Here is a 72,089-nt window from a genome sequence, read left to right as displayed (position 1 = left end):
TATGGGAAGCAGGAGTAGCTTGACGACTCCTTTAAGCGGGGCGCAAGGCAGCACTTGTTATATGGGGGATATGAAGGCAGCACTTGCCATGGGGAACATATTGGCTGTATTTGTTATTTTATGGATGTAATGGAAGGGCTTAATGTGGGGTAGAATGGATGCACCTGTTATGTTGGTGGCAAGTAGTACCTTGCTTAGGGCCTTTAAGTGGTCAGAAATGACCCTTCCTAATAGCCTACCACACTGGCCAGGACACAGGACCCTCCTCCCCACAGCCGCTGTCCTATCAGAGGATTTCCTTCAGTCAGAACGAATCACAAGGAGGAACACAACAAAGGAGGAGTGGCCTATCTTTATTGGTACCATTATCAGCCTTAAAGTGTATCCGAGCCGAAGCTCTGGTACACAAAATCGGACACTTACCTAAAGAGAAGGAAGCCTCAGGATCCTATTGAGGCTTCCCTCAGTGGTCTGCTCTCTGCTGTCCCCTGTCACAGCTCCTCTTCATGGTGGCACAGTAGACGCTCGAGCTCGCCCACGCATGCACAGTAGCATGGAGCCACAGCCTCTGTGCTACTGCGCATGGGTGCTCGAGCTTCAAGCATTCAAGATGTGGAGGGGGGCCGCGCTCAGCAATGGGGGGCTTCCGGCAACCGAGGGAAGCCCCAATAGGATCCTGAGGCTTCCCTCTCTTCATGGTATCTGTTTTCGAACCCGAGCTTCGGCTCAAGTTCGCTTTAAAGTACAACTGAAGTGAGAGGGATATGGAGGCTGCCATATTTATATCATTTTATACAATACCAGTTCCCTGGCTGTCCTGCTGATCCTCTGCCTTTAATACTTTTAGCCATAGACCCTGAACAAGCATGCTGATCAGGTGCTCTGACTGAAGTGTGACAAGATTAGCTGCATGCTTGTTTCTGGTGTTATTCAAACACTACTACAGCCAAATAGATCACAAGGGCTGTCAGGCAACTGGTATTGTTTAAAAGGAAATAAATATGGCAGCTTCTATGGCAGCTTCTATATCCCTCTCATTGCAGCAGAAGCTGCTAAAAAGCAGCACAACAAGACCCAAACGTTTTTTTTTTTAGCAGCTTCTGCATTGGATACAGAGAGGCACGGCTGGTATCTGTAGTTGTTTACAGCGGAGCCTGGATCTTTCAGCTCTCTTTTCCAATGAAAGTTTGTAAAAACACATATTTTGGAAGGATACGTCATAAAGCACCTCTTCACTGAAAGGCTTCCTTATCTCTGCCTGGCAGGTCGGTCTTCAGCCGATAATATGAATAGTAATGAGATTACACAATACATGTAAGGGGATAAATAATCTCTGGAGGAATCTTTACAGGTCTGCAGTGATAGTATGAATAATCATTAGCATGATTTTCCCAGCAGCCCCTGTGGCCTGACGTACTCGGTTGAAATATTCACGTTGTATGTTTGCCTTGAATAAAATCACGCAAAGCGCTAGATACTGCCTCCCCTGAGTCCCCTCCGTCTTCTCTCCTCCTCTGATTACTTCTCCTTCTTCCTTCCTAATACTCCATTCATCTTGAAGCCGGTCATTTCGACGCCCGTTCGGCACCCACGTTGTACAGTATTTGGTGGCCGCAATAAAATCAGCGTAATTCGGGTGCCGTGGTAGAGACGAGGTAATCGGCAGGAGAATACATTTCTCGTATCCCCCCCCCCCCCCCCCCCAGATCACCAGGCACAGGGAGGGCCGGCTTCTGTGTTCTCATTGCGCCCAAATTAACTTATGTACACAATTCACCTTTCCTCCCCTCCCTACTCCTTTCCGCTCCCCTGCTCCTTGCCGCACCTCCTCCTTCTGCCCCCCCCCTTGCTCTCTCTTCTTCCCCTTCTACTATCTGTTTCCTCCCTTCTTTTCTCCTCCACCTGTTCTCTACCTCTCTTATCTCCTCTCCCCACCTCTCCAGGTTTCCTTTCTCTTCCATATCTCCGCATTCTTATTTCCTTTACTCCTCCAACACCTACTGACTTTTCTTCTGATCCTAACTCTCCATTCTCCTCTTGTTTTCTCCTTTCACTCTCCCCTCCTCTCTCTCTCTCTCACACTTTCTCTCTCCTCCCTCTTCTCTCTCCTCTCCCTTTTCTCTCTTTTACCCTCCCCTTTCCTTCTTTCTCCATCACTATATCAGCCCGTGCCTCTCCTCTTGTCTCCATGTGCCTCTCCTCCGTTTCCTCACTTTTTACTCTCTTCCTCTTTCTCCTAACCCCCTCTTTGACTTTTCTATCACTTTTTTACATCACTTTCTTCTCTACACTTTCCCAATTCTTCTTTCTGCATTTCCCAACTCCACCATCTATCTCATCATTCTCTGCTCTTATCCTCTGCTTTCTTCCATGCATCTCTCATTCCTCTCCCTACCTCATCCCTCCCTGCCAGGGGCGTAACTAGAAATCACTGGGCCCCCCTGCAAAACTTTGGATGGCCCACTCCCCCTGCACAATGAATAGGGACTGTCTGCAAATCTTTGTCTACAAAACTTTGTATGATTAGTTATCAGTGGCTGAGCAGATGCAGACATTAGAACAATTGTGCAGAGAGAAGAGTGTTTTTTTTCTCTGCACCCTTGGTTGTCATTCTCTCAGTACGGGGCCCCTGTGGCTCTTGGGTCCCCCTGCGGCCGCATCCCTCGAAGAGTCTATTGTTACGCCCCTGCTCCCTTCTCTATCTTCTCTCTCCCTTCTGTACATTTCTCTCCTTCCCTCTCCACTCCACTCTTGTCCCATACATTTATTCCCCCACTGCCTTATTTCTCATCTCCATTCTCTATCATCTCCTGTCTTCTGCACATCTTCTTTTTTTCCTCTTCCTAACTTATTCCTCTCCTCCCTTCTCTGCTCACATCCTCTCTGACATCCAACTTCCTCACCCTCTCCTCCCTTCTTTACTTTTATCTTCTCCTCTCTTTTCAGAATCAATTTTATTTGGCCACATAGGATTGCACTTATAAAGGAATTTGACTTGGTAGTTGCATAACGGACACAAACAATCCAATACGAGGACAGACAGTACAGATGTTACAAGTCAAGGAAAGTATATGAGTTAAAGGGGTAGCAAACGGTGAGAAGCACTCATTTTCAGTTCTGTGCTGTAATGTTTTTAAGCTCTAGCAGATCTAGCTTGATTTCACATCAATCATGGCTACCGGCTGAGGGAAAAAGCTGTTTCTGTGTCTGGAAGTTTTAGTTGCAACTGACCGGTATCTCACAGCTGAAGGCATGCGCTGGAAGATGGAGTGGGCAGGGTCAGAGGCAATCTTGGTCACCCTCTTTCTGCACCTGCTAGCGTAAAAGTCCTGCAGGGAAGGTAAGCTACAGCCAATTGTCTTTTCTGCTGATCGAATGATGTCCTACAGTCTCACCTTTCTTGTACGGAGCAAGAGCTGAACCAGACAGTCATAGATGATGTCATAATGGATTCCATGATTGCGGTATAGAACTGCACCATTAATTTTTGTGGTAGGCTAAATGTTTTTAGCTGCCATAGGTGGTACATCCTCCTCTGTTGCACTTTCCTGATGATGGTGACAGTGTTGTTATCGCATGTCAGGTTATTCGAGATTATTGACCCAAGAAATTTGACTGCACTTGGGTCACTGTAGATCTATTTTCACGCGTACGTACAAAAAGGGCGCCTGGACAAAAAGGGCGCGGGGTGTAAACTCTAAATAATAATTAATCATTAATAGGGTTTATAAATATAGTGTGCTATATTTCGTTTACAAATAATGTTTAACAAAATTATAAATCATTAAATAATGTTTATGAAATCGGAAATTGTGAAAACGTTAATCTTCCCTGTTTCAAAAGTTAAACTTATAATTACGTTTATAAAAAAACCAATAATATATGTTTAATTGTTATAATTGTATATTATTGTGAATAACCGTCATTTATGGTTTGTTGTTATAATAAAATTTGAAAATATTGTTTATAAAGATGATATAAATATAACTACGTTCGTAATAAATGTTGTAATACATTAGTAATTATTACTAAAATTTTACTAAAACTATACCTAAGCCTACTCTTACACAGAACCCTACCTGTACCTATCCCTAACCCCTAGACTCCCCTGTTGGTGCCTAAACCTAAGACCCCCCTGTTGGTGCCTAAACCTAAGACCCCCCTGTTGGTGCCTAAACCTAAGACCCCCCTGTTGGTGCCTAAACCTAAGACCCCCCTGTTGGTGCCTAAACCTAAGACCCCCCTGTTGGTGCCTAAACCTAAGACCCCCCTGTTGGTGCCTAAACCTAAGACCCCCCCTGTTGGTGCCTAAGTAACCCTCCCTGTACCTACCCCTAACCCCTAGACCCCCCTCTTGGTGCCTAAACCTAGGACCCCCCTGTTGGTGCCTAAACCTAAGACCCCCCTGTTAATGCCTAAACCTAAAACCCCCCTTTTGGTGCCTAAACCTAAGACCCCCCTGTTAGTGCCTAAACCTAAGACCCCCCCCTGTTGTTGCCTAAGTACCCCTCCCTGTACCTACCCCTAACCCCTAGACCCCCCTATTGGTGCCTAAACCTAAGACCCCCCTGTTGGTGCCTAAACCTAAGACCCCCCTTTATTATGTGGATAATAATGTTTTACTAATTGTGGATTCAAAAATTTTTTTGCAATTTACGTTACGTACTGATCGCTTTATTTTGTGAATAATAATGTTTTACAAACAGTAAGAGATAAAACTTTAAATAATGTTTTAATTATTTACATAAGATAAATATGTTTATTATTTTCATAAACGTTATTCGGCACGGGTGCATTTTATAAACGTAAATCACCACAAGTTCAGTTATAAATCATTAAACATCGCCGGGCGCCGTTTGTAAACTTTATTTAGCTCCTGGCGCCGTTTATAAACTTTATTTAGCTCCGGCGCCCTTTTTTCCTACTCGGCGCCCATTAAACGCTATTTATTATGGGAGTGAATGGCGGCGCCCTTTTTGTCCACTAGCGGCATGCGCCCTTTTTTCCCAGCTCCTATTTTCACCCCCTTTCTTCTCCTCTATTCATCTCTCCTCTCATGTCCTCTTTTCCTACTCTCTGTTTCTTCTCCACTCTTCACCCCAAACTCTGCCTGCTCCTCTTCCCACCTTGAAATCCATCCAGCCCATCCAGCCACGCCTTCTCTTATGATAATGATATACGCACAGATCAGTTCCAGATGAGAAACAGTAAATGTTAAAGAGGAACTATAGTGAAAATAACATACTGAATAAAATTGCTTTTTTTTTTTTTTTTTTTACAATATTCATTTATAGATTGTTTAGTTTGTGTTCACCCGTTGTAAATTCTTTCCTTTCCCTGATTTACATTCTTCAATTTATCACTGATGGTAAGTTATTTAGTTCTGCCAGGTGATCTGTACGGAGTGTCTGTTACTGAGAGGTCTATGCACAGAGGGAGATACTGCTTGCTTGGCAGTTGAAAAAAGCCGTTATCTCCTACAATACAACGAGATTCACAGACAGGAAACTGTCAGGACCATGGTCATAACATCACACTGTGGGAGGGGTTTCCCCACAATATCAGCCAGAGGGGTTTCCCCACAATATCAGCCATACAGAGCCCCCTGATGAGCTATTGGACAAAAAGTGTAGGAAAGGGGATATCAGCTACTGATTGGAATGAAGTTCAATCCTTGGTTAAAGGACAACTGAAGGGAGAAGAATATGGAGGCTGCCATTTTTATTTCCTTTTAAACAATACCAGTTGCCTGACAGCCCTGCTGATCTATTTGGCTGCAGCAGTGTCTGAATAACACCAAAAACAAGCATGCAGCTAATCTTATCAGTTCAATAATGTCAAAAACCCCTGATCTGCTGCATGCTTGTTCAGGGTGTATGGCTAAACGTATTAGAGGCAGAGGATCAGCAGAATGGCCAGGCAACTGGTATTGTTTAACAGGAAATAAATATGGCAGCCTTCATATCCCTTTCGTAACAGTTGTCCTCCTTTGAAGTTCCTACTTAATAGCTTCTAATTAATCAAAATCTCAAACAGCCGCTTTAAGCTTTACATCCAGAAAACATATTTCAGCAGCGGTGAAATGAATAGAGCGTATGCGGCGACCATCGTGCGGATGTCATCTTGAGCCTCGGCAGCGGCGTTGAGGCGATTATATGAAGCATCTATGTCACTTCCCATCAAGCCTGAATTCATTATGGCGATTATGCAATACCTCCTCGTGCCGCTGTTTTATTACAGAAAATGAAATCTTGGCTTAAAGTATTTAGAGATCTATGGAGATAAATTCCCCGATGTAGCTAGTTATGATTTAATTTCAGGAAACGATAGAGCGGACTGCTACTGCTGGGATTTCAATAAGAAGCTAACCGGCTATACCACAGGGCTTGAAGAAGCATATTACTGTCTTCATTATTCAGAGTCGTATAGACTCTGTGCTGTATAGACCACTCTTCCCCCCTTCTGCCACTAACCTTCTGCCATCACTACTACCTACCTGCCATTGCTACTACCCTTCTGCCACTGCTCCATTGTTGCAACCCTTCTGCCATCAATGCCACCCTTCTGCCATCACTGCCACCCTTCTGCCATCACCACTACCACCCTTTTGCCATCACTTCCACCCATCTGCCATCACTGCCACCCTACCGCCATCACTGCCACCCTTCTGCCATTACTGCCACCCTTCTGCCATCACTGCCACCCTAATGCCATCACTGCCACCCTTCTGCCATCACTGCCACCCTTCTGCTATTGCTGTCACCCTTCTGCCATCACTGCCCCCTTCTGCCATCACTACCACCCTTCTGCCATCACTGCCACCCATCTGCCATTCTTCTACCATCACTACCACTCTTCTGCCATCAATTCCACCCTCCTGCCATTGCTACTACCCTTTTGCTATCGCTGCCACCCTACTGCTATCAACTCCACCCTTCTGCCATCACTGCCATCTGCCTGCCACTACTACCACCCTTCTTCCATCACTATCACCCTTCTGACATCACTGCCACCCTTCTGCCATTTCTGTCACCCTTCTGCCATCACTGCCCCCTTCTGCCATCACTGCCACCCATCTGCCATTCTTCTACCATCACTACCACCCTTCTTCCATCACTATCACCCTTCTGCCATCACTGCCACCCTTCTGCCATCACTATCACCCTTCTGCCATCACTGCCACCCTTCTGTCATCACTGCCATTCTTCTACCATCACTCCAACCTTTCTGCCATCACTACTGCCCTCTCACTGCCACCGTTCTGCCATCACTGCCACCCTTCTGTCATCACTGCCACCCTTCTGCCATCACTACTGCCCTCTCACTGCCACCCTTCTGCCATCACTGTCACCCTTCTGCCATCACTGCCACCCTTCTGCGGCTGCCATCACTGCCACCCTTCTGTCATTACTGCCACCCTTCTGCCATCACTGCCACCCTTCTGCCATCACTGCCACCCTACCGCCATCACTGTCACCCTTCTGCCATCACTACTGCCCTCTCACTGCCACCCTTCTGACATCACTGCCACCCTTCTGCCATCACTACTGCCCTCTCACTGCCACCCTTCTGCCATCACTGTCACCCTTCTGCCATCACTGCCACCCTTCTGCCATCACTGACCTCCTTCTGCCATCACTGCCACCTTTCTCCCATTACTGCCACCCTTCTGCTATCACTGCCACCTTTCTCCCATTACTGCCACCCTTCTGCTATCACTGCCACCCTTCTGCCATCACTGCCACCTTTCTGCCATCACTGCCACACTTCTGTCATTACTGCCACCCTTCTGCAATCCTTTCCACCCTTCTTCCATCACTACCACCCTACTGGCATCATTATCACCCTTCTGCCTTCAATACAATCCTTCTTTATTTTATACATCTTTTGGGATTGTGGATGAATATAATTTGCATTTCCATTATGGAGAAATTTGCTTTGATATAAGAGTGCTTTGGATTGCAAGCATGATTCTGGAACAAATGATGCTCACAAACCAAGGTTCCGCTGTATAATTCATATAGCAATGGCAGCTCACATGTCACCCTTTGCTTAATGAGAATATCACACGCTTAATGAAGTTGATTTTGGTGTTTGCTATTAAAAATAGATCACAGCGTGCTTTGAAGATATATAGCTCTGCCTGTTCTGAAACAGGAAGGGACAAATTAAATTAAGTCCCTACAGAAATGAGAAATGTAAGATGAGACAATAATAGTGTATACGGCAGTAGCCAGTCCGGTAATGGAATACATGCATAAGAATCGTTCCACGCCAGCAGCCACGGCTCAGTATAAAATATAACGTCTCTGTGCCCTGCGAGGGAGTATCCGCTATCCTGCTATGAAGGGATTTTATTTCATTTAATGCTCCTTGTATAATCTATTCTATTTTTAACGGTAAATGCAAAATTGATTAACAAAAGCTTATATAAAATGTTCCCTTCTGAATGCAATGCATTCGTTTTTGTTGTAGGCAAGCCACAATCATGCGCTTTCTGTGGTGTTCCATATATTAGACATTCTGAGGGCATTTTCCAAGTTGAGGGACTCTCAATAAGGCATGGGCGCAAATTCGGCTTCGGGTGAGTCCGGATAGTTCTATCCAGATCTCACCCAGTATGCTGTGCGGGCTGGGCTGGGCTGGGGGGTCAAGCTTACCTCTCTGACGTCTTCTTCGGTCGTCCCTCGGTGCCTCCCGCGATGCGGTCCACACGCGTCACGTGATTACAAACACTTCCTCCTTCAACCTGGAAGGAGGAAGAGTTTGTACTTACGTGACTGCCGCTTGGAGCGAATCGTGGGAGGCGCCGAGGGACGACCGAAGAAGACGTCAGACAGGTAAGCTTGACCCCCCCCCCCCCCCCCCCGCCCAGCATTACTGGGTGAGATCCGGATAGAACTATCCGGACTCACCCGAAGCCGAATTTGCGCCCATGCCTGCTCCCAATATTCCAATCCCCCCCCCCCCCCCCTGGATCAGTGCTGCAGAAAAAAATACTGTACTGCAGGAAGGGGCACAACTACAGAGTGCTAGGCATCCCCACAGTCAGAGCTGGGACAAGGTCCTCCAGCACCCAAGGCTGAGACACCAAAGTGCGCCCCTCCATCCCTCCCACCCCAGCCGTCACACACTGATTGCTATTAGACTAAGAGGGCCACAGGGCCCACAACCTCCCCATCACCTTAATCTCTAGTTATCTGGCTTGCAGGCACTGCTATGTATGCCCTTTTCTTATTTCTTTCTGCTTCATACACAATTAGGAATGACAGCTGAATGAATTGTGCGCCCCCTCCTACACTGCGCCCTGAGGCTGGAGCCTCTCCAGCCTATGCCTCGGCCCGGCCCTGCCCACACTGATCTGTGGGCTGGACCCCCAATACCCCAGTCCCCAGTATTTAGCTAAACATGATCAGAGACAGCGGCAGGGGTATGCAGAGACAGGGGTATGCAGAAACAGTGGCAGCGATATACAGAGACAGCAGTATGCGGAGACAGCAGCAGTGGACAGGTGCAGGCAATCAGCCTAAGCCTGCATGGTAGAGCCAGCCCCTAAGTGGTTAATTTCCCTGGTACTGGCTCTCCCCTTTATGTTGCAGGTGCGCAAGTATCCGGGGAGAAGAAGAGGTGAGAGCGGCGCTTATTGGCCGCTGTTTTGCGAGAGCGGAAGAGTATAAAAGGGTCGGCCGCGGAGCGCTGGCGGCCAACTGAAGCAAGAAGCTCGTACCTTCCCCCCCCCCTCCCCCACACACACTTTTTTGTCTAATTCCCGCCGTGGTCATTAATGGGGTATCAACCACTGGGTAATGTCACCCTGCGGGCGGACATTTGTTTGTTATTATTATTACATGGTATTACTTTATTATGTTAATTTTGATGGTTATGTTTAATAAACTTTACATCTATTAATTTGGTTAATATCTGAATTCAGTAATTCAGGTATCCATTAGTGTTACCCCAATAAATGGCCGCTGCGTTTTGACACTAATTGTGTCTGTGTTGATTATTAGAATAAGTTACCGTGGTGGGCTAAGCTGGTAAGTGCTTATCCCATTATGGGAATGTGCGATACCATGGTATGTGGAGACAGCAGCAGGAGTGTGCAGAGACAGCGGCAGCGCTATGCGGAGACAGCAAAGGGTATGCTGAGACAATGGCAGGGGTTTGTAGAGACAGTGATATACAGAGACTGCAGAAGAAGTATGCAGAGACCAGGGCAGCCATCAGGGGGCACAACTGACACTGCAGTGAGGGGCCCAGGGCTTCTGGGGGCCCTGCCCCCCCAAACCGTTGGAAGGGCCGCATGTGCTGGCTGCGAGCCTGTGGCTCACTAACCAGCACACCACGTTCCAGCACTGAGAGAAGAGTGACATCAGCGCTTGAACGTGGGGAGAAGATGAGTGAGCCCGCTACAGCTGACTTTCTATACTGGAGCTGGAACCACCTATACCTTACCTAGCTACCTATACTGGGGCACCACCTATACCTGGCTACCTATGCTGGGTCACCACCTATACTTGGCTACCTTTACTGAGGGCACCACCTGTACCTGGCTACCTATACTGGGGCACTACCTATACTTGGCTACTTATACTGGTGCGCCTATAGCTTGCTACCTATACTGGGGGGCACCTGTACCTGGCTAACCTATACTGGTGCACCACCCATACCAGTCTACCTATATTGGGGACAACTATACCAGGTTACCTATACCGGGGCAACACTTATAGTTGAATACCTATACGGGGGCACCTGTATCTTTCCGGCCTATACTGGGGCACCAGCTATTATACCAGGCTACCTATACTGGGGGCATCTACACCAGGCTACTTATACTGGGGCACCACCTATACCTGGCTACCAATACTGGGGGCACCTATGCCTTTATACCTATACTTGGGGCACCTATACCTGGCTAGGGCAGGGGGACGAGCTGAGACAGAAAGGGACAAAAGGTGATAAAAGAGGCACAGGGGGAACAGAGCGAACAAAAGAGGCACATGGAGAAAAGAAATGAGATGGAACATGAGGTCACACAGAGGGACACAAAAGGCACAAACTGAGGTGAGACCGAGGGGGGACAAAAGAGGCACTGGAAGAAAAGAGGGGGACAAAAGAGAACATATAAAGGATAAGAACAGACCTACAAGTCCCTAACTCTTTTGTTAACCTAGGACTACCTGTATTTTGCTAGTAATTGGCTCCACCCACAATATACCATGGTCACTCCCACTTTTTGCTGCATCACGCTGTGCATGCCGCTTTCTTCAGTGTCAGAGCTATGCACATTTTTCGCCACACCGCACTTTGCGCATGATCATGGGGTTGGGGTGGCTAGTGGGCGAGCACGGCAACCAGTGGGTGGGCCCAGGAGGGAGGGGGGGGGGCGGCAGGCCTGATGATGTGTGAGGGGCCCCCAAATTTTTGATGGCAGCCCTGGCAGAGACAGTAGTATGCGGAGACAGTGGCAGGGGTATGTGGAGATAGCAGCAGCAGTGGTATGAGGAGGCAGCAGTATGCAGGGGTATGTTTAGGCAGCAGTATGCGGACATAGCAGTATGCAGAGACATGGTAAGTGGAGGCAGTGAGCTTTGGCACTGTTGTGTGTATTGAACTGTTCCCAGCTTTATTGAAATACATTGGCATGACAGTACATTACAGTATGCCTCTCCGTGCACTGCTGGCCATCACAATGCTCTCTGTCGGTGAACCGCTCGGACATTTATCAAATAAACGTGCAGCTGCTGTGCGGCGTGATGGCTAGACAAATAACATTTGTGACAGCACTGGGCATTCAATAAGCTAGTATTTAAAAACACCCCCTGCTCCCCTTCCCAAGTCTTATTATATCCTTGTACCCCTGCAGGCAGGGGTGTAACTACAGGGGAGCAGCCTCTGTGACCGCAAGGGGATCCCAAGCTGTGGGGGAACCCAACTTACTACTTCACTCTCTCTGATAAAGGGGCTCATCCTTTAGATCAGGTGTTTTATGGGTACACTTGTTATGGGTGTGAAGCAGGGCCGGGCCGAGGCAGAAGCGAGAGAGGCTCCAGCCTCAGGGTGCAGCATAGGAGGGGGCGCACAACTCACTTAGATATAATTCCCCTATTGTGTTTGAAGTTTTCCTGGGGGGGGGTCGTGATTTTTAGTTACGCCCATGCAGACTGGTTTTAGGGAATCCAGAGCCTTTAAAAGTCCCCATGTATGCACATTTATGAATAGTGCAAGTTGCATGCACCATGGACTGACAGCAATGGGGGCAGCACTAAACCACCACAGAGTAACAGGGCTGGGGGTGGTACTAGACTTCCAGGAAAAGCCATATATGGGTGGATTGAGGGTAAGCTGTAGAAGGTAGAGGCATACTGTGCATAGCGGAGAAATGTTCTGAGATGGAGGAGTGTAAGTGACATGGGGTGGTGTATAGGGGATGCGAGTCCTGTTTTTTTTTTATCTTACAAGGGGGAAGGGGAGGGGGGATGAAAGTGTATTGGAGGGAAACATTTGTCTGGTGTGATTTCAGCTGTGTAAGGGGGAGGAGTGTGTAGATTAGTGGCCACTCCCACAGGGTGAGATCCCTGAAGTGTGGGAAACTTCCACACTGGATGTAAACAACAGCCAAGGGAGGAGGATATGGCATCATAAGTAGTCGCCCTCCAGGTCCCACTCTCAAATTCAATACTTCCTGATTGATCAGATTTAAAGGAAGCCCATAGCTCCCAACTGTCCCTTTTTTTAGAAGGACAGTCCCTCTGTCACTCTTTCTTCCTTATTTGCCCCTCTTTCAGCACTGATGAACAGATCTATGTAAGTATATGTAGGTGACGTGTCCCCCCCTACACATGTCACATGCTACATGTGCCCACCTACCACACATCACATCCTACATGTGTACCTCACACACACACATATCACATACAACATGTCCCCCCACATGCATCACATACTACATGTGCCCCCCCCCCCCCCTTCCCCTGCACACATTACATACTACATGTCTCCCTCCCCGCTTCCCCGAACAGACGCGTGACATACTACATGTGCCCCCCCCCCACACACACATTTATAGTAAATACACACCATAGATTGGGCCTTGTGAGATCAGGTGGTTTGTCTTTATTCTTTAAGGAGTCGCTGAGAAGTAAACAAGCAATTTCTCGTGCTGCGTTGATGGCCGGGATAATAGCCATAGGATTCCTCATGCTGAGACGTTTGCATTTACAATTTCTGTTATACCCACAATGAGATGCCAGGGACTCTTAGAAAGCTGTTCCCATCTTCAAACGGCAGATGTGAGGCGCAATGACTGTGTACATGTGATACAGACAGTCCCTTAATTACAAATTACTCGATTGTCAATGTTTTATTTAGAACAAAAATGAACCTGAACTAAGTAAAATTATTTAAAATAAACACATGATGTCAGGGGCGTAACTAGAAATCACTGGGCCCCCGGGATCCCCCCCCCCCCCCCAGCCCCACAACCTCTCCAGCAGGTAGGATCTTGAGTAGGGTAAAACCTAGAGAGTTGCATCAGAGTGTCCTATATCAATGTACTAAGGCCTTGTTCACATTATAAATCGCCAGCGCAATAGCAATCGCTGAGCGCTTTTGTGAGCACTTTTCCCTGCGCTTTCAGAGTGATTTGCGCTTTGTTAAGTGCTTGTCTAAGCGATTTGAGATTTTCTTCCTGAAGACAAGAAGTGAACTCTTTGACCTGGAACTAAATAATTGCAATGTATTTTTTTTTTAAAGTGCTAACCAAATTGCTTTTCAAAGCGCTTTTTCAAGTGCCATTTCCCTTTACCTTACATTGAAGCGCAAACGCTCAAGAAATGGTGCAGGACCTGTGTTTGCGCTTGGAAAGAAAGCTCATCGCTCATGTAAGAACACTCACATAGAGCAGCGGTTAAAAAAACAAACAAACAAAAAAAAAAACGCTCACAGTGTGAACAAGTTCTAAAAGTTTATAACTGCTCTCTTGTATTTTAGTGCTAATGGAGGCTGAACATGTGAGTCCTAGGACTTTAGTTTCTGGACCTGAGCATCTGAGATGGTAGAGTTCAGTTCTCTTTCCCATTCTCTAATAAAGAGCAGTTTGGTCCGAGGACCTCTGTCTATCACCTGATAGATAGTACAGATCATGTGAGGTGGCTTGCCTTGGACTCTTTTACAAAGATTGTTTCCCATTCAGTCATTCTTAGTAATGGAACGCAATTGCCCCAATGTCAGGGCCCAAGATTTTATCTGCTGTAGCCAGTGATGCTCAAATCCGAACTTTGGATGAATCCGGATAGTTATTATCCAGTTTCACCCAGATACCTGTGCAGGCTGGGGGGGGGGGGGGGGGTGTCAATCTTACCTCTCTGACATCTTCTTCGTCCGTCCCCCACCGCCTCCTACGATGTATTCCACGCACGTCAAGCGAGTACAAACACTACCTCCTTCAACCCGGAAGGAGGAAGTGTTTGTAATTACATGACCGCCGCATGGACCGCATCGTGGGAGGCGCCGAGGGACGGACGAAGAAGACGTCAGACAGGAAGAGCTGAGATTTGCTGAGGTTTGAACCCAGGTCACCTGTGCCAGAGGCAGAGCCCTTAACCATTACACTATCCAGAAAAAAAGGGGAGAAAAGCACTTTTATTTAGCTTTCCAGCATGACAAGAAGACAGGCAGGACTAGGGGAAGGGGGGACACAAAGGTGACTGATGGAGAGAAGAGGATTGGAGAGAGGCTGAGAATAGCTTGAAAGGGAGCACAGAGCGTATCTGTATTGCAGTCCTACATCACCACACAGAGGTGACTTGCCTGTAATGTGACTCCTGTCCCTGCCAATCTCTCACACAAGGCTGCAGCAGACCTCCTGGAGTCTAGGGACTGTGGAAAAACTTTTCAACCTGTGTAATACCTTATCTAGCTGTTCACATGCAGCTGTAAGCTAACCTGGATTTTTTGTCTTTCCAGATCAATTTTATAAAACTTGTGCGTAGTTTCCCAAAGAACTTCTTTGGGAGGGGTGTAGGAAGCATGGTCAAGCAAACACTGACTTGACTGCGGAAGATGTCAGTGCTATATACAGTAGATTACTAAATAATAATTAATAAAGTCCTAGACAGAAGAGGGTAAATAACATTAATAAGAGTATATCCTTCTACCATAGCCATTAACCAGCCTTCTACACACCACAGTCAGACGGACATCTCCAGCTTCGACAATACGGGTTATCTGAACTCAGAGGCAGCGGGGAGTGTGATGTCAGAATTGGGACAGTGTGGGGTTTGTTTCCTGTAATAAGGGGCTCTGCTGTGATCCCTGCAGAATTAATTCTATTTCTATGGCGAGGGGAGTGCACAGAGAGAGAAGTCAATTGATGCTGTTCTCTGCGCTGTCACCATGTCACCCTTCCCCATTGTGTGGAGGTGAACCCTGCTATCCAGCTTCCCCTGATAGATTCTGCTCCTTATTTTCTTTCTATAGATCAGTCACATTGCTATTGTAACTCAGTGCTCAGCACGGTATCTAAAATGCAGATATAGGGCCCACAATTCAATGGATCATACTAGTGAAAACTTCAATAGAGATGGCTCGAACGGTTCGCCTGGTAGGTAGTTCGCGCGGATATCAGCTGCCTGCGGCGGGTAACAAATGCATAGCGCATTCGACCCTCCTCCTATACCTCGTCATTGGGCTAAACTTTGACCGTCTACAGCACAGTCAGCAGACACATGGCAGCAAATCAGGCTGGACTCACCCACGGACCCCCGCCCCCTCCCCCCTATAAAACCACAGCAGCGTCGGCCATGTTCTCAGTCTGCTGATCTTGCTATAGTGAGAGCAGGGAGAGCTTGCTGGAGAGCTTGCTGGAGAGCTAGGGAAAGTGTTAGTTAGGCTGCTGTTAGCATGCTCCTCGCTCAATCTTGTTGCTGAAAGCACCCCACAAAAAGCTCTTTTGAGAGATCCATGTCTACACACACAAGATGTTTTTTCAAGCACTTTATGCCTCCAATTTAGGAATGCAATGTGATTTCTGCCCTTTAGGGATTATAACCCTGCTCTGTGTCAAATCCGTAATTTTCCCAGGGACTTTCGGTGTGTATCCCACTCCGCCATGCCCCCCTCCAGGTGTTAGACCCCTTGAAACATCTTTTCCATCACTTTTGTGGCCAGAAACAGTGTTTGTAGTTTTTAAAGTTCACCTGCCGATTGAAGTCTATTGCGGTTCGCCAAATTCGCCCGTTCGCGGACTTTTGCGGAAGTTTGCGTCCGTGGTCCGCAGACCCAAAATCTGAGGTTTGAGCCATCTCTACACATCAATCAGTATTTTAAGTGTTAATTCACTAAAGAAGTTTTCCTTAGCATGTGCGCAAGGAGCTGCCAGTGGAAGAAGCCCAGAGGATGCTGATGGACCTCTTGGACTATGTGGGACTGGAGGAAGCCCCAGGTAAGTTTATTTTGGCATTCTTGGGTCCTGCTCAGGTCCCTTTATTGCTGGGAATACACCGTGCAATTTTCCGTCAGATAGATGGGTCGATAGATAATTTCTGACAGGTCCGATCTGATTTCCGGTTGTTTTTCTGATCGATTTATATAGAAGTGACCAGAAAATCAATGAGAAAACCAACCGGAAGTTAGATCGGTTCTGTTGGAAATTATCTTATCGACCCATCTATCTGACGAGAAATTGCATGGTGTACTCCCAGCATAAGCCGTGCAAGCAGAGGATTTCACCAAGCCCTGTACAGATTGCCTTTCACTTAATGCCTTCACCCTCTCCTTCAGACAATCATATAATAAGATAAGGATTTGTCTCCTGAAAGATGAGTAGGGAGTCTAGGGACAGTCAAACACTTTTTGTTTGTTTTTAAATGTTTTCTTTGTGACAAGATAGAAAAACAGCATGTCACAAGATCACATCTTTACAAATTCAGCCACTTTTTATAAAAAAAAATAATATGACACTTAATCAGTCTACACTTGAATCCTTTGCAACAAAGCAGAGCATAGCTGATGCTGACATTGAAACAATGAACATGGCCATGAATCTTCCTGCGCTACAAGAAAAAATAAAAGCAGAACAATGTAAACACATATTAAAGCCAAAGCAAAATCAAACAAATTGCCATATTCCGTATATACTCAAATATAAGTTGACCTTGTGTATAAGTCGACCCCAATATTCAACCATCTTAAGCTGAATTTTTTTTAACGACTCAAGTATAAGTCTACCCAGCAAAGGTAATGGCTGCACTTAGGGGCTGACTACACTGCATACAGTAATGCAGACATTAACGCCTCCTGTCCCTTAAGTGCAGCCAATACCTCCTCCTGGCCCCAAGGTGCTGCAGTTATTCACTCCCTTTTATACAGCCCAGTATTTTCTCGTAATCTCTGAAGGACCTTGTTCACATGATCATGATGTTCTGACAGGACCTGGAATAAACTAGGATATCATCCAAATAGACCACTACCTATTTGCCCGAAACATCTCTAAATACATCAATGACGAAATCCTGGAAGACGGCTGGGGCATTACAAAGGCCGAAGGGCATCACGAGGTATTCGTAATGCCCATCGTGAGTGTTAAAAGCCATCTTCCATTCATCCCCCTGTCGAATCCTGATCAAATTATATGCTCCCCTCAGGTCTAACTTACTAAAGATTTTTGCCCCAGACACTTGAGAAAATAGATCATCAATAAGAGGAAGTGGCTATCTGTTCTTTATAGTGATTTTATTCAAACTTCTGTAGTCTATGCATGGACGTAATCCACCATCTTTTTTTTCTACAAAAAAAAAAACCCCTGCCCCAGCTGGAGAAGTAGATGGTCGAATAAACCCTTTTTCCAGATTCTCTCTAATATAGTCTTTCATAGCCTGCTTCTCTGGACCAGAAAGACTATATAAATGTCCCCGGGAAGGCAAAGAACCAGGCAATAAATCAATAGGGCAGTCATAGGATCTGTGTGGGGGCAATTTATCCGCAGACCGAGGACATCAGCGAATGATGCATAATGACATGGCAAGATCTCAACATTATGAAGCTGAATTTTCCTTAAACATCTTTCTGTGCATCTTTCTGAGTCGACCAATTAGTAAGCTGACCAGAGCACCAATCAATACGTGGATTGTGTGTCTGCAACCACGGAAGGCCTAAAACCAAGAGACTGGAGGGCATTCTGAGAATGAACAACTGAATGTTCTCAAAATGCAATACTCCAATCTGTAAAGACACTTCTGGTGTGATATTAATAGACTGGCCACTTTGCAGAGGCGAATCATCGATAGCTGTTACATAAAGCTTATTCTGTAAAGGCAAGGCTGGAATTCCTAAACTCGCTGTAAACTCAGAATCAATGAAATTACCTGCTGCCCCATAATCAACAAAGGCTTGCGCAGGACTAGTTAAATTATTCCAAAAAATATTACACCGCAATACATACACAAACCCTCATGCCGTCTCCTGAGCTTTTCAGAAGGGGATAGCTTAGAATACCCCAACTGCATTGGCTCTGCATTGGCAGTAGCACCCCCTACCCATGAAACGGATGTAACAGGTGGATGTGTTCTACCCTGGTGGTGATATCTGATTCACCTGTCTAAGCGAATGGCCAGAGTAATGGCCTCCTCCATAGTCTTGGGCTCAGGATGACTGACCAGAGCATCGTTAACTGAGTCTGCCAACCCCAATAAAAATTGATCGAGGAGAGCTGCCTCACCCCAGGTGGAGGAAACTGACCAGCATCGAAAAGGCCCTGTCGCAGTTTGCGAAGTTTACGAGCTGCAGTGGATGATACATCAGGATCTGCATAGATTCTGGCCATAGCCTCAAAAAACTTGTTTACAGAAGACAAGACTTCATGACCAGGGGGTAGCCTGTAGGCCCAAGTCTGAGAGTCGCCTTGCAACAGCGTTTTAATCAAAGATATCCTCTGGGATTCTGAACCAGAGGATCTCTGTCTAACCTCAAAATATGAAAGACAATGATTCATAAAATTACTGAAGTCTGATCTGGCCCCAGAATCTGAACGTGCCCTTGTAACTCTTCCATGATATGTATTTATAGGTCCGTTATAATGTAATGCTGGCTGTAAGTGTACACTAAAAATACGGTAAATCAAAGTCAGATCGTCAGCTGAGATCATAAACATGAAGTCAGAGATATGCGGTACAAAGGGACTTTAGACGGAGCAAGGTCAATAACAGGCTAGAATCATACACTGGTAATCTGATGGCTAAAGTACAGAGGGCTAAGACAGGTGCAAGAACGTTAGACAGACCGAAGTCATACACATAGGTCAGATGACTGAGGTACAGTTAAGGATGAGGCAGAGACAAGGTCGATAGGCTAGCCGAAGTCAATATCGAGGATCAGATGACTGTAGTACAGAGAGATGAGACTTTAATCAAAGTGGAGGGCTTGCCGGGTCATACACAGAAAAACAATCACAATAATACAATATACAATACTAACTAAGGATAGATATCATATATATATATATATATATATATATATCGCAAACACTGCATATATATCTAACTCAGCAGAACTCTAACTAGACTCAGAAGCAGAGCAAAGTCCAGCGCTCAGTGACCTGATTGCTATAACGGACAGCGTGGAACTGAGAGAGCAAGACTTAAATACACAGGGAAAGTGCAGCACACCCCCGAACTGCCAGCCAATCAGAATTCTGCTCCTAGTCAGCTGACCGCTGTATCAGCTGACCAGCCCCACACCCGTCTTCTCAGCCTATAAAGGCTGTCACAGGTTGTGCGCGTTCGCCCAGGGTCTTGGGAGGATGCGTGGTGCCGGCTCACGTCTACAGGGGAGCCAGGGATGCCAACATGCTGACTCACATCCACAGGGGAGCCGGGTATGCAACCAACCAAAGAAGAAGAGGAAGCTCTCTTCAGCTGCTCAACACGATCAGAGCAGCCTGCAGAGACAACACCAGGTAAGTTTGTTACATACACAAATTACTCAGTGTTGCTTGTGACTTGTGTATAAGTCGACCCCTATACTTTTATGAAGTGAATCAGACCTACATTTCCAGACTTATACTCAAGTATATACAGTATGTGATTGCACAGCATCACTCTCCTCTACCTTCACCACTCTTCCCTGACCTCCAGATAGTTGTTTAGAGAAGTTATAATAGTGTACCCTGTAATCTTATATTTTCTTGTACAAAAGGTAAACAGGGCGCTCTACAGTAAGCGGTTAGGATTATACTCAAACATTACATAGACACAATGATACAAAAGGGTGAACTTGAATAAAAGACTATATGTGAATGTCTCTAATGTTAAAATCAGATATAAGTCCACAGGGTTCTTCCTCCAAACTTATTCAATACATGGGTGACCTCCAACGGTTCCAGAATATTATAGTAATAGTATACGCTCACCAGATTCCACAGCTGCCCTTCTCAGGATCAGCCAAACACGCTTCTGGACAAGCCAGTATTCACTCGATGTCCCAGCTTTTTTCTCCTCAGCAAGCCGTTCAAACATAAGAGACAAAAGACTCCAATAGTGTAATACTGTATGGTTCAAATCCACTCCGTAACACCAGTGCTCCCAATATCTGACATCAGCACCCTGTGCTCCACCACCAAATAATCAATAAAGCCTCTCACCACATAGCCTGGCTGACCCAGCACAGACCAGCATTGATCGCTTTGCCGCTTGCATCAAGCTTATACTTTCGCTGACAGCCTTCCTAGAACTCAAACAGGGCCATATATAGTGTAAAATCTTCTTTTATTTAAAATAGTAAAAACGTAGTGCACTTACAATGTTATAGAATCAATTGCACATATAAAATCCTTATGAGCTCTTTCAGCGTCCCTCGCTCCTCAGGCCACGCCCAACTAGTTTCGTCCTATGACTCATCAGGGGCTGATTTTAACATTAGAGACATTCACATATAGTCTTTTATTCAAGTTCACCCTTTTGTATCATTGTGTCTATGTAATGTTTGAGTATAATCCTAACCACTTACTGTAGAGCGCCCTGTTTACCTTTTGTACTGCTTATAGAGTGATACACACACTTTTTTTAGGTGCGATCCAGGTGTAGCTGTATTAATTTAATTTGAGGAGCGCACATACAGGTTGTGTTTATTATTACTGTTATATTTTCTTGTAGCCTCTGTGGGTCAACATTCCGACCCTCCCATCTGTTTTTAGTGTTTTTGGTTTGGCCAGTTGAGTTAGAAGTAGCACACAGGATTTCATATTGGATGCTTTCATTGCATTGAAGGGCATCCAGGGCTATAATTATTAGGTTAGTTGATCCAGAGATTTATCTGACTGCCATCTAGAGTCAGGAAGGAATTTTTCCCTTTTAAGGCTAATTTACCTTGTAAGGTTTTTCACCCTCCCTGGGCCCTGGATCTACTGGGATATGTGCGGGTTCATGATGGTGTTTTTTTTTTTTTTTTTTTTCTGGTTGGACTTGATGGACGAATGTCGTTTTTTCAACCAAACTATGTAACAATATAGTTAAAGTTCACATTTACTATCTGAATAATTTCAGGTAAAGTGAGGCAGACGAAGTCTTTCCAATGTCTTGATATTGCGATCTTTGTGGCCAGTAAGATATTGGCAATCAGTAATTTGTATTGGACAGGTATAATACCCAGGCAGATTCAAAAGAGCCCGGCTTGGGTCCATAGTAATCTTTATACCCAGTAGGTCTCGAATAAACCGAAAACATTGTGCCTATAGCCTTTTAATAAAGGGACAACTCCACCACACCTGTAATAGGGTTCCTGCTTTGGAGCAATTCCTGCTTTGGAGATATTAATCATAGTTTCCTTTGGATAAGATATCATCTCATTCTCATCAAAAGCTTTTGAAGAGTTCTCTATGGCTACCACAATGTGACATCCTGAGAGATATATTGATAGCTCATGACCATTGATTGATTTCATAAGATCTTGATAATTGTTTTTCCCAGGAGTTAATAAACCAATTAGAAATTAGAATATATAGGAACATTATTAATTAATCCATATACAGTTATTAGAACAATATTGATAGGGCAGAAGAAGTTTTTTTTTTCTACGGACCCTGCCTCTGCTCTGCATCATGCTGTGTACATTTGCAAGATGGCGCCCTCTACTTGCTCTCTAGTTACCATTACCACGCCTGAAGTCTGTGGTTCACATTGCTGCATACAAGATCCAGCCCTGAGTTTCGGGCGCACTTTCACATATAGTTTTATTCATGTTTTAATGGGGCTAAGAAGGGGGGTGGGGGGGGGGGGACTTTATATCTTCTCAACAGAATATTATATTCCATTACAATTATCCCTGCAACATCTCTCTTCATTGCGTGTCGATAAAACAACCTCGTCTGATAATGAATCCATTTGGTGGAACGGTTGTTGTGAATCAATCTGCAAAGAGCTAAATTATTGTCCACAGCGGACAGCACAGCTCAGATCCATTAATGACAATAGCTTCTTAGCTGGAACCATTATATTCCAAGCAGATCTCCAGGTGGACAGCGATGCAATAGAATGTATACATCAGTGGGGAGGGCTATGTGATTTATAGATAACGGGAACATCTACTCAACTGGTAATTCTGCCTAACCAGAGATACAGGATACACAAAGATGCTAATTACAATTGTTATACCAGAAAGAATGACATAGCCAGTGGCATCACTAGGGGGTTTTATCTGGGGCACCGGCCCTGAACCTGTTGCCATGGTGCCCCAGATGCAATGTAGTCAGGTGCCCCGCCTCCGTCCCTCCGCAGTGTGCCGGCTCCCCGCTCCTGCTATGATCAGACCTCTCAGATCGCGGCGACTGGGGAAGGCAGAGCAGGACGCACTTAAAATGCGGAAGGGACGTCACTTCCTGTATGTGCGTCCTGCTCTGCTTTCCCCAGTCGCCGCGATCTGAGGTCTGTAGTGCTGCAACCAGCCGTCCCAGCAAAGTGCCCAGCCCAGCAAAGCTTCCCAGCTCAGCATAGCAGAGGCCCCCCAGCCCAGCATAACAAAGCACTCAGCAAAGCAAAGCCCACAGCCCAGCATAACAAAGCCCCCAGCAAAGCCCCCAGCCCAGCATAACAAAGCACCCAACATAGCAAAGCCCCCCAGCCCAGCATAACAAAGCACTCAGCAAAGCAAAGCCCCCCAGCCCAGCATAACAAAGCACTCAGCAAAGCAAAGCCCACAGCCCAGCATAACAAAGCACTCAGCAAAGCATAACAAAGCACCCAACATAGCAAAGCCCCCCAGCCCAGCATAAAGCCCCCAGCATAGCAAAGCCTCCCAGCCCAGCATAACAAAGCGCCTAGCATAGCAAAGCCCCCCAGCCCAGCATAACAAAGTGCCCAGCATAGCAAAGCCCCCCCAGCCCAGCATAAACAAAGCACCCAGCATAGCAAAGCCCCCCAGCCCAGCATAACAAAGCACCCAGCATAGCAAAGCCCCCCAGTCCAGCATAACAAAGCACTCAGCAAAGCAAAGCCCACAGCCCAGCATAACAAAGCCCCCAGAGCAGCATATCAAATCCCCCAGCAAAGCAAAGCCACCAGCCCAGCAAAGCAAAGCCCCCAGGCCTCAGCAAAGCCCCCAGCAAAGCAAAGCCCCAGGGCCCCAGCCCAGCAAAGCCCCTGTGCCCTAGCAAAGCCCCTGGGCCCATCAAAGCAAAGCTCCCGGGCCCCAGCCCAGCAAAGGGTACAGCCAAGCAAAGAGCCCAAAAATGCCCCCAGCCTAGCAAAGTCCTCACCCCAGCAATTTGCCCAGCAAAGCTTCCCAGCATTACCACTAGCAAGCCCAGCATAACCGCCAGCCGAGTACAGCATAACAAGCAAGCCACCCGAAGACAAGACAGAAGCCAGGTGAGGGGCTTATTTATGTGAAATACTGCCTATTTCATATATTTGTTACACTACTGCTATGTTCATGTACATTAGACAACCCATGACCATGCCCACTTTCCTGCAACATGACCACGCCCCATTTAATTGTTCCCTCTTGGTGCCCAGGGGTGCCCGAATCTCCCAGGAACCTAGCAACGCCCCTGGACATAGCAGGCCTAGAAGGAACACAAACAAACCCCCCTTCTTATGCCTAACCTCAACTCCCCCCTCCCCCGATCCCTAATAAATATGGCAGCCTCCATATCCCTCTCCTTTCAGGTGTGCTTTTCCGTCCATACGCTAGACTGGCGTTGACCCAAATGAGCAAGGAACGACTTGTCGCCCGAGTATTATTGGAAAAAGAGTCACATCGACGAGAAAACATACCAACAAACCATCATGGGATGATTAGTCAACAGGAATCACAGTATATTGGAAAACAAATGTTGGTATGTGGCTACCAAGGTAGTTTCAATTATTCTCCTTCTAAGAACTAGTGGGATAATGGTAATGTGCTCATTACGATTATGCAAAATTGAGTGTAATTTTTCACAATTACGGCCATATGTAATTACAATTTGGACATTCAATTGAATTTGCTTAAAGGGAACCAGAGACGAAGCACCCTTGTGTATTTTACCATCTATATCAGTAAGAACATTAGAGAAAACACCTACCCTGCTCTCTGTTTCATCCTCACTGCTAAAAGTGTCTGTTATCAGCTGTGATAAGAATCCCGGGCTGAGCATTCAGTCTGGCTTTGCAGGGAATAATTATAGCTGAGTCATTATAGCAGAGCCACAAGGGGGCAGGCTTGGGCTTGAAAAGACACCAGAGAAGACAGACTTAGCTATAATCTTTCCGTAGCAAAGCTAGACTGAATGCTCAGTCTGGGATTCTTATCAGAGGTGATAACAGTCAGATTAAACAGAGAACAATGAAACAAAGAGCAGATTAGGTGTTTACTGTCATGTTCCCACTGATTTATAAGGTAAAATACAAGAGGGTGCTTCATCTCTGGTTCTCTTTAAAGGGAACCTAAACTGAGAGGGGTATGGATTTTTCCTTTTAAACAATACCAGTTGCTTGGTAGCCTTGCTGATCTCTTTAGCCACAGTAATGGCTGAATTACACACCTGAAACAAGCATGCCGCTAATCCAGTCTGACTTCAGTCAGAGACTCAGAGCACCTGATCTGTATGCTTGTTCAGGGGCTGTGGCTGAAAGTATTAGAGACGCAGGAACAGCAGCAGAGTCAGGCAACTGGTATTATTTTAAAAGGAAAAATCCATATCTTTCTCAGTTTAGGTTCCCTTTAAAGGAATACTATCAATGCCCAGGTGTTCTAAAATGACAACGTACAAATATTGTTAAGTAGCTATGTTAACATTTTCCTATTATTCATGTTAAATATCAGAGGCAAAAGCTGTAATTCATTGTGTGTAGATTTTAGCTACATTTGGAATGTCTCATTTGCAGAATTATGCATCTCTGCAGTCTGACATGCTAAGAACAGTTTAATATTGAAGCAGATTATTTGAAAAGAGGTATCAGGTTTCACACACTACAGTATTACAAATGTTTATGTTGCACATAAGATACATTTTCTCTGCTCTCTGTGAGAGAAAGCTCTGCCTGTCTCTGACTGAGCTCCCTGCACACACAGAGTTAATGATGCACTGTGAAGGGAATAACCCTCCCCTCATGGCGGAGTCTGCCATCAGAATTTCCGCAGACTGCCCTCAGAAAAATGTGAAAGGAATTAGATAACAGTAATCAAATAGATGAGCAGTGAAATGTATACACCAATACTTAGCAGCACTTCCCAAACATCTCCTATCTCAATTGGGAAAAAACATGTTCATCGATAGTGTCCCTTTAATCCATTCATAATTTCGCAATTAGTGGTTAACAGCAAAGCCCCCCATACAGGTTATCACCACCAAAATCGCTATGTATGTGAGGTGAAAATAAACTGATGAGAAAAACAATTGCATCTATCCTCCTTCTCCTAAAAATGACCTTTTTTTTTAGCTATCCCACAGTTTCATTTATATTTAAATCTAGTTTTTACGTTTTTACTGTTTCATTGTCCCTGCTCAATGACACATTTATTGAAGTATATCAGAGGTCAAATCTATGAATTATTCACCTTTTTATCTCTTTCATGCTTTCAGAAGCCATTTACTGTCAGGAAAGTGTTTATGGCTGTAATTCCATATCAGTGAGGGTTACACTATAGTACGACCCGGTCCCGACCCGGACAGAAACTGTCACTTGCATACCTGATATTTAACTCTTTCAGGCAGAGAAAGAAAAAAAGAAACACAGCATAGTTATTTGTGTGCTCGGCACTGTACATACACATGTCTATCTCATCATGTCACATGTCACCTTGGTTGTCCTTTAAGGGGAATAGAGGCAAAAAAATAATTTTTCAAAAATATTTAGTAGCTTTTGAGAAAATTGATTTTATAAGATGCAAAGGAAAAATGTGTTTTAAATTCTGAAAAATAAATTTAAAAAACATTTTCCTTTAAATTTTTTTAAAATTGATTATCTCATAAATTTTTTTTTTTTACTTCTTCCCACTATTCCTCTTAACATAAGTGGCAATTTTGGTGGCAATAGTATATATGGGGGCTTTGCTATTAACCACTAAAGTCGGCACGAAATTACGTGAAAATTACATGAAATTGCTAAATTGTGGTTCCTCGTGACGTTTACATACCTAATTAATTATGATTTTTCACAAAATTTTACATTACGATTTTGCATCATAATTGCGCATTACGATGCAAAATTATGATGATGCAAATTTGTGCGCATCACTACTAAGGACAACGATCTAGCATATGTACGGCACCACAATCTGTTTCTTATCCTAGGTGCTAGTGATGACCGTAATAAACAAATTACGATTTCACTAAATCTTGCGTACATTTTCGCAATTACGCTTCTACGTAATTACGATTTGCAAATTCAATTGATTTTGTGTACTCATTCGTAATTTTGCATAACATTTGGCGAAATTTCACGTAATTTCTTGCCGACTTTAGTAGTAAATAGCAAAACCCCAATACATGCTATTGACACCACAATTGCTACATACGTTAAGGGGAATCGTGGGTACAAGTCAAACATTTTTTGCAAAAAGACCTTATAGTTTATGAGAAACTTGATTTTAAAAATGCAAGTAAAAAATGTTTTTTAAACTTAGCAAAATGACAGTTTAAAACCATTTTTTACTTGCATTTTTAAAATCGAGTTTCTCAAAAACTACAAGGTCTTTTTGAAAATAGCTTGTATGGGGGCTTTTCTATTGACCTCTAAAGTCGGCACAAAATTCCATGAAAAATTCCATGAAATTTTACAATACTACTATTACATATGCAATGAATTACGATTTTCTCTGAAATTTTGCATTACGATTACGACTGCTAAGTACACACAATGCAATCTTCTGGTATATTTAACTGCCAGATCCGACTATTTCCAACATGTCTGATCTGAATTTCAATCAATTTCCCAATCGATCTTCTGATTGATTTTCATAGAAGTGAACGGTAAATCGATCGGACAATTGATCGAAATTCAGATCGGACATGTTGGAAATAGTCGATCTGGCAGGTAAATCTACCAGAAAATTGTATCGGGTGTACCTACCATTAGTATTTGGTTGAAGTAAATAAATGCAGCACTTAGTAGATTTTGGAGTGAGGAGGAGGCGTGAGCATGTGGAGGAAACTTGCACAAATGTGTAGAATACATAAATGTTATGCATGTAGTGTCCCTGGAGGGGGAGTGTGAATCCAGGACACTAGTGCTGCAAGGCAATAATACTAGCTGCTTTGCTACAATAGCAGTTGCTCGGCCTTGACTGTATTGAGGATTGTGGAAAAACACAAATGGATTTCTTTGCAGGCGTAACAAGTTGGTTTAGGAAAGAAAAACATAATTGCTTCGCATTCAGCCACGGGGCCGCACTATCCGACCTTGTAAATTGCACTTCAAGCCTTTCTCGCCCTTTTGTGCGCTATCAGCTGTCGGGCATGATAAGCTCAGCCTGTGATTATCCCCTGGTGCCGCCGAGTTCAGACGACACCTGACCACTCTCCTCCATGATGCTCCCCCCATCCATTAAGAAAAACGCCTCGGAAAAGGTTAGCGCAATTATCTCAGCCAAAATATGTCACAGAAAAAACGCCCTTGAGAGCCTTTCTGTGTTTGCTAATGGATTGTAATAGGAATAAGCTGGGCAATTTCAGAGTGCAAACAGGCTTGTGAGATTAAAGCTTTAAACCGACTGCATGGACCTAAGTAAGCAGGAGGGTCACGGGACCGCCAAGAGCGGGGCAGCTGCCATGTTTTCATGAGTGAAATATCACTGTACTGAGCAATAAATAACATTCATTAGTTACACCTTTTTTTTTTTTTCATTTTAACCTCCCTAGCAGTATAGCCGAGCCCGGCTTCCTGTCCCCCGGCGATCATGTCCCTCGTTGTCTTCCTCTGATGATGCTGCATGCGCTCCCTGGTGTCGGGCACATGCTGTGTCACTACTAGAGATGGCCTCAACTGTTCACTGGCAGACAGTTCCCGGCGAATTTCCACTGTTTGCGATCTCGGCGAACTGCGAACATTTGGCGTATTCGACCCACCCCCTATACATCATCACGGAGCCAAACTTTGACCCCTTACCTCACAGTCAGCAGACACATGGCATGCAATCAGCTAGCACTTCCTCCTGGACCACCCACCCCCTATTACAAAGCAGTTACGGTGGCCATATTGGATCAATTCTCTGCTGGCTGCTGACTGTTAGTAAGAGCAAGGTCATACTTTAAGCATTAGCTAGGCCTGTGTTCTTGTTCCTCACTGACTACTTGCTGAACGCACCCTAAATAGCCTAAATTTAATGTTAATGACATCTCTAGTCACCACCTCAGGCGGCAAATTTTTTTTGTATTGAATCCAAAACGAACATCTCTATTGGAGCCAATATAAAAAATTGTAAGTATAAAAAACAGGGATGATCAGAAACTACGCCAGTGCAAATTTACGGATCGTAGTTCCTGGGGAGGACTGGGACCTTTTGGCCTGGGGGGACAACACAAACTAGAGGCCCGTTTCACGGCATCCCCAGCCCAAAGCCATATCTTTCTTGTGTGCAAATCTTCAAATTGTGATCACACACACACACACACACACACACACACACACACACACACACACACACACACACACACACACACACACACACACACACACACACACACACACACACACACACACACACACACACACACACACACACACACACACACACACACACACACACACACGCACACACTGTACCTGATGCCTAACCCTATTTCTCCGCACAATCTACCTGTCTGTGTCTGATGCCTAACCCTAAAGGAGTTATCAGGCTTTTTTTTTTTGCTACTTACCCAGGGCTCGTCCAGCCCCAAGCTCCCAGCATGTCCCTTGCCGCAGCTCTGCAGTCAGCTGTTCGCTGCCGCTGCCTCCCAGCCCCCGGCGATGACGTCAGGCCGACTGCGCCTGTGCGAGCGGCGCTGTCAAACACCGCCACATGGACCTGAGCGTACTGTGCAGATGCAGAACTACTGCACCTGCGCAGTACACACCGGTCAACGTGGCGGTGATTGACAGTGCTGCTCGCACAGGCGCAGTACAGGCCGACATCCAGGTCGGACTGGTGCCATCGCCGGGGACTGGGAGGCAGCGGCAGCGAATGGCTGACTGCAGAGCTGCGGCGAGGGACATGCTGGGAGCGTGGGGCTGGAGGAAGCCCGGGTAAGTAGCACTTATTTCATTAAAAATGCCTGATAACTCCTTTAAACAACCCCCCCCCCCACACACACACACACACACACACACACAAACCTACCTACCTGGTGATGCCTAACCTCACTCCTGCCCACCCACCATACAAACTACCCTACCCCCCCCCCCCTCCAACTACCTGTTTGACAGTGCCTAACTGCCTGCCTCCCCCCTCCCCTGCCGCCAATCACACCACAAGAAGAAAAAACGTTCCCCCTCAGGCCAGGGTCAGAATGGGGATGATTATCACACACAAAAAAAACTCAGAGGGCACTGGCCTGGGCAGAGAATTGAATTTGACAACAGTAGCAGGCAGGCAGCAAAGTGTGAGTAACTCAGTGACAAGAAGGGAGAAGAAGTACAGAAACAAAATTTATAAAAACCACCTTCTCCTCTGGCAACCTGGACCCGACCTCCTCTATCCTCCTGTCTCCTCAGTCCTACACCTCCTCCTCCTCCACAGCAGCAAGCAGCTATAGGTGGCATCTCCGACTCCCAGCCCCCAGAGTGTCCGACTCCTCCAGCCAGGACAGCCAGCCAGCCACTCGTAGCCGCAGCTCCAGGCCCCCAGCACAGAAAGCTGAAGAGTGATACAGCTCACTCCGACGACACCTCAGGCACAGCAGCACAGGGGAGGACTGTGTCCGACTCCTCCAGCCAGCCACTCGTAGCAGCAGCTCCAGGCCCCCAGCCCCCCAGCACAGAAAGCTGAAGAGTGAGACAGCTCACTCCGATGACACCGCAGGCACAGCAGCACGTTGCGGGCAGCAATGGCTCCAGGCGAGGGGCGGAGTCAAGCAGGGTCAACCCACCTGGCCGGAGAGGACCTAAGCTATTTGTGTCCTTGTGCCGCTCACATCCACCGCAGGCACAGCCACGCACAAGGGCACACCACGGCCGGCCGCCTCAGCCCCTTCTTTGATTGGATACTTCAACTTGCCGGGAAATATTGCGTGAGGTTGCGATCCCCACTGCGAACCTGTCACCTGTGGTATGTCTGCGGCCGCTGCGTATAGCAGCGGCCGGCCCTAATTACTTAAGATTCGGGCAGCCCGGGGGGCAATTGCCCCCCGTCCCCCTGGGCCAGTCCTCCCCTGCATCTACGCATCGTAGTTCGTAGGTGAAGTTTCAAAACTACGCTTACGAATTTACGTGTAGTGAAGTACCGCTACGCGTAGCTTACGCCCATTATGCGTAGTTAACATGTGTATTGCGTGGTGAACGAATGCGTTACTCGCGTCTAATTTTCCGTGTACGATTGTATGCTTACAAATTTATGCATTGGAAAAGGGAATGTATGCATAGAAGGGTTCCTGGTATAAGCATTATTATTAATGCGTAAAATTTTCTGCATACGGGCCTAAGCATCCGCGTACACTACGCTTCGCACTACGCGTAATCGCATTTTTTATTGCGTAGTCTACGAAATGCATACAAAGCAAATATTTGATTTCTAAGCCGTAGTTTGGCGAAGCGTAATTGCGTAAAACTACGCGTAGTTCCAGCGTAGCGAAGTTGGCTGACTATGACCATCCCTGGTAAAAAAAAATTAAACATTTTTTAAAAAGAAAAATAAGCTCTTTTTTTACATTGTCTGCGTGCTTGTGGACGGCTTGCAAGATCGCACAATGCTTACAATATAAACACTTAACAAAATTATACCGCTTTTGGTACAAAAATTGCTGGGAAATTAAACGCCAGGGAAGTTAATTGTTCTTCAAAAGCTATCAGCCAAAGTTCAGGTCTTCTCTGATGCTGCCAAGTGACTTCTCCCAGGTATAACCTGCCCATTCTATGGTAATAGCATGCCAGTCGAGTATGGGACTACTCCTTCACATGTCAGAGCACACATTCAAGAGAAGATGATAACTTTAGAAGTAGAAAACATTTATATGAGTGTTTTATAGTGAAAGAAAATAACATTCTGTGTTTCCTGGTGTCTATCGCATTTTTCTCTGCTGTCTCTTTCTACTTCTCCTAACTAGTATGCTCCCTCTTTGTCTGTCAGACTGTGCTGCCTGTCAGGTACTCTCTGGGGTTGATTCACTATAACAAATAGCATGCCGTATCAGAGTTAGCATGCCTTATCAGAGTTAGCGTGCCTTATCAGAGTAGTATAAAGAGCGCTGTGTATTTATGCCTGCTAATTGGCAATGGGGAGAGCTCTACTCGTCCTGCCCTGAGCCCCTGCGGGTCCTATCACTTTAAAGGACATTATCCTCGCACTTTGATTGGCCCAATAGGCTGCCTGTTACTTGACAGGAAACATGACAGGCAGCCTGTTGGGCCAATCAAAATGCGGGGATAATGTCCTTTAAAGTGATAGGACCCGCAGGGGCTCAGGGCAGGACGAGTAGAGCTCTCGTCATTGCCAATTAGCAGGCATAAGTTTGTAGCGCTTGATAAGCTACTCTGATAAGGCACACTAACTCTGATAAGGCATGTTAACTGTGATAAGGCATGTTAACTCTGATAAGGCATAGTATCTGTTATAGTGAATCAACCCCTCTGTCTGCTACTCTTAAGGTAGCCATACAGTGGTCGATTTGCCATGAGATTCGACCAACAGATAGATCCCTCTCTGATCGAATCTGATTTCAGCATGAAACCGATCACAATCTGTGAAGCAGCCACCGCCCCCCCCCCCCCATACATTACCTGCTCCGCTGGCGCGAGTCCCCCTCTGTCCCCGCGGCTTCTTTTCCGCGCTCGGTTCCGGACCGGCTGCAGATTCATTGAACTGCCTGTCCGGGGAAGCTTAAACAGTAGAGGGCACTCTACTGTTTAAACTTCCTGCCGGGACAGGAAGTTCAATGAAGCTGCAGCCGGTCCGGAACTCAGCGCGGAGAAGAAGCCGCGGGGACAGAGGGGAACTCGCGCCAGCGGAGCAGGTAATGTATTGCCACTAGCGTTGGTCATCGGGCATTCGAACGCTGCTATCGACGCACTCCCGACCCGCCGACGATCGACCAAAATCTTCAGCACGGACGGATCGACGGAATCGATTGACTTCGGATGGAAATCAATCGTTCTGTCAGCGTTTGCGCAACGATTTCACAGCAGATTCGATCACAGTGATCGAATCTGCTGTATATCGGCGGGAAAATCGTTAGGTGTATGGGCCCCTTTAGATCTGTCACATTCTTTTTTTGTGGCACCTTGCCGCCTGTCACTCTGCAGCACTTTATATGGCCGCCCTCTCTCTTTGCCCCATTTTACACTCTTTTCTCGTCCAGTCTGCACTCTGTCCCTTTACAGAACTTTGCGCTTTGTCTTTGTGACTGCATGTCTCTATCTGTGCCAGTTCACTGTGCCTAGGTTGTAGTTTACCCATTTTCAGCAGCAATGTATATATTACGGTGCTTGTGCGGCAAAAATAACAATTATATTGGCGGACTCAAAGCGCTTGAGCTGCAGCCAGTTGTAGTGTTAGGGAGTCTTCCCCAAGGTCTCCTCACTAAATAGGTGCTGGCTTACTGAATAGGAAGAGCCGAGATGATGAAGATGATGCTGGCTGAGCTACACTGCTGACCATAATGGCTTAATCTCTCTCAGCAAATGGCGGAGGTGGGCAGGGTCAGGTGATCTGCTCTGTCCTAGCAACGACACTCCCACTTTCCTGACAGCAAGGCACTACAAGACCACGCCAGTCGTGAACTTTTAAGTATACTTATTGCAAGAAGTACAAAGGAAGTGTGTATTTCACAAACGTTTATGCATTGCTAGTTAAAGGATACCCGAGGTGACATGTGGCATAATGAGATAGACATGTGAATGTACAGTGCCTAGCACACAAATAACTATGCTGTGTTCCTTTTTTTCTTTCTCTGCCTGAAAGAGTTAAATATTAGGTATATAAGTGGCTGAATCAGTCCTGACTCAGACAGGAAGTGACTACGGTGTGACCCTCACTGATAAGAAATTCCAACTATAAAACACTTTCCTAGCAGAAAATGGCTTCCAAGAGCAGGAAAGAGATAAAAAGGGTCAATAGTTCATAGATTTTAGCTCTGGCATACTTCAACAAATGTGGCATTGAGCAAAAACAATAAAACAGTTAACACTTAAAAAGTAGATTTAAAAATAAAATAAAACTGTAGAATATCTTAAAAAGTCATTTTTAGAAGAAGGAAGATAGATACAATCATTTATTTCATTAGTTTATTTTTGCATTGGGTGTTCTTTAATGCAAACATACTATTATATGCATGAAAAAGCAGCTGAACTTCAAGGATACCCGAACTGACATGTGACATGATGAGATAGACATGTGTATGCATAGTGCCTAGCACACAAATAACTATGCTGTGTTGCTTTTTTTCTTTCTCTGCCTGAAAGAGTTAAATATCAGGTATGCAAGTGGCTGACTCAGTCCTGACTCAGACAGGAAGTGACTACAGTGTGACCCTCACTGATAAGAAATTCCAACTATAAAACACTTTCCTAGCAGAAAATGGCTTCTGAGAGCAAGAAAGAGGTAAAAAAGGGGAATTTCTTATCAATGAGGGTCACACTGTAGTCTCTTCCTGTCTGAGTCAGGACTGAGTCAGCCACTTACATACCTGATATTTAACTCTTTCAGGCAGAGAAAGAAAAAAAGGAACACAGCATAGGTATTAGTGTGCTAGGCACTGTACATACACATGTCCATCTCATCATGTCACATGTCAGTATGGGTATCCTTTCAGCATTAATAAAAGTGGTACTATCACTTTAAGACTTTGTTATTTAAGTATAGCACTAAAATACTTGTATTATTATTGGCCCGTACAGATCCTTACATTATACTGAATTATTCATGCCCTGCAGAAAATATTAAGGTGACCTAAATTGCAGAAGTTGCTGCTATCTGAGGCGGTAGGGGGTGTGGGGGGGGGGGGGGGGGGGTCTGCTTCGATCTGATAATGTACAAAACAGATAAGAGGGTAACTCAAGCAGAGGGAGTCCCCCGACACTTTATGTGCTAATGCAAACTCTGAATCATTCATCATCCCAGCCAAGCGAAGTCAAGAAAGATGCACTTCCCGAGATTAACCCAAAACACTGACAACGCATCTAATACAGAGGAGCCGTGTCCAGCTGGCCACACACGCTGCAATATGATTGGTGGATGTTCTGCCCACTATACTCATGCTAGATAGAGCCTCCCTTTATTAGGTGGAGCTCTGTTAATTGCATTGAAGTCAACAGCACCAACTTTACCGGTTAGTAACCACTCTGGGACGGCCTAGTGCTAATTGCCTCCTTTGTTCCTCAGTCACAACAAATGGCGTCATCTCGCAAGGAGCGAGATTAGACGCAAACTCCCGTCTTTGTAAACACAGTGGCCACAGCAATCAGCCTGCCAGTGGCTGATTAGTGCTGGCAGGCTGTAATGTTTATTTATTAAGATAAAAACATTAAGGGCCGGTTCACACGGACGGCAGGCGGCGTTGGGGCGGCCAGGAAGTCGCGTCGTCCTCTGACGTCCCGTTCGGTGGCGGCGGTACAGAGATCGTCGCAATCGGCGTTTCTCGTCCCCGCAGGGGGACATGAAGACGCACCGGCTAGCCGTCCCTAGACGTTGCATGCGGCTTCTAGGGACGGCCGAAACGATGCGTTAAATCGGGATCAGAACGCCGCGTTTATGCAATCAACGGTAATCGACGGTAACCGCGCAATGCTAAACGCTCCTATTCACTTGAATGGGAGAGTTTAGCCGATGGGTCCCGAACGCTTGACGGTAGACGCCGCCAAGCGTCCGTGTGAACCGGCCCTTATATAGTGCTGACATCTAACGCAGCGCTACACAGAGTACTGCCTTGCTTGTCCCATGGAGGGGCTCACAATCTAATGCATAGGCATATGTCTATGTATGTATAGTGTAGTGTATTTAACGTAGTGTAGGGCCAATTTAGGGGGGAAAGGGGCTGATTAAAAAATGTAAAAATTTGGTTTTTTTATTAATAAAAAAAGTAACAATAGCAGCAGCAATTAGATACCACCAAAAGAAAGCTCTATTTGTGAGAAGAAAAAGGGGTAAAATTAATTTGGGTGCTCATTTCTATGACTGAGCAATAAACTGTTAAAGATGTGAAGCGATGAATTGTAAAAAATGGCCTGGTCACTAGGGAGGTGTAAACCTGTTGTCCACAAGTGGTTAAAGCCACCATACATACTATAATCAACAAATTTGCAACGTATGCTAAAGAGAACCCATGGAGGGGCATAACTAGATGGGAGCGGCCTCTGCAATGACAGGGGGCCCCTGCAATGATATACAACTGACTGCAGAGAGCTGCTGTTTCTCACCTGTTAAGTTGATTAACACAGCTGTTCCCAATTAATCAGGGTAACTAGGATGCTTTAGAACAGCTTGGGCTATTTGGAATGGTATAGAACTTTGGATTTCCCCCACAGACTGTGACTGTTTGTGAAGGGTATGAATAACTTTGGACTGGACACTTTTTGCTCAAATGAATAATTATGGGCAGCACTGACTCTATTAGGCGGTCGCAATAAGATGATGCCACCCAAGAGGCCAAAGCCCCGCCCACAGGTCCTGAAACTATCTGCCTTAAAGAGAACCTGTAACAAAAAAAAGTTACCCTGGGGGGTACTCACCTCAGGAGGGGGATGCCTCAGGGTCCCAATGAGGCTTCCCCCACTCCTGTAGCTGCAGGCAGTCCAGCGCTGGCTCCCCCGAAGTTTCCCGCAATCCTCCCCCGACAAGGCTGACAAGCACTGATTTATTTACCTTCCCCGGCTCCAGCAGGGGGCACTGTTGCTGTTCTCCGCACAGGCAAAAATAGCCGATCTCTATCAGGTCCGCTCTACTGCGCAGGCGCAGGAGACTTGCGCCTGCGCAGTTGAGCAGCCCAACAGCGATCGGCTATTTCCGCCTATCTTCGAGCGGAGAGTAGATATAGAATAGTCGGGAAGGTAAATATTTACATCCCCGCTGTTCGGGGAGCTTTATCTTCGCCGCCATGGGACCGAGGAGGATGGAGGAAGCCTCAATAGGATCCGGAGGCTTCCCCCACCCCAGGTGAGTACCCCCCAGGGGAGGTTTTTCTCATTACAGGTTTTTTTTTAACACAGTGGTTGCAGGTCATGTGATCCGATCCCCAGGACAGAATTTTTAGCTGCAGACACTTCATATCACACAAGCAAGGTGTCAATTCAGCGCTTTGATTACTGAACCTTTTTAGGGCATTTTTAGTACTCATTAATGCGCTGTTATATAACTGTTGTCATCACAGTGACCTTTCTATATGCTGAGCCACTCCAATATGGTGACCATTTCAGGTTTATGCTGTGTTCTACATTCTAGTTCATCAAACTTCTTGGGAAAAAATATCTCACCGCATTGAGATGAAATCTTATTGTCTGCTAAAATCAAAGTCGATTTCTCGTGTGCTCTCTTTCTGATTGTGTTGCGCTCAGACGAAGAATGCTGGATGCAGCCCATTATGTCCTGATTGGGTGACCCGCAGCAGCTACACACAATGAAACGAGTTCCTGAGAATTCGTCTCTCCCGGGATTCGGGAACAGAACTATTGAAGCCTCCCGCCACTTCTTGTGAAAAGGAATCTTCAGTGTATTTACTTTACGGACGAGGTGGTCTTAGCATCCTTGTGAAATCTGGGTCACCGTGTGAATCTGGCCAACAACAAGAGAGACCAACATGTACAAATGACTTTGCATATTTAATGCAAAAATTCAGGCCTGGATTTACTTCACAGGAGCCTATAGGCATAGATGTCCTGGCACCATAGACTTCTGCAGGGCAGTTTCTTGGCTAAATTGCACCCAGGGTGAGGGAGTAAAAATTGCACCACCTTTCCACCATCCCCGTGGACTTGTGAACGCTTACTCTTTAGGGACAGTCACACAGCCACAGGTCACAAGTAGATCTGCCTACTTACTAGTGACCAGCCGCCCATCCAGGAGGAAGCAGGGATCAGGTAAACACACAGGCGAAGAGAGCCCGGAAAGCCGACTCCTCCATGGGCGCCGAGCACTGACAGCCTGCAGTACCGCTACAGGACATCGGGTGTCCTCATGCGGTGGTGACGTGATGATGACTTGACGTCTGACGCAGGCAGCCCAGGAGGAGTCAAGGAAGGTGATTTTACCGGTAATCTTTTTCTTCTTCCATTTGGCTGCACCACATGTCACCAGCTACCTAGTGATTATGTCATTCTGCCTGCGCCCCCCTTCTTATACTTGCCTGTTTGCGCCTAGGGCGGTCGCCGTGCCCAAGAAACAGCCCTGGACTTCTCCCTCCATGAAATCCCGCCAAACCGCACCACAAGTGTACTGGCTCTCCCAGCAGTCACTTCTCCCTTATTTAGCGCTTTATAAGCCAAAAGACACACTTGTTGAAAGCAGCAGATGAACGTTTCATATTTTACATTTTGCTTCAGCCTTCAGCTCTAACTCTGCATTCCTCATCAGGTGGGAGGAGGTGCAACTGTGCTAAAGAAAAATCCCCTATGCTACGAATATAAGTTTAGCATATAACTTGTGGGGAAGCCACAGGTTCACTTTAAATTCCCCTGTGTTTTTAGAGACTCTTAAAAAAACAAAACAAAATAAAAACAAAAAAGCATTGGCAAGTTTGCGAAAGAAAAAAAAAGCATTTGTTTTTTATTTGCGAAAGAAAAAAAATCCCTTTCTGCAATATCAAGCTGGGTTTGTTTGTTTTTTCTACTTTATTAGTCATTTGTAATTCAAATATTTGTAGTGATACCAATGTGAAAAAAGGTTCTCCTGAGAGTAGCTGATCTCCTCCAGAAAACGATTCTAGCGACGCAGACAAAAGTCTCTGAGATGTTCACTTAGAATATAATTCCACATCTTTTCCCTTACCTCCCCCCTCTCCCCCTGCAACTGAACCTGAAGATGGACCGTACATACTCACATTTCACAGCAGGTCCCCAACTCCATACCTCCCAACATTATGAGATAACAAAGGGGGATACTTTTAAAGCAGGATTGTCAGCCCCAAAATCAAATTCCATTTAAACACTGTAATGTGTTTGTAATGCTGCCAGGAATCTCACCCTGCAGTGCAAGCTCACAAATCTATTCAGAACTGTATTTTCTTAGTTATCTTTTCTCAGTCACCCAGCCTCTATTCTTTGCCATCGCCGAGGAGAAAGCTTGTCATCTCCCCTCCCACATTCCTACTTCTCACTGATTGGTCTGAGGAAACTTCAGTGTGACAGGCTGAGGCTGCAACATGATCCTGTGTACACACGTGTTTACAAGCAAGCCAGAGATGACACAGCAGATAGGAGGAGAAAATAAAAAAAAACTTAAGGCGGAATATAACCCTGCATTTCAACTTTGCTCTAAAACATTATTTACAGCATATTATATGCAACCAGCATTTTTTTTTACTAGACCAGCATTGGAAGGATTACACACAGAGCTTTAAAGTTCCGTGGAGAGAAATGCTGCCGCAGCCGAAGTTTAGATAGATACATTTACGTAAACACAATGTAACAAGTGTGGAATGTGACTCACTCTCTGACTGTGCAGGAGCTCCCCGACACAGAGAGTCACATTCCTCACTTGTTACATTGTGTTTACTTAAATGTATCCCTCTAAACTTCAGCTGCGGCAGCATTTCTCTCCACGGAACTTTAAAGCTCTGTGTGTAACCCTTCCAATGCTGGTCTAGTAAAAAAAAAATGCTGGTTGCATATAATATGCTGTAAATAATGTTTTAGAGCAAAGTTGAAATGCAGGGTTATATTCTGATTTAAGGGAGGAAATGACATCAGGTTTTAGCTTCACATTATAGGGAAAAGACATGGCCCATGCCAAGAACAGAATTCTCTTCATTTACTATATAAAATTAACTGAAAACAAAACATGGACAGTGAAATACATGTGTTTTGTAAGTAGATCAAGTATTCATCTACTTATATATGTGTTATTTCCTGGCATAGTATGGCTGATCCTCCTGCCTTAAGATAAGCCCCTGCGGCTGCCACTACTCTAGTCAGGCATACCATAAAGAAGATTAAAGTGAACCTGATGTGAAATAAAACTGATGAGATACAACAATTATATTTATCCACCTACTCCTAAAAATGACTTTTTTATGTATCCCATGATTTTATTTCATATTTAAACATTTACAATGTATGTTGAATGTTTCACTGTCTCCAATCAGTGGCAGCCTATTAAGTGTCCCAGAGTTAAAAAAAAAAAAAAAAAAAGGTCAATAATTCATGTATTTTATCCTTCCCGACCCTCAGAAGTTGTATTCTGCCAGGAAAACCTTTATGGCTGTAATTAGCTTATCAGTGATATATACTACAGTATATTCCCGACAAGGTACCAACAAGACAGAAGCTGTCACTTGCATGTCTAGAAAGTAACTATTTCAGGCAGCGAAATAAAACAGCCTGGTTATTAATATGTTTTGCACTGTACATCCACATGTTTATCTCATCATGTCACATATCACCTCGGGTACATTTTAACCATTTCAGCCGCCCGGAAGTGATGCTCACGTCCAGGCGGCTGCTCTGCTGCAGTGCCGTGCTTCCGCGCGCGCGCCCCCGTGCTGTCCCCCGGTAGCCCTGGGATCAGTGAACGGGAACATGGTTCCCAATCACCGATCCGGGTCCCCAGCAGAAAACCGAAGCGCTCTTACTAGAGGCTTCAGTCTTTCTGCCAATAAAATATTCTGCGTCCGGTTAGCGAGAAGCACAAGGAGAAAAAAAAAACCTCAAGGTTACATCTGCATATTTTTTCCATTACAATTAATACATATAATAACATTACAAATTAACTGTTTATTTCCCACACCAAAATATTACCCAAATAGAGTTTTTAATGGAAAAAAAATTACAATTAAAAACAAAACAAAAACATAAATAGTTACCTAAGGGTCTGAACTTTTTAAATTTGCGTGTGAAGGGGGTATACTATGAAAAATTTTTAAATTATAAGCTTGTAAATAGTGATGAATGTAAAACTGAAAAAATGCACCTTTATTTCCAAATAAAATATTGGCACCACACATTGTGATAGGGACAAAATTTCAATGGTGTCATAACCGAGACAAATGGGCAAATAAAATACATAGGTTTTAATTATGGTATCGTGGATTATTTTAAAGCTATAATGGACGAAAACCGAGACATAATGAATCTTTTCAATTATTCTTAATCTTCCTTGTTAGCAAAATGTACCACCCAAAGAAAGCCTAATTAGTGGCGGAAAAAACAAGATATAGATCAATAAATTGTGATAATTAGTGATAAAGTTATTGGCGAATGAATGGGAGGTGAAAATTGCTCTGATGCATAAGGTGAAAAATCCCAGTGGGCTGAAATGGTTAAAGAGGATCTGCACTAAGAAAAAACGCCCCTGGGGGGTACTTACCTCAGGAGAGGGGGAGCCTCTGGATCCTATCAAGGCTTCCCACGTCCTTCTCTGTCTCACGGCGGCATCGATAGAGTTCCCCTAACAGCGGGGATGTAAATATTTACCTTCCCGTCTCCAGCACAGGCACAGTAGCAGCTCAGAAATAGGCGATCCCAGTCAGGTCCGCTCTGCTGCGCAGATGCAAGTCGCCTGTGCAGGAGAGCAGACACGACTGAGATTGGCTATTTCCCCCAATTTCCGAGCGGAGAGCTGGAACAGCACCACCCGCAGGAACAGGAAAAGGTAAATATTGCACAGCCTGACAAATTGTAGGCTGTACATTCAGTGGGCTGCAGCGAGACGGGACAGAGGAGGACGGGGGAAGCCTTGATACGATCAGAGGCTTCCCCCTCCCGAGACGAGTACTCCCCAGGGGCGTTTTTTCTTAGTACAGTAAATTTAAGCTAAAGATTTCATTTTATAATTCAAACAACACTGTTACTTTCTATTATCAGTAGTTTTCCTTCATTTTAACTTTTGAAAGTAAGAAATATATCAATTTAATGGATGAGAATAAAGTTTAGGGTCAATTTAACACATTTTCCAGTAGAAAATCCCCTGTCCACATCATAATGTCTGACTCCCTGTGTCACCTCACCTTATCTCACACCCAGGGCAAGATTTAGGTAAAGGCCCCATAGGCCAGTGCCTAGGGTGCCTGGGAAGCTGGGGCGCTACAGGTTTTGGGTAATCACCTTCCTGCTCATGCACCCACCTGCCGCTTTTCATACCTGCTGGTGCTGCTCTGCTTGTCCTCCACGGCTCTACTCCTCGCAAACATCCTGCCCCCCTCGCTTGCGCTGTCAGCATAGTCATACCTCAGATAAAAAGGTCCAGATCCATAATAAAAAGACAGGCAGCGGCTGGTGCCCAGTATCAGCAGCCGCCATATGCAAGAAGTGAGCTGTGATGTCACTTCCTCCATACAGCGGCTGCTGATACTGGGTACCAGCCGCTGCCTGTCTCTTTTCATTATGGATCGCCGCTGATCTGAGGTATGACTATGCGGGCAGAGCGAGCAGAGGGAGGGGGGGGGGGGGAGCAGGACGTTTGCTAGGAGGAGAGCGGTGTAGGAGGACATGGCGCAAAGCCAGAGCGTCTATGAGCTGATTTGCAGACGGCAGACCATCTGCTGGTGCTTTCTACCTGCAGACTAAACGTTCCTGTTTATGGCTGGCTTTCCCGCACCTGGAAGAGGTCCAGACGACGTCGGTTAACTTTTCCAGCCTGCAAAGACATTAGAGGGAAAAAGTTTTTTATTTTTTCATTAACTTTAAGAGCCCCTCACAGAAGTTACCACACTTCCTGCACCCCTCCTGGAAGATGCCCCCGCAGCATACGCTGCACAAAAGCTTTGTACTCTCCTGTAACGCTACCAGTACGGGCCCCGTTTAATGACACCATTTGTTACAATAACTGGCCTGCAATTTTTACTTCCCAGACATAACAATCGTTTGGGAAATTAGATTTCTCCAGAAGTCAAATACGGAGGGGTCTCCGGTTCCTTTCCACCCGCTATTCATCTTTCTGAGCGGAAAAAAATTGGATTATTCAGGTAAAAAGAGAAGAACAATATAAACAATCATTGGCGTTACTAGTGCTGTTTGTGCAGTAAATTCTGGTAAACGGCTGACGGATGCCTCCAGAATGTGAACATATATAAGAGAAGGTTTTTCTGCGTCTCTCTAAAACGATGCTGCCTTTAATAACGAGAAGTTATGTCCCACCTGAGTCTCGTGAGCATTTCTCAACGTTTAACTCCTTCCTGCCATGGCTAGCTGCAACTTCGCTGACTGGGGAAAGTGTATTTCTGAAAGATAAACTTCCCTCTGCTCAGTAAGATGCTATTTATTCTGACTTGTATGCAAATTTAAAGTGGGATTATACCCCCAAAATTAAAATGTTAGTAAATACTATTACTTATATTAAGGATCATTTGAAAGCATTCCCAAGTATTCAAGATGTATAAAATAGTTTATCTTCACTGCAGAGAGCAGGAGAAGCTGGTTTATCTCTTGTCATTGGCAAAGGCAAGAATCTCCCTGTGCCTGTGCATTCACTCTACCCCCTCCCTCTGCTGAAGTGCCTCAGCTGTTGCCAGGGTGATGTGTCTATTCAGGAGAGGAGGGTGGGGCAGAGAGTAAAGACACAGGTGCAGGGAGCTTTTTGCACTTGCTGATGATTAGAGATAACTAAGCAAGCTTCTACTGCTCTCTGCAGCGAAAATAAACTATTCTACATACAGGGCTGGGGTGCTCGGATACCCCTTTTCAATATCCGAATGATCTGGATCCGGATACACAGATATCCGGATCCGGTTCGGATATCCGAATCCAAACTTTCAGATATCTGCGTTCATGCGGATATCCGAGTGCATTATCCGGGCTATCCGGGCGGATTCAGATATCCGAATAGAAAAACCGGAAGTGGGCTTTAAAATGCTTCTAAAACGTTTTTTAGGGTAAATGAGGCATGTAGCATCATGTTTTGTTAAAGGAAAACACTAATGGATTATGTGGGGACTTAAAATCCAACCCCCCCCCCCCAAAAAAAAATTTGGCTGTCAATTAACATTAGGCCTAGGTTCCAGACAGCGGTCGTGCAGCCCACATTGTGTCCAAAGTCCGACCGCACAACTGGGACATGACAGTTTTCAGCCAAGACACCTCCCAAAAAATTACGCAGCAATTGTGTTTTGGGTTAAATATAGGTGGTATTAGTGGCCTGTGACACCCTGGCCTGGCAGTGGGAGCAGCACAGGCAGCAGACGCAGGGCAATGCAGCAGCAGCAGCAGGTGTAAAGTGTGCCAGGAGCATGCCGGACATGGCACTTGTCACATGGCACGTGACACTTGGCACTTGTCAAGTGGCACATGTCACGTGACATGTGCCACGTGACATGTGCCAAGTGCCACATGACAAGTGACACATGCCAAGTGACCAGTGACAAGTGCCACGTGACACATGCCATGTGACATGTGCCAAATGCCACGTGACACGTGCCAAGTGCCACGTGACACATGCCAAGTGCCGAGTGACAGTCAGACAGCAGAGGAGAAGACACTAGTGCACAATAACTGTCACACTGGCACTGCTCACAGCACAGCAGTTCTGTAGAAAGCTAACACAGTAGTACTACTACTCTAACAACTAGTAGCACTGACTGCAGTATTCCTATTCCCTAATCCCTAACCTAACTATACAGTATCTAGCTAAGGCTAATAGCTGGCCAGCAGGCAGCAGCTGGCCTGGTCTGTGCACAGCACACACACAGACACATAACAGCTGCAGCATGGCACACACTCTGACTATCACACAATGAAATCAAGCTAATTAACATTGCAAGAATAGTGTAGTGATAGTGAAAGTGTTAATCAGTGAACAGCTTTAGGTTTATCACTGTGTACAGCCCTTGCTAGGCCAGCAGCACTGGAGCATGTTTCTCAGTGAGCATTCAGCAAGCTAGGACGATACGTCTCATCATGGCAGCCCTCCTTATTATACAGGGGGGCTGGCCAGGGTTCCTTTCTGTGATTGGGTGCCAAGGCTTAGGCTGGGAGCCCTCTGATTGGCTCAATGAGGTCAGGTGGGGCTGGCCAGGGTTCCTTTCTGTGATTGGTTGCTAGGGCTTCTGCTGGGAGCCCTCTGATTGGCTCAATGATGTCATCTCCTTAGTTACAATATTCGGATCCGGATATCCACCATACATTAGCCGACCAACCAACAAATTGACCATCCAATTCGATTATTATAATCAAATTGGATGAAAATTGGTGCTGCCAAGTGCATGCCCGACCGACAAAGCAACTAATTTCGGGACAAAAATTGGCTGCACGGTTGCGCATGCTGCAAGATGTCGGGCCGAAGTTAGTTGGTCGGGTGTGTGGCGGTACGGCGGCCGATTTGCGAACAAGTGACGAGACGACGAAACCCCCGCCGCTGCCACCGCAATGTATAAATGTAGGTAGTGTGTGCATTTATACATTACCTGTCCAGTGTCAGCCTCCATGCAGTTTCCGTCCATCTCGCCGGGTTCCGCATACACGCCGGCGGCGCTATGTCTGACGTCAGACGCTATGCGCCGCTAGCGTGTATGCGGCTGCTACCCGGCGAGATGGATGGACACCGTGCGGAAGCTGCTACAGGACAGGTAATGTATAAACGCACTACACTACATACATTTATACATTTTGGGGGCGGACGCGGCGGGCTCAGCCGATTCCCTGATGATTTAATGCTGAAATTGGACGGGAATCGGCCTGTAGTGTATGGGCAGATTCGACCAAGAGACAAATTTATCTCTAATCAGATTCGATTAGAGATAAATTTGTCTCTTGGTCGAATCTGCCCATAATCTTCTAATGTATGGCCACCATATGTCGTCTGTACGATAACAATTGATCAATGCACTCAAAGTACTCATGTGTGGAGAATTTTGCAATTCCAGGTCCTCATTTTTATACTTCCAGTAACAATCAGATCGGTGGAATTTCATTGTGCCGTCACTGAATTCAAATATATTCTGATGTAATTTGCTTATCAATAACCACTGGGGATCATTCGTTTTCTGACAACTGCAGTCTAGCGTGTGTACAGAGCTTAAAAAAGCAAAACTACCCTGAAACCAGCGAGGTACAGGAAAGTAAGATAGACACTACAAATTAAGGAAGTCCTCCGGAAATCTGGCATGCGTGGGGTTTAATTCCTCCGGTACACAGACTGAACACGCTTTTCTTGGTGTATGCAGTGAATTATGGCTGCAGCTTCACTAACCTTCTCTTCACCTCTCACCAGGTCTGAGCTTCACAACACGAGCCCCGAGTTTTGTTCTTTGCAGAGCAGCTTTATTTAGCAAGAGGGATCCCATTGGGGGAGAGTTTCGCAGACGCTGATCCGCCGAGAAGCTCTTAACGGTGAAGTCAGAAACTCTCCACAGCTCTCAACTGGCAAACTTTAGTTCTGAAATGAATGTTATGGGAGAGACACCAGGAGCTCACATGGCACCGCAGCTCGACTTTGCCAAGTCTCACCAGATTACATCAATGGGTCCATCCAAGGAAGAGAAGCGAAGAAGAATGAATTCCTCTCCCATCTCATCTCCACACCCAGGAAATGGGAAAAACTGACCTCAAAAAGATGAACTTAAAGAACAAATGACATTCATGCTAACCTAGAAATAAAAAAACACATATATAAGTAGATAAATACTAGTTCTACTTACATAACAGATGTTTTGCACTGTCCACGTTATGATTTCAGTGAATGTTATAAAGGAAAAGCAGAGAATCCTATTCTAGATGGTTTCCATCTTGGTTATCTTTGAATGAAGCTAATCCTGACATCATTTCCTCCCTCACTCTATTTTCTCCTCTTGCTAATTGTGCATTCGTTACCCGCCCTCCTCCCAGAGTCTTCAGACACTCCCACTGAGGTCTATACTAGGAAGTGCACTGTCTTATATCATTAGAAGGAGGGGGAAATAAAGGGAAGAGGAGGAATATATTATAGATAAAAAGACCTCCCAGCATGAAACTGTTTTGCCAGCCGATGGCAATGGCAATTAAAGGGCCAGTGCCCCTAAGGTATGTGATAACTCCAAACCATAACAAGGTTATGAGAAGAATAAGATGTTTTGAATGCAGGATTAGCATCTTTATCATTTAATACAAACAGACAAGTTGAAATTTGATTTTTTATGGTGACAATCCCGCTTTAAAGGGGCACTATGGCAAAAAATTAAAACATTTAAAATATGTGCAAACATAAACAAATAAGATGTGCATTTTTTCCAGAGTAAAATGAGCCATAAATTACTTTTCTCCCAAGTTGCTGTCACTTACAGTAGGTAGCAGAAATCTGACAGAAGCGACAGATTTTGGACTAGTCCATCTATTCATAGGGGGATTTCTCAGGGATTTATTTATTTTCAAAAGCACTTAGTGAATGGCAGTTGCTCTGTCTAACTGCCAAAAAACTGTGTAGTGAGCAGGGAAGCTGGCCAGCATCATTGTTTAAAACCTTTTTAGGGAATATCTTTATAAAGAATAAAAGCTATACTGAGAATCCCATATGAAGAGATGGACTCGTCCAAAACCTGTCACTTCTGTCAGGTTTCTACTACCTACTGTAAGTGACAGCAACATAGGAGAAAAGTAATTTATGGCTCATTTTACTCTGGAAAAAAACGTACTTCTTATTTGTCTATGTTTGCACATATTTTAAATATTACAATTTTTCGCCATAGTGCCCCTTTAAGTAAAAACTTCCTACCTCCCCCGCTGCAAGAAAAAAAAATTAAATTTCTTGGGCACCGATATAGGTGCTTATAGAAATAATAGCATAATTTGGGCGCTCACTGACCCGATAAATCTTGGCCAAATTACCCCTCAATGTCAATATTTCAATAGAAGCCTATGGCAGTACCCAAACTTCCAGTGCTACCAGGCGCCCAATTTGCCTGCTTCAATCTGTGGGCTCTTGTGTACTTAAATTACACATGTAACAAAAAATAAATAAATAAAAAAAACAGCTCTTTTGCGGTACTTACCTCAGAAGGAGGAATCCTCTGGATCCAACCAAAAGGACAGATGGAGATTCACCACTCAGTTGATCCTGTGATCTCCTTGGAATCTTGTGAAAAAATGAGACACCAGCTCAGGAAGTTGAGACTGGAGGCCACACCCTCACAGGGAGGGGATAATGGGGTGGGGAGAAGAGGCACCCAGGTTGGTATAAAATTAGGTTAAAAACAATCTAATAGATAGCTTAGAGAAGGCTTACCTGAAAAAATGACACCAAATGTAAAAAAGGATTATTATTTGACAATGGCTGTTGCATTTCATTAGCTTAACCCACTTCCTCATTGGGAGTGCTCCTCTGCCCTCATTTTAGAAGTTAAAATGATCTCCTGAGATCTGAATTCCCTGATTCAACCAGACCTCAGGATGAAAGACACCCATCTGATGGGTGAATTGATGTTTATTTACATTGCTAATTGTATCATGTGACTTGCAAATTTCGTGACTTAACCGTCACCACTTAAGATTGGCAAACAACTTTCTATGACCAATTTTGTGAGTCTATCTACTCGGGCGTCACCAGGAGTACTAGTCGCTCGTTAACAGGTACTCTAAAGCTGGCCACTAACGGTCTAATTTCTAGTGAAAAATCGTTCGAGCGATCAGAAATTCTGATCGGACGAAAAATCATTCACTACACCATCAACTAACCGATCATTGCTTCCTATCTATCACGACCACCAAGAAAATCCAAATTTTCGTTCGACGAAAATTCATTCGGGCGACATTTTTTTCACTCGTTCATAATCAATTGTGTCCACCAATGGAGATTATTTACAACCAATCCGATCAGAATTTCTGATCGCTCAAACGATTTTTCGCTACAAATTGGACCATTAGTGGCCAGCTTAATAAGGCCGGTACTCCAACACACCGGTTTGCTATGAGCCGCTCCAGAACATGGAGTGGAAGTTTTGGCGTCTCTCCAGGACACGACCCGTACGCGTAGAGATAGATGGAGAAGAGAATCTGGTGACGGCTCTCCCATGGGTATGTCAGGTTATATAAAGAGTGAATGACAAAGCGTTGTTGTCTCCAGTGAAGCTGCAGTAAATGCCGCCGATCCTCCAGAGGACAGGTCTCTTCAAAATAAAGCCGACCGCTTAATCAGAAGGTTTTTTTTTTCCATGTTTGCATTCGATGGTGGAAAAGGAACACGGTACGCTTGGCTGACTTCACAAAGCGAGAAGGGGAATTGCGCTGGGCCGCTGTTTGTCTCATTACAAGGCAGCTCACAATTAGCCAGTCATTAGTGAAGGCTCAGGCTGAGAGGTGGGTTCAGCGAGGTGTTCTTCGTACATCGCCAATGAGGTATTAAAAAGACCAGCGGGTGGCCGTTCCTTCCAAACGAGTTAGCATGGAGACTGAACAATGATTCCTTTCTGCTGATCTCCTCCAGCTGTGACAAATATCCAGAGTCCTGCAGAACATTGCAAACTACACTCTGGTCAAACTCAAACAATGGCAGGTAAACAAGTCCTACTGGGATATATATAGCGCATGATCATGGCGATGTGTCATCTTGGTGCCAGGTCTCTGTACAGGCTATGCTAAATTATATGTTGTTCTTCCAACCTAATCCCCTTCCTGACACCTTACCTTCACCTCTCCACCAATGTTAACCCCTTCCAGATGCCTAACCATAACTTCCTCCCAATGACCTGAAAATAGAAAAAAATTGAAATTCATCTAAACACATTCAAATAAGAAGTATAAGAGTAAAATGAGCCAAAAATACCTTTCTCCTATGTTTCTCTCACTTATAGTAGAAATCTGACAGAAATGACAGGTTTGGGATTCTCAAGGGTTTTTTTTCTTTCAAAAACACTTAGTGAATGGCATTTGCTCCGTCAACTACCAATAACATGTGTGGTGAGCAGGGTGGCTGGCCAGCATCTTTGTATAAATACTTTTCAGGGAGTGTCTTCATAAAAAATAAAGGCCATTCTGAGAAACCCCCATGAAGAAAAGATGGACTAGTCCAAAACCTGTCAGTTCTGTCGGATTTTTACTACCGACTGTAAGTGGCAGCAACATAGGAGAAAAGTAATTTACAGCTCATTTTACTCTGGAAGAAACATTCTTATTTGTATGTGTTTACATGTATTTTACATTTTACAATCTGTTCGCAACAATAGTGGACCTTTAAATCCTTCCAGATGCCAAAACTCTCCCCAAGCTAATCCCCTATCCACTAACATAAGCCCCTTCCTGACAGGGGTTATGGTAGAAACCCCTTCCAACTAAATTCCTTCCAGACGCCTAACCCTAACCTCCCCTCCCCAACGTGAGCCCCTTCTAGACACCTATTATCCCTCTTAATTTCATTTTAATCCTCAGATCTAGCCCTAACTTCCTTCAGCATAAACTCCTTCAAGACACCTAACCCTACACCCCAATACTAAGCCCTTTCCTGATGCCTTAGCTCCCCTCAAAGTAAGCCCCTGTCAGATGTAGAAGAAGAGAACACCAAGAGCCCAATATAGTGTAGTATGCACTGGTAATGGAAGATTTATAGAGTAATTCAAAATGTAATACTCACAAACCAGGGTTACCATTAGGCAACCACTGTCAAGGCAGGTGGGGAGATTTTCCTGACACCACTCAGGAATAAGAAGTCGCTCTCTGTAGTAGAAGAAGGAAGTGGGTACAACCCTCCACCTAGGGTGGACTCAGAGGCGCTCAGCTTTGATGTTACTAGCAGATGCTTTTTTTACTCCTATCTGTATACCTGAGGAAGCAGGTTTAACCTGCAAAACGCGTTGCACTTTATTTTGGAGTACCCAATAAACGTTTTTTGACTGAAAATCTACACTCGTGTGTTCTGCTTGGATGAGGTAAGTCCACCACTGCCTCCTCTATTATCAAATTGGTTTTTAAAGAGAACCCGAGGTGGGGTTCTAAGAATGATATCCGCACACAGAGGCTGGGTCTGCCTATACAGCCCAGCCCCTGTTGCTATGTAGTGTCCTGCCAGGCCCCCCCCCCCGTGCGCTCTGCTATGCCCCCATAAATCACAGCCGCGCTGTCGACACGCAGCGTGTCGCAGCGGGCTGTGTTTACCTATGTTGTGTCACTCTCACCGCTCCCCCCGCTTCCTACATAGCTCCGGTCCCCGCCCGCATCCCTTCCCTCCCCTCTGATTGGAGGGAAGGGACGCGGGCGGGGACCGGAGCTATGCAGGAGGCGGGGGGAGCGGCGAGAGTGACACTACATAGGTAAATACAGCCCGCTGCATGTCGACACATTTATGGGGGCATAGCATAGCACGGGGGGGGGGGGGGGGCTTGGTGGGACACTACATAGCAACAGAGGCTGGTGGGCTGTATAGGCAGACCCAGCCTCTGTGTGTGAATATCATTCTTAGAACCCCACCTCAGGTTCTCTTTAAGCTAATTTAGTCCCTTTTATCCTTTTGGGGCCCCTGTCAGATGTAGTGATGATATGCTAATTGCGATTACGCAACATTTTGCATAATTTTTTGCAATCACCCCATACATAACTATGATTTGGACATTCAATTGATTTCAAGTAATCCCTTAGTAATTTTGCATAATTAGCCAAGAGCCCATACATGCTATCACCATCAAATTGCTATGTATGTTAAAGTACACCCGAGGTGAAAATAAACGAATGAAATAAACAATTGTATCTATCCTCCTTCTCTTAAAAATGACTTTTTAAGACATTCCAGTTTTAATTTATATTTAAATCTACTTTTTAAGTCTTTACTGTTGTTTTTGCTCAAGGACACATTCATTGAAGTATGCCAGAGCATACTCTTCTCTTTTCTGCTCTCAGAAGCTATTTTCTGCTAGGAAAGTGTTTTGTAGTTGTAATGTCTTATCAGGCCTGTTTCACATTAGACAACACATGCAGGAACCGTTTCCTGCACAGGTTGAATAGCCTGCGGCGTGTCGTCAGAAATCTGCGGTGCAACGCAACTCACCGGCGGTAGTAATTAATTAACCCGACTGGAAAACGCCGGCTCCCGACAATAAAAATCTGCCGGGTGCGTTGTACCGCATCGCATCGAAACGCAGCATCGGGTGTGAAAGGTAAAATGAAAGTCTATGGACTTTCATTTTACCTTGGTTAACGCAAAGTGTCAACTTTGCGTTGAATCGCAGAAAAAGGGCTCTAGTGTGAAAGAGCCCTCAGTGAGGGTCACACTGTAGTCTGACCCAGTCCTGACTCAGACAGGAACTGCCACTTACATACTTGATGTCTACCTCATCATGTCACATGTCACCTTGGGTATCCTTTAAGAGGAATTGTGGGAACAAGGCATCTATTTTGGAAATGAAATGGTTTTGACACTGTCAATTTTCAAAGTGAATTGTTAGCGTGGGCAGTGCTATGTGTCTCTTGGCAGAACTCTAAACATGGCGGCCACAGACGGGCCACAGGTGCGGTAGGTAAACAAAATGGCGCCGTAGGGAGGAGCAACAAACATGCAAATCTGAATTCTGACGCACCAAGGGGGAGGTTAAATTGTGTCATCAGAATGTCAGCCATATTTAATTGGCGCCCCCTCCCCCACCCACCTGGCTGCCCAACAGACGTATTTTCTTGTATTATATCACAGGATGTTTCCTCTGCTTTCATTTCCATGGCACTACTCTTTTCAGCCTGTTTGTAGTTCAATCAGACACAAAAACAGCTTGACATGTTTGATATCTAAATGAATTTAACGTGAGAAATATTTCAATTCTGTGTGTCCTGAAAAGACTTTGTTTGGCTGTTGGAAGGACGTGTGAAAAAGCTGCTCTGTGAGGAGGAGACGGGAAGGACAATCTGCGCGCAAAACGAGGGGAATTAAGGTGAACGCGTCATTTTATTAAAGGAACATAATGGGCATTTTGTATTTGTTATCAGAAGTTACTATTAGATTTTATGTGTGCATGTTGTGTGGGGGACCCCATCTGGAATCATCTGCAGCAGGAAAACTAGTGAGGATCGTCATCTGCTAATCGCGATTATGTGAATTTTTTCATACATATTTGCATTTACAGCCATACATAATTACATTCAATGGATTTCGTACAGTTCCTTCTTAATCCTACGTCATTTTTGTGTCATTTTTTGCCAACTTTGCGGTTAAAGCGGACTATAACCCTGCGTTTCAACTTTGCTCTAAAACATTATTTACAGCATATTATATGCAACCAGCATTTTTTTTTACTAGATCAGCATTGGAAGGGTTACACACAGAGCTTTAAAGTTCCGTGGAGAGAAATGCTGCCGCAGCCGAAGTTTAGATAGATACATTTACGTAAACACAATGTAACAAGTGTGGAATGTTACTCACTCTCTGACTGTGCAGGAGCTCCCCGACACAGAGAGTCACATTCCTGTTTGTTACATCGTGTTTACTTAAATGTATCCTTTTAAACTTCAGCTGCGGCAGAATTTCTCTCCACGGAACTTTAAAGCTCTGTGTGTAACCCTTTCAATGCTGGTCTAGTAAAAAAAAAATGCTGGTTGCATATAATATGCTGTAAATAATGTTTTAGAGCAAAGTTGAAATGCAGGGTTATATTCCGCTTTAATAGCAAAGCCCCTGTACATGCTATCATCACCAAAATTGCTACATATGTTAAGGAAAATAGTGGGAATAAGTAAAACATCTTTTTCAAAAAGACTTTGTAGTTTTTGAGAAAATCGATTTTAAAAATGCGAAGGAAATATGGTTTTAAAAGAGAACTTGTAACGTAAAAAAATACCCATGGGGGAGACTTACCTTGGGAGGGGGAAGCCTCTGGATCCTATCGAGGCTCCCCCATCCTCCGTCCCACAGTGTTCTCGCTGGGTTCCTCCGAACGGCGGCCATGTAAATATTTACCTTCCCGGCTCTAGCACAGGCGCAGTAGCGGCTCTCGATCTGGCGGAGATAGCCAATCACAATTGGGTCCGCTCTACTGCGCAGGTGCAAGTGGGATCGGCTATTTCCACCTTAGTCCATTGGGGAGCCGCTACTGTGCCTGCGCTAGAGCCAGAGAAGGTAAATATTGCAGGCGCTACTGCTCCTGCGCCATAGCACGACGCTACTTGGCCCCACTGCAGCTGTGGCTTTGGAGGGGCTCAGCGAGACCACCGTGGGATGGAAAAGCACGAGGGGGGGGGGATCCTCTATAGGATCCAGAGGCTTCCCTCTCCTGAGGTAAGTACCACCCAGGGACAGAGTCTCTTTAAACTCTGAAAAATTAGTTTAAAGAGACTCTGTAACAACATTTTGAGCCTTATTACTTCTATCCTATAAGTTCCTATACCTGTTCTAATGTGGTCTGTGTTACTGTAGCCTTTTCTAGTTGCACAGTGGCTGTATTATCTCAGTTATATAATCTAATCTTCTCTCCTCTGTCGGCTCTGTCGGGCTCAGGCAGTCAGGCTGGAATGTGCTGTGCTGCTTGTGATTGGATAGAAGCTATACACACCCTCTCCAACCCCCTGCACACTCTGTATGACTCACACACTGAGCTACTCTCAGCTTATCACTTGCTATGTCTTTTGTTTGTTAACACCGCATAAAACGGGCAATTACAAGCCAGGATTGCAGCGGGGAGTGGCAGAAACAGCACAGAGGGGCCCAGGAGAACATAATTAATAGAATGGTATGCTTTTTATTGTAAGAATTTTAGAGTACAGATTCTCTTTAAAAAAACATTTTTCTACGATTTTTAAAATACATTTTCTCAGAAAATACAAGGTCTTTTTTGTCTTCTTCCCACTATCTTCCCTAACATACATATCAATTTTAGTGACGATAGTATGTAGCGTTGCTATTAACCGCAAAAGTCGCACGAAATTATGCAAAAAATATGCAAAATTATGAAATTACAGTTCCTGATTACGTTTACAAATGAAATTACATTTTTCCCTGAAATTTTGCATTATGATTTTGCATTATAATTGTGAATTACGATGCAAAATTACGGCGATTATGCAAAATGTGTGCTCATCACTAAGAAAACATGAAAACTGCATTATCTATGAATATGGCAGAAATTGCTTGCCCAGTGGTCTACCTCCCCCTCACTTTACAAGTCCTCATGTCCTTACTTGACTTACCAGGGATTCAAGTACAGTACAGTATATTTTCATGAAATGTGCTCCTGGTCTGAGCTCTTGATGTTACGTTACATAATTATTGAGGTTGACAAAAGTCATGTGCCGATAAGCCCTTGAGCCTCAGTACACCTCAATCCACAAAGACTCGAAGGCTGATCCTCTCTGGTTGGATCAGGTAACACCAGGGCTGGCGCTCCCATAGAGGCAAAGAGGGCAATTGCCCCGGGGCCCTCGACCTCTACAAAGGCCACGTGCCGCCAGCCCTGCTATGCTGCCTGCTCCCCCGCTCGCTCTGCTCCCCGGGGCCCTTGCTAACAAGCTGCCGCAGCAATTACTCACCTCTTCTGGTGGACGGCACAGTCCGGGCACTCTTGCCATGTTGTCCTCCACCTCCTCTGTGACCCGGCGCGTGTTTACAAATAACGCACGCCGGATCATAGAGGAGGACAATATGGCAAGAGTGCCCGGACTGTGCCGTCTGCCGGAAGAGGTGAGTAATTGCTGCTGCAGCTTGTTAGCAAGCCAGAGTAAAATGAGCCATAAATGACTTTTCTCCTATGTTGCTGTAACTTACAGTAGGTAGTAGAAATCTGACAGAAGCGACAGGTTTTGGACTAGTCCATCTCTCTTTATGGGGGGATTCTCAGGGATATATTTATTTCCAAAAGCACTTAGTGAATGGCAGTTTCTCCGTCCAACTGCCAAAAAAAACTGTGTAGCGAGCAGGGAAGCTGGTCAGCATCATTGTTTAAATCCTTTTTAGGGAATATCTTTATCTATATATATATATTAGCGTAAGTGCCTCAACCTTCAAGCAAGAAGAAGAAATAGCGCCCTGCCCCCAGGGCCGGTCCAAGCAAGAAGAAGAGTAGCAAGGCTGAATAGGGTGCTGGTCAAGGGCACTGCCTTTAACATGGGAGACCAGGGTTTGAATCCTGGCTAGGGTCAGTACCTATTCAGTAAGGAGTTCAAGGCAGGACTCCCTAACACTGCAGGGTGGCCTCCTGAGCGCGTCCCAGTGGCTGCAGCTCTAGAGCGCTTTGAGTCTGACAGGAGAAAAGCGCTATACAAATGTTTGTGTTTTTATTATTATTAAGTAGCGCCCTGCCCCCAGGGGTGGTCCTAGACTTGCCGTCGAGCTCGAGGGGGTAGCGGGCAGGAAGGGGGTATTGGACACAGCGGCAGGGAGGGGGGTCGGACTCCCCCCCCCTCACCTGGGTCCCCCATCTGCGCTCCCCCTCTAGCTTAAGTTCAGCAGCAGCTGCCGCTATTAGTAAGAGGCAGTGGGTGGGGATGACTCACCTCTTCCGAGTTCCAGTGTGCGTTCCGCTGTTGTCACTTCCTGTAATGCCGTCCACTTAAAATACAGTGGGAGGCATTGCAGGAAGTGACGACAGTTGAACGCATGCTGGAATTCGGAAGAGGTGAGTAGAGATGAGCGTAATGACTTAATTACGATTTCGCGAAATTTCGCGTACCGGTAATTAGTGTAATTACGATTATGGCCGTAAGTACATAATCGTAATGAAGAAGGATTTAGCGAAATTCCGCGTAAGCGTAATTTTCGCGTAATTTTCGCATTACAGTGGGTATCTCGAAATTACGTTTGCCTTGCATGCAACCGTTTGTAAGCGTAGTTACATAACGTAATTTCGCGATAGTTCATATTACTGTAAGCGTTAATTTTCACGTCGTTTTCGCGTTACGGTGGGTATCGCGAAATTACGTTTGCCTTGCATGCAAACGTTTGTAAGCGTAGTTTACACCCTTGAACTGCGCATGCTTAGTTTTTACATTATTTAACGTGAAAAAGTGTTTATATGCGAAAATTTGTTAGCGTTCATCTGACTACCGCTGATTCGCTTCTGATTGGCTAATGCGAACAAGTAATTTTTTTATAGCTAACAAGTAATTACGAAATTCGCGAAATTACGAAGAAATGCGAAATTACGGTATGGTTTAACGCGAAATTACGTTATGGTTTAACGCGAAATTACGTTATGAACAAAACGTGAAATTACGCGTTGAAAATTACGCTTACGGTATTTTCAATTACGATTTTAATGGCAATTACGCTACCATAATTTCGCATCGTAATAGCAAATTTCGCATGCGTAATTATAGTAACGCGAAATTTCGAAAATTTCGGCTCAACCCTAGAGGTGAGTCATCCCCACCCTCTGCCTCTTAATATTAGCGGCAGCTGCTGCTGAGCTTAAGCTTGAGGGGGAGCGCACATGGGGGAGCCAGGTGAGGGAGGGGGGGTCCGACCCCCCTCCCCGCTGCTGTGCCCAATACCCCCTTCCTGCCCACTACCCCCTTATGCGGCGTATGCTACGCCGCAGGTCGGCTAGTAAAGAATAAAAGCCTTGCTGAGAATTCCCTATGAACAGATGGACTAGCCCAAAACCTGTCGCTTCTGTCAGATTTCTACTACCTACTGTAGCAGTAGCAGTAAGTGGCAGCAACATAGGAGAAACATAATTTATGGCTCATTTTACTGTGGAAAAAACAAACATGCTTCTTATTTGTCTGTTTGCACATATTTTAAATTTTAAAATTTTTCGCTGTAGTGCCCCTTTAATAGTATAGTGAACTAATTAAATACAACTTGAGCCCCCTGTGCTCCAGGGCCCCATAGCAGTTGCTATGGCTGCTATGGCTATTGCCACACCCTTGCATTTCCACGTGGAAATCTGCATTTCTGATCCAAAAATGATTTCTGTGGAAATACAGCATTACTGCAACTCGGTCATTAGCCTATTCACAGAACTCAGAAGCAATGGACCAATCAGAGAGTGCAGAATAATTTAGCGAAAATGTTATTACTGCGGTAGTTTTACACCACAGTAGTTTTATTCCTGAGTCTTGTGATTGGCCAAAAATTTCCAGTTTCTCAATTCCTGAGGTAAAATTCTACATTCTTTAATTGGTCCAATAATTCCGAGATAACTCAGAAGCATTCGCCCAATAAGAGAATACGAAAAATGACTAAAAAAATAAAAATACAAATCAGATATCTGTGCAAACAGCATTGGCGAAAATCGGAATTTCCACTGAATCAGAAATCAGCATTTTTGACCATCCCTACTCACTGCATTTTCACTTTAAATGACACCTGAAAGGAGAGGGATATGGAGGCTGCCATAGTTACTTCCTTTTAAGCAATACCAGTTGCCTGGCTGTCCTGATGATCCTCTGCCTCTAATACTTTTAGCCAAAGCCCCTGAACAAGCATGCAGCAGATCAGGTGTTTCTGACATTATCGTCAGTTCTGACTAAATTAGCTGCATGCTTGTTTTTGGTGTTATTCAGACACTACTGCAGCCAAATAGACCAGCAGGACTGCCAGGCAACTGGTATTTTTTTTAAAAGGAAGTAAACATTGCAGCCTTCATCTCACTCTCACTTCAGTTGTCCTTTAAAGTTAACCTTAAGCCAGAAAAAAAAAATGAGTTTTACTCACCTATGGCTTCTACCAGCCCCCTGCAGCAGTCCTGTGCCCTCGCAGCCACTCACTAATCCTCTGGTCCCCCGCTGCCAGCTAGTTTCGTTTTTGCCGACAGGCCCGTCTGGACTGGTCACGCGTATCTTTTTCCGCATTCCCAACTGTAATTAGCGCTATTGCGGGCCGCAACGCGTACAAAGATACGCATTTCCGCATTACCTACGCGTACATATGTGGCAACGCGTATTTTTGTACGCCTTGCGGTCCGCAATAGCGCTAATTACTGTCGGGAATGCGGGAAAAGCTACGCGTGGCCATTCCTGACGGGCCTGTCTGCAAAAACAAAACTAGCTGGCAGCGGGGGACCAGAGGATTAGTGAGTGACTGCGAGGGCACAGGACTGCTGCAGGGGGCTGGTAGAAGCCCCAGGTGAGTAAAACTCTTTTTTTTTTTCTGGCTTAAAGAGACTCTGTAACAAATTTTTCAGCCTTAGTTCTTCTATCCTATAAGTTCCTATGCTTGTTCTAATCTGCTCTGGCTTACTGCAATCTTTCCTAACTGCACTGTCTCTGTAATAAATCAATGTATCTTTCCTCTGTCCTGTTTGTCGGGCTAAGGCTTGATTGTGTGGAATGTGCAGGGCTGCTTGTGATTGGTAGAAGCGATACACACCCTCTGCAGGCCCCCTGCACACTCTGAATGACTCACACACTATGCTTAGCTGAGCCTATTAGAAGCTGGTTAGTTTGTTTGTAAACACTGCCTAAAACTGTTAATTACAAGCCAGGATTGCAGCAGAGAGTGGCAGAAACAGCACAGAGGGGCACAGGAGAAAATAATGAATAGAATAGTATGCTTTTTATTGTAAGAATATTAGAGTACAGATTCTCTTTAAGGTTCACTTTAAGCAACATGATGGCTTCTTGCCTCTAACCTCACCCTCTGTCTTCCTGCCTTCCCCATATCGGCTCCTCCCCTCAGAACCAAAGTTCTCAGAATTCCTCTAACTTCATTCCTGAAGTTTTCCCGGTCATCACATCCCTGAGAAAGAAATAGATTAAATAAACGCACCGTGCTGAAAGCTGCCCTGTTGTGTCAGGTAACTACAACAAAGCGGCCAGGATATTCTGTATATAACTTACAAATGGGGCTGCGATAATCAGGTTGGAGAATGTTTACAGTGTGAGGCTGAAGTTTCCCAATTACCTCTGGCACGGTGATGACGGTTCATATCAGCAGCTGAACATTGAAAACAGAAGGCTGGGACTTCCGGCAGAACCGCTCAGGTTCCTACGCAGCTGTGAGTGTTATCCACGTGTCCATCCGTGGATTATGAGGTATTTAAAGCATTTCTCGCAGTCTGCTGCGCAATCTGCCGAGTGATGCGTCCTCTTCGAGGCCCCTGCAATTGTCCTGGTCACTCTTCCATGTGTATCATCCATGTACAGCAGCCCCCTCCCATGTGCAGCCCCCTCTTCCATGTGTAACATCCATGTACAGCAGCCCCCTCCCATTCCATGTGCAGCCCCCTCTTCCATGTGTAACATCCATGTACAGCAGCCCCTCCCATTCCATGTGCAGCCCCCTCTATGTGTATCATCCATGTGCAGCAGCCCCCTCCCATGTGCAGCCCCCTCTTCCATGTGTAACATCCATGTACAGCAGCCTCTCCCATTCCATGTGCAGCCCCCTCTTCCATGTGTAACATCCATGTACAGTAGCCTCTCCCATTCCATGTGGAGCCCCCTCTTCCATGTGTAACAACCATGTACAGCAGCTCTCCTCCCATTCCATGTGCAGCCCCCTCTTCCATGTGTAACATCCATGTACAGTAGCCTCTCCCATTCCATGTGGAGCCCCCTCTTCCATGTGTAACAACCATGTACAGCAGCACCTCCCATTCCATGTGGAGCCCCCTCTTCCATGTGTATCATCCATGTACAGCAGCCCCCTCCCATTCCATGTACAGCCTGTTCTTCCATGTGTGTCATCCATGTACAGCAGCCCCTGTCTTTCATTAACAGCTTCCTTGGGCATGAGTATCCTTTTTCATGCTCCCCATTTTCAGCCTCCTCTTTCTTATGTAGCATCCCCTTTTTCATTTTCCGGTGCCCTGTTGGGCTGAAGCCACCCAAGGCGCGGGCCTTTGTAGCCTTTTCAGAAATCTGGCCCTGACGTTCAGTCACTGCCCTCCTGAGAGATGGCCGACTCAGCCAGTCGCGGGCCACTGCGCGTGCTGCTCTGGCCGTGGCTCTCTTCAATCGTTCTTCTGTAGCCTTGGTATGTGTAGTAGCAATTTATTTTCTTTGCTACCGTTCTATATGGTATCTGTCCCACACCTACAATTCATTATCCTATAAGTTTATTTTCACTTCAGGTTTACTTTAACCACTTCGCATCCAGACCTTGTCTTCCCCTTCTGGACCAGAGCAGTTTTGACATTGTAGCTATGTCCCTATTTAAGCAGCCATAACTTTATCCCTACTCACCACACCTAAATGATTTGGATATCGTTTTGTTCTGGATAATCTAGACTTTCATTGGGGGATATTTTGTCCCGAGAATTTTTTTTTTCTGTGCATTTTAGTGGGAAAAAAGAGGGAAAACCATGAAAAATTGCATTATTTCTCAGGTTTTTTCAATTCTAGTAAAAAACAAAAAGTGCTACAGTAGGTAAAAGACATGCCACCAGTATTATGTCCCCCAAGGATAGGTAGCCAGATGTGTGCCCAGTATCAGACTGCCCCCAGTATAGCCAGATGTGCGCCCCCCTCCCAATATCAGCCCTATTATAGCCAGATGTGTCCCTGTATTTGCTACCCCCCCCCCCCCATATATACAGTATATAGACAGATGCGCACCCCATTAAAGCACCCCTCATTATAGCCAGATGTGTCCCCGGGATCAGCGTTCCCCATTATAGCCAGATACCGAACAACCGGGTCCCGGCTTGATGACATCATCAAGCCGGGACCCGGATATTCAGCGTCACAGGGCTAAGTGAAGAGCGGTGCATGGAAGCTGGAGCTGCAGGATAATCGCAGGAACCAGTTCAGGTGAGATATTCTCCTTGCAGGGGCATTTTTTTAACGATCCGACCACGGAGGGGGAGAGATGAAGGATCACCGCTGTTGGCTACAGCGGTGATCGTTTATCCACGGGGGGGGTCACTTATTGGCTACAAGGGAACATGTTCCCTTTCACCAATTAGTAATGCAGCTGACAGTGCCGGGGGGGGGGGGGGGTGCGTTCTGAAGCGCGCCGATCGTGCACAGCAGGACTGCAAGCTAAAATGGTATATCTGCGTCATCATGGCTTGGAGGGTGCCACAGATGACGTAGATATACTGTACCAGTGGACAGAGTGGTTAAATGACAATTCATTGGGGTCGATGAAATGCACAGTTGGATTCCCCATTTAGCAGAGCACTAAGGCGTACTTACTGATACTCTACACTATTGGTTTTGCTCTGCAGTTTTCATTGATGATTTAAGTGCTTGATTGATTCAATATATGATTGAACTGCAGCGATGCTCTTCTATGATGCAGTGCAACACTTTGGGGTGTTGATCGACCACCACCCCTTTCACACTGGCGCATTGCTTTGGCCTGGTTTTGCTGCAGGCCAATGCTATGTCTATGGGACCTTTCACACCGATGCAATGCGGTGAAAGTGACTTAATCGTCGCAACCCCGATGCGAGCGCATACCTAGGCTACCATCAATTTGCGTGGCGATGTACGGCAGACCGGAAGTCGTATGAGTCTATGGTGACGTATACTGTTGTGGCGCGCATGCACGGAAGCGTATTTTAGTAATACACTTACTTGCAATTCCATTCTTAGGCCACAGGAACAGGAAGTGAGTGTTACAGTGTCTCACTTTCTTCTTGGCCCGCTGCCACACGGGGATTACCACGTATTAACCAAGTAATCCCCGAAGGCTGATTTTTTGCAGTACGGTGCGACCCTGGCACCGCACAAAAACACTGGTTATCAATGTGAAACCAGCCTCAATCTAAATGACCGTAACATAAAAGATGCTTGAAAGTCGATCGATTACACTTTTGGGAGGAATCAATTCCTAGCAGATTGTGTCACAGTGATCGAATCTGCTGTAAAACGAACAGGAAAATCGATAAGATGGGCATGTTTAGTCTCTTTTCCACTTTGATGTTTCGCTTTTTCTCTTCTCCCTCTTGTTACCGCTATTCGCTACCATCCATTAGTAATGAGCTTGTATTTCACATAGTAGTCATTTCAAAGCAAAAATCGCAATTGCAAAATAGTAAGGCGAAATTTTGAGCTATTGCAAATACGCACATATTTGTAATCAAAATGCAGAATTTCACATTGACACGTCATTTTGTGAAATATTAATCTATGTAAAAATGGCCGTTGATTTTGGTGAAAATGAATTTTCGCATTCATGTCCTAACATTTTTGCACTTCTACTCATTTGTGCGAAAATATGTTCAAAGCACTTCAGTGACTTCCATGATCGTAACTTTTGCGTCACTTGCAAAAATTATGCAAAATCGAGATTACATGCAAAATGGTAATCACGATCTAGATCGTAATTGCAAAGATTACAAAAAAAATTGCAAAATTATTCAAAAATAGCTTGTATTTTTTTAAAGCGAAAAAAAATCAATATTTTACAGTAAAAAGCGTCAAAATGCTGAAAACTATATTTTTACCCCAAAATTTGTACCGCAAAGAATTACTGTAAAAATTCTCAAAAAACGTTAAAAATAAAAAAAAAAACTTATTTTCAATGGAATATTTGCTCGAAGATCGAACATTATTTGTGCGAAAATTATTGCGAAAATAATGTTGCCATTTTTGCTCATCACTGCTTGATATGCGATTTGAAATGTGTTCTCCCCAGAGGATGATCTGTTCCTCCGCAAATCACTTGATATATTTCTGCGGATTTTTCTTCTGACGTTTTACCGTGAGATCTTAGTCTGGCCGTATTCTATAATATTTATCAGACAGCGGCGTGTAAGAGGTTCCCCTCTAGAGGTGACTGAATAATTTCACTTCGGTAAAGTGCGCTAACCAAATGGCGTAACGCATCAGTGAGAAACACCGGGGCGCGGAAAATTGCTATTAAGATCGGTGCGCGCCCATTCACGCCTCAGAGGCTGTCTAGATGGAATGAAAATGATAGTAAAAAATGCAATAATACCGTCGCGCTGGGGGAGGGGGAGCGCATAAAAGGCTTACGGCATGAAAAGGCAGAAATTTAATCAATCCCAATGCAAAATGTATCCACAGAAAACTTTCTGACTTCCTTTTTATACGCCACTCGATAATTTTTTTTTTCTTTCATTTTTTACTTTATTTTCTTTATACTTTTAGCACTTTGCAATGGAAAAGGTACCAAAAAGTAGCTGAAAAAATACTATCAAAATTATTTTGAGTGAAGTAATTAATACCAGGGATGAGCAGAAACTACGCCAGTGCGAATTTACGCATCGTAGTTCGTTGGTGAAGTTTCAAAACTACACTTACGAATTTACGCGTAGCGAAGTACCGCTACGCATAGCTTACACCCACTATGCGTAGTTAACATGTGTATTGCGTAGTGAACTACGAATGCGTTACTCGCGTAATTTTCCGCATGCTGTATGCTTACAAATTTACGCATTGGAAAGGGGAATGTACGCATAGAAGGGTTCCATGTGTACGCAAATATTGCAAATTGCAAATAATGCGCAAAATTTTCTTCATATGGGCATAAGCATCCGCATACACTACGCTTTGCAATACGCGTAATTGCGTATTTTAACGTGTAGTCTACGAAATGCATATGAAGCGAATATTTGATTTCGAAGCCGTAGTTTAGCGAAGCGTAATTGCGTAAAACTATGCGTACTTGCAGCGTAGCAAAGTTGGCTGACTACGACCACCCCTGATTAATACCATCAATGACATCATGAGGATGGAGGAACTGGTTCTGAGGCCCAGTGCACACCGAGCGGTTTTTGGAGCGATCCGCCGGCCGCATACGCCTCTAAAAACGCTTGTCTAATGTATTGCAATGGGATGGTGCACACCGGCGGTTTGCGGTTTTTGCCAAGCCGCAAACGCGCCTCCTGCTGCGCGTTTGCGGTTTTCGGAAGCGTTTCGTCCTCAATGTAAAGTACAGGAAAACCGCAAACCGCTCTGAAAAACGCTAGTTCAGAGCGGTTTGCCAGGCATTTTTGTTACAGTAGCTGTTCAGTAACAGCTTTTACTGTAACAATATGTGTAATCTGCTACACAAAAATGCACCCAAAACCGCTAGGTATGTTTAGAAAACCTCTCTAAACATACCTAGAATCGCTCTGAAATCAGCTCCCAAAACCGCTAGCGTATTGCGGATCTGCTAGCGGTTTTGGTGTGCACTGGGCCTAAGGCCTGGTGCACACCAGAGGAGTTTTTTTTTCTGAGCGTTTTGAGTTTTTAAATCTGCAGCTAATGTTATCCTATGTGTCTGTGCACACTGGAGCAATGAGGTTTTGTAAAAAAAACCCATAGCATTACATTGGGAAGAGCTTTTGAAACCTCTAAAAGCTCTTCCCAATGTAATGCTATGGGTTTTTTACAAAACCTCATTGCTCCAGTGTGCACAGACACATAGGATAACATTAGCAGCAGATTTAAAAACTCAAAACGCTCAGAAAAACTCCTCTGGTGTGCACCAGGCCTTAGGCCTGGAGCACACCAAAAACCGCTAGCAGATCCGCAAAATGCTAGCAGATTTTGAAACGCTTTTTCTTCTTTTTCTGTAGCGTTTCAACTAGCATTTTGCGGTTTTGTGAAGCGTTTTTGGTGTAGTAGATTTCAGATATTGTTACAGTAAAGCTGTTACTGAACAGCTTGTGTAACAAAAATGCCGGCAAAACCGCTCTGAACTGCCGTTTTTCAGAGCGGTTTGCGTTTTTCCTATACTTAACATTGAGGCAGAAACGCATCCGCAATCCAAAAAATGCCTCACCTCGGGAGTATGCGTTTCTGCAAAACGCCTCCCGCTCTGGTGTGTACCAGCCCATTGAAATACATTACCCAAGCGTATCCACAGCCGCAAGCGGATCGCAAAACGCAGCCGAACCGCTCTGGTGTGCACTAGGCCTTATGCTCAAGATAAACGGGAAAAATGTATGTTTCTTTCAATGGTCTTTATGGATAGACTACAGAGATACGCATCTATGGACATCAAATACTGAATAATCCTTAGGTTATAATCCCTTTCTTGATCTTATGCTCATGCCAACACTTTTGTATATGATATATATTATGGTTCAGTATGTCCCCCCTGGTGACAACCCTCTTACCCTTCTTCTTCTTTTTCCTCTCCTCTTTTTCTCTTCCTTCTCACTCCTTTTCTCCTCTTCTACTTTTCCTACTCCACTCTATATATAAAAGGGTTTTCAAAGGGTTATCCACCGATTATACAATAGTTACTTGATGATATTATATATAGACCCCAGAGGATTCTGGGTAGAATTTCGCCTCATAAGATTGTTGTATGTTCTATGCACTTTCTGTAATATTTAGAGAACAACTGCAATATTTTTGAATGTTTGTACATTTACTTGTTACCCTTTTGATAATCAATAAAATCTGACTTACCAAAAAAAATTATATATATATTTTGAGTGTTTGCTTGCCCGTTATATAAAAAGGAATATTATTTACAAGTTGTAAAAATATCACTTAGAAGAAAACTCAGGTGAAAAAAGTTATTTTAAAGAGAACAGGATAATTATCTCCTAAGAGATAACTCAGGAGAAGAAGATGATTGCATATTGGCCCTGGAGTCTTTCTTGGCTTTAGTAGGGAAATCCTATCACAACTTCCTCTTTCTACATGGACTGTGTTACTGCAGTGACATTGTGATCTGGACCATTTAGGGCTCCCCCTGCTGACTGTAAGCAGTAAGTGTTAAACATTACTAGATTATATTTCATATAATATAGATAATTACATATAATTAGGAAAATGATAATTAAAAATAAATAAAATCCAGTAAACATAAAAAAAAATCTCTGTTTTAAATATAACTAAAGGTAGAAAGAATCAAGAATGAATGGGCTAAATGAGTGAATTGAACAGGTGCTTTAAAGGGGAACTGAAGTAAGAGGTATACGGAGGCTGCCATATTTATTTCCTTTTAATCAATACCAGTTGCCTGGCAGCCCTGCTGATCCTCTGCCTCTAATACTATTAGCCATAGCCCCTGAACAAGCATGCAGCAGATCAGGTGTTTCAGGCTTTAAAGTCAGATCTGACAAGACTAGCTGCATGCTTGTTTCCGGTGTTATTCAGATACTACTGCATAGAAATAAACCAGCAGGGCTGCCAGGCAACTGGTATTGATTAAAAGGAAATAAATATGGCAGCCTCCGTATACCTCTTGCTTCAGTTCCCCTTTAAAGACTATTCTGGGAATAAATGTTTTGCTTGGTACGGAGGAGCCCTGGGGAGATCCAAAAATAACTAATTACTGAGAAGCACGGCCCATGTTGTAGCATTCTTTTCATTACTATGACGTCTATATATAGAGCTTATTCAAACATACATCAACTGTAATTCCTGCAGGAAAAAAAATATGCAGAATTTAGCTTTGAAGTGGCCGTACTTTTGTGTGTGGTCGGCAGAGAGCTTGCACGATCTTCTGTCATCAGGCGCTGAACTCTACCGATCCATCATATTATTTGTCTGATGCCCCCTGTCCTGAGTGCAGATGGCAGCAGGTAGGGGGCGGGGCACAACAATCGGCATGGCAACTATATCTTGCACACAATCCTAAAATTTCCTTCCCTCCTGTATTGTCTGTTTAGTCTTAATTGTAATTGGTTTTATTGATATTAATAGGGATGCTTATCTGGATTCAGCGAAAATGAAATTTCCTCATTTAGACCAAGAAACTCGGGAAAAACGGATTTCAGAAGAAATACGGCATTACCACAACTCGGTATTTAGCCCAACCACAGAACTCGGAAGCTTTGCATCAATCAGAAAATACAAAGTCATCTCCAAAGTATTTGGCCAATCAGAGAATGCGAAAAATAACCCCACAAAAAAAGGCTCCTTTGAAATCAGAAAATGAAAATTTGTGGAATCGGTAATCGTCATTGGCAGAAATCGTAATTTCCGTGGAATCGGATAGCAGCATTTCCAATCATCCCCAGTTATTAAGTAGGATTAAATAACGGGATTTTTGTTGAACTAGACCGAAGACCCGTTTAAAAAAGGACGCTAGGCCTCCCCCCTCCCAACTCTTCTCCCCTCTTGCCCCTGTTGCCGCCGCCGGTCAGTGCGCATGCTCACGCACAGCCACAGCGCATACCCGTCCTCCTGCTCTCCCAAGTCCACTCATGTGCCGCGCATGGGACAGGGGACGCAGCGACACAGTTTTTTTTTTAGTATAGGATTATGCAATAGGCGATAAGCGCTAATTTTCTGATATTGAAAAAGGGGGGATTGTTGCTCTTCTTTTTGAGTAAAACTATTAATTGGGTCAAGTTCCTGCTTCCCCCCCCCCCTTTTTGATGACAGAGATGTACAGAGATGTTACATCCCCTGTAAGTAGCAATGTAGAGTTCAGTGGTAATTGTAATGCTAAACAGCAAATGATGATGGCAGGAGATACTGATAGATGTACAGAGATGTTACATCCCCCTGTATGTAGCAATGTGGTGATCAGTGGTGATTGTAATGCTAAACAGCAAATGATGATGGCATGAGATACTGATAGATGTACAGAGATGTTACATCCCCCTGTAAGTAGCAATGTGGTGTTCAGTGGTAATTGTAATGCTAAACACAGAATGGTGATGGCAGGAGATACTGATAGATGTACAGAGATGTTACATCGCCCTGTAAGTAGCAATGTAGTGTTCAGTGGTAATTGTAATGCTAAACAGCAAATGATGATGGCAGGAGATACTGATAGATGTACAGAGATGTTACATCCCCCTGTAAGTAGCAGTGTGGTGATCAGTGGTGATTGTAATGCTAAACAGCAAATGATGATGGCATGAGATACCGATAGATGTACAGAGATGTTACATCCACCTGTAAGTAGCAATGTGGTGGCAGTGGTAATTGTAATGCTAAACAGTAAATGATGATGGCATGAGATACCGATAGATGTACAGAGATGTTACATCCCCCTGTAAGTAGCAGTGTGGTGATCAGTGGTGATTGTAATGCTAAACACAGAATGGTGATGGCAGGAGATACTGATAGATGTACAGAGATGTTACATTCCCTGTAAGTAGCAATGTGGTGATCAGTGGTGATTGTAATGCTAAACAGCAAATGATGATGGCATGAGATACTGATAGATGTACAGAGATGTTACATCCCCCTGTAAGTAGCAATGTGGTGATCAGTGGTAATTGTAATGCTAAACACAGAATGGTGATGGCAGGAGATACTGATAGATGTACAGAGATGTTACATTCCCTGTAAGTAGCAATGTGGTGTCAGTGGTGATTGTAATGCTAAACAGCAAATGATGATGGCATGAGATACTGATAGATGTACAGAGATGTTACATCCCCCTGTAAGTAGCAATGTGGTGTTCAGTGGTAATTGTAATGCTAAACAGTAAATGATGATGGCATGAGATACTGATAGCTGTACAGAGATGTTACATCCCCCTGTATGTAGCAATGTGGTGATCAGTGGTAATTGTAATGCTAAACAGCAAATGATGATGGCAGGAGATACTGATAGATGTACAGAGATGTTACATCCCCCTGTAAGTAGCAGTGTGGTGATCAGTGGTGATTGTAATGCTAAACAGCAAATGATGATGGCATGAGATACCGATAGATGTACAGAGATGTTACATCCACCTGTAAGTAGCAATGTGGTGGCAGTGGTAATTGTAATGCTAAACAGTAAATGATGATGGCATGAGATACCGATAGATGTACAGAGATGTTACATCCCCTGTAAGTAGCAATGTGGTGTCAGTGGTGATTGTAATGCTAAACACAGAATGGTGATGGCAGGAGATACTGATAGATGTACAGAGATGTTACATTCCCTGTAAGTAGCAATGTGGTGTCAGTGGTGATTGTAATGCTAAACACAGAATGGTGATGGCAGGAGATACTGATAGATGTACAGAGATGTTACATTCCCTGTAAGTAGCAATGTGGTGTTCAGTGGTGATTGTAATGCTAAACACAGAATGGTGATGGCAGGAGATACTGATAGATGTACAGAGATGTTACATTCCCTGTAAGTAGCAATGTGGTGTCAGTGGTGATTGTAATGCTAAACAGCAAATGATGATGGCATGAGATACTGATAGATGTACAGAGATGTTACATCCACCTGTAAGTAGCAATGTGGTGGCAGTGGTAATTGTAATGCTAAACAGTAAATGATGATGGCATGAGATACCGATAGATGTACAGAGATGTTACATCCCCTGTAAGTAGCAATGTGGTGATCAGTGGTGATTGTAATCCTAAACAGTAAATGATGATGGCAGGAGATATTGATAGATGTACAGAGATGTTACATCCCCCTGTAAGTCGCAATGTGGTGTTCAGTGGTGATTGTAATGCTAAACACAGAATGGTGATGGCAGGAGATACTGATAGATGTACAGAGATGTTACATTCCCTGTAAGTAGCAATGTGGTGTTCAGTGGTGATTGTAATGCTAAACACAGAATGGTGATGGCAGGAGATACTGATAGATGTACAGAGATGTTACATTCCCTGTAAGTAGCAATGTGGTGTCAGTGGTGATTGTAATGCTAAACAGCAAATGATGATGGCAGGAGATATTGATAGATGTACAGAGATGTTACATCCCCTGTAAGTAGCAATGTGGTGTCAGTGGTGATTGTAATGCTAAACAGCAAATGATGATGGCATGAGATACTGATAGATGTACAGAGATGTTAAATCCCCCTGTAAGTAGCAATGTGGTGATCAGTGGTGATTGTAATGCTAAACAGTAAATGATGATGGCATGAGATACTGATAGCTGTACAGAGATGTTACATCCCCTGTATGTAGCAATGTAGTGATCAGTGGTGATTGTAATTCTAAACAGCAAATGATGATGGCATGAGATACTGATAGCTGTACAGAGATGTTACATCCCCTGTAAGTAGCAATGTGGTGATCAGTGATAATTGTAATGCTAAACAGTAAATGATGATGGCATGAGATACTGATAGCTGTACAGAGATGTTACATCCCCTGTAAGTAGCAATGTGGTGTCAGTGGTGACTGTAATGCTAAACAGCAAATGATGATGGCATGAGATACTGATAGATGTACAGAGATGTTACATCCCCCCTGTAAGTAGCAATGTAGTGTTCAGTGGTGATTGTAATGTTAAACAGTAAATGATGATGGTATGAGATACTGATAGCTGTACAGAGATGTTACATCCCCTGTAAGTAGCAATGTAGTGTTCAGTGATAACTGTAATGCTAAACAGCAAATGATGATGGCATGAGATACTGATAGATGTACAGAGATGTTACATCCACCTGTAAGTAGCAATGTGGTGTCAGTGGTGATTGTAATGCTAAACAGCAAATGATGATGGCAGGAGATACTGATAGATGTACAGAGATGTTACATCCCCCTGTATGTAGCAATGTGGTGATCAGTGGTAATTGTAATGCTAAACAGTAAATGATGATGGCATGAGATACTGATAGATGTACAGAGATGTTACATCCCCTGTTAGTAGCAATATGGTATTCAGTAGTAATTGTAATGCTAAACAGCAAATGATGATCATGGCATGAGATACTGATGTACAGAGATGTTAAATTTGAAAAATCCATATTAAAAAGGGCATTCATAGTAAAAATCTCATAGATCAAAAGTTGATTATTGAGTGAAGAAATGTTTTTCTATGCAACCAACTTATTTGCCCTATACAATCTTTTTTTATATGAAATTGCTGAAATCGCGAGCACGTGTGGGTGGTATCTCGAGCAACTTCCTCAAAACTTTTAATCAACTGAAAAACTGAATCGGTTTTGTCAAATCAAATTTTTTTTTAATTGTATTGCGTGAGTCCTCCTTTAAAACAGGTGTTTGGCTGCTTGATCAAAGCAGACCATACAGCTCAGTCCATTCTCAAAAAACTGCATAAAACTTACACTTCGCTTTCTGAAAAAACGATTTGCGTGCCGCGTTCGCCATCACCGGTACAATATAAAAGTCATGCACGGCCGTGACTTGTGTTGTACAGAGGTAATTTCTGCTGGAATAGTTCATTTTTCTACGAACTGCCACTGGGAGGTATATAAACACCTAATTGTTTCATTCTGACACTAATTAGGCACATTGCGAGCTGCGAGCAAGGCGTTCTTCCTGCGCGGGTATCTGAGCTGACTCACTTATTAATAATTTCACCAATGGAATATAAATACTAATTATGAGCCTTGATGGGCTGTTTCCAAAGCGACTTGAAGTGGTTTTAGAGGTTGTTTAACTTGCGCAGGCAGCGGCGCGCATAAAAATATATCAGACGAGCAGCTGTTTCTGAGCGCTTTGAGTCACAGCTGTTTGGTAGCATTAAAACTACACTTCTTACTCCTGCTTGGATAGAATCATTGCTCTGTGGATAAGTGAGTAAAGCAATGCGCAAAGAGTAGAAAACTCATCCCAGCCAATCGGCTTTAAGGCCCCATTCACACTTAAAAAACGCAAAGCGCCGACTATTTTTGCAGGCGTTTTGCAGGAGTGATTTTCAGCGATTCCACGTGGAAAAATCACTGAACACTGTGGCGATTTTGTCACGATCGCGTTTAGTGCTTCTATAGCACTGAAACGCGATTGCCGG

General features: G+C 44.6%; 1 long non-coding RNA gene across 1 annotated transcript; it reads left to right on the top strand.

The window, feature by feature from the left end:
• Window positions 1-12,615: 12,615 nt before the first annotated feature.
• Window positions 12,616-46,338, top strand: LOC137561732 (uncharacterized). Its single transcript, XR_011030100.1, has 3 exons — window positions 12,616-12,807; window positions 24,159-24,328; window positions 45,955-46,338. It is a non-coding gene; the product is annotated as an uncharacterized lncRNA (long non-coding RNA).
• The last annotated feature ends 25,751 nt before the right edge of the window (window positions 46,339-72,089 follow it).

This window comes from Hyperolius riggenbachi, chromosome 3 (assembly GCF_040937935.1).
Source record: "Hyperolius riggenbachi isolate aHypRig1 chromosome 3, aHypRig1.pri, whole genome shotgun sequence".
NCBI classification, from domain to species: domain Eukaryota; kingdom Metazoa; phylum Chordata; class Amphibia; order Anura; family Hyperoliidae; genus Hyperolius; species Hyperolius riggenbachi.
The sequence above is the reverse complement of the archived record's forward strand: the minus strand, read 5'-3'. Positions and strand labels throughout refer to the sequence as shown.